The sequence below is a fragment of the Sprattus sprattus genome (genome assembly GCF_963457725.1).
Source record: "Sprattus sprattus genome assembly, chromosome: 9".
NCBI classification, from domain to species: domain Eukaryota; kingdom Metazoa; phylum Chordata; class Actinopteri; order Clupeiformes; family Clupeidae; genus Sprattus; species Sprattus sprattus.
Window position 1 is genome coordinate 7,511,996 of NC_137928.1, and position 71,254 is coordinate 7,583,249.

Sequence of the window (71,254 nt, forward strand, 5' to 3'; positions counted from 1 at the left end):
CAGTAGCCTACATGGCTATATACCAAAATAGAGTATGGATTTTAACTGCACTGTAATGCTGCAATACCCCAGTGTCATCCCACATTTTATGATATCTGACATCTCTTATTTATATATATAATGAACATTTCTGATCCACTCAATACTTTCCAACTCCAAAAATGTACAGTACATCCCATCAACCATATCTAAAGTACAAATAATCAGAATGGTTCATATGGATCTTCCTGCTTTGTTACATATATGGTGGAGTTAAATATACTGGACAGTCAGTCCTTTGTTTATTCTTAGTGATGGTTACATTTAGCCTGGGTAAATTAATAAGTTTCACGTAGAAACAAAAGATTGGTGTGTTGTATTGTTACTTTGCTCACCATTTTATCAAGTATGTGTATGTATCTCTTTCAAATACAAAAAAAATGTTTGTTGTACAGATTTCACGGTCATTTTTATTTCTTCTTTAGGGAATTATCAAGAAATTCTTCTCATATTTTCGATGTTGCCTCTCTGTCTGTGTATCTTATGCATCTGTAACAACCCACTCCTAGTCCTCTACCCGATCCTAGTCCACCGCATGCGTCACTTTGCGACACTGTCGACACTCGACAGCGAAGCCGCGCATGCGTTGAATACAACATTAAGTAAACCCACATTATACTTTAAGACAAGAGCCATATGTTGACGTTAAGCCTTATGCTGTTAACCATTTACAACATTATTCAATATTACGTTAAATAAACCTACATTGTGCGTTTAGACAAGCCAGATTTGTTGATGTTGAGCCTTATGCCTTTTAACCGTTAACAACATAATTAAATATAACATTAAATATACCCACATTATGCGTTAAGACAATACAGATATGTTGATGTTGAGCCTTATGCCTTTTAACCGCTTATGTCTGACCATGCGAGATTTATTTTGAGCCTTATGCCGTAAACCGTTTGTGTCTGAGCATGCGCAATAGGGTGTACTAGGAACGGGTAGAGTACTAGGATTAGGATTGGGTAAAGGACTAGGATTGGGTTTGTAGCTGCCAAATGTGAGGACCCTGCCTGATGTGAGTCCGCCGCTGCCTGATGCGAGTCCGCATGCGCAAACACAAACGGTTTACGGCAGAAGGCTCAGGAGCAAACTATCCAAGACGTGCATTCTCATACATGTTTTAATATCAACGTATCTGGCTTCTCTTAACGCATAATGTAGGTTTATTTAACGTAGTGTTTTATAATTTTGTCAACGGTTTACAGCATAAGGCTCAAGTTGTATTACTGTTACTAGTAGGCTAATGAATGCACTGCTTAACTAATAATTCAATAAACATGAAGCTTAACATCATAAACCTGGGTGGATTTCAAACGTAAACAAATGCGCTTGTCATTCCACTTCATGCTGTAGCCTACACCACCAGCATTACCTGAACCTGGCTCGTTGTACTACAATAGTGTCGCAAAGTTTGCGCATGCGGACTCACATCAGGCAGGTCCTCACATTTGGCAGCTACAGGGTTGTTACAACCTGCCGCTTTCCTCTGTACTTTTTCTGTTACCGCTAAGTAATCAAAATGGTCTGTAATTGTTCTCCTTACCGCCACCAAATGGACAGGAGTATGAAATTGCTGATAAATATTAAAAATTGAAAGATAAAATGTTAATTGCGGTCACAAACAGACTACTGATATCCAACCAGTATCCAATGCTTGGTTTTTTTCATACTGAATATAGTCTACAGTGCATGTGCAAAAATGAAAAAAAGAGATATGACAACTTGACGTTTTTAAGGCTATATTTCCAATAAGAGGGCCTTCGGAAATTATAGCATTTAAACAGCTTAGTTTCCATTTTCTTGATCTTGGTTCTTTAGGTCCCTTGGCTCTAGAAGAAAAACATACAAACACTACTTAATATGCCATGTTAAACTCTATGGCACTGCACTATTAATAATATGGACTACACTGTTTTAAACAGTAGTGCTACAATGATTACTGATTGACCTCCTGATTGGTCTTCAATTTTTTTTTTTTTTAGGACTATGTGTTCCATGTCTATGTTCTCGTCATGAACTTGTTTACGTACCTTGGCTACAGGAAGGCACAGAGCACTCAACTCCTTTGCCGATCTCTGCATTACAATGCATGTAGACCTGCAGAGAACACAGTTTTGGGGGCGTTTTGTCTTTCCTTTAATTAACCTTTAGAATTTCATCTAGTTATTTGACGCAAAACTTTTAAATATCATCACTGCAAAGTATATTACGCAAATGGTTTAATGTAGGCCTATTGAGAACAGGTCCAATCTATTTAATGAGGGAAACATTTTTGGAGCACAGTTTGATGATCAAATACATACTAAGCCTTGAGACTCTTTGGATTTCACAAAAGAAAACATTTTGATCATAAACCGCTTGTGATGTTGTGGATACTTCACCCCCTCCCCAGGGGTCACCTTGATGACCTCAGTGTGGTGACTGTCTCCACGGAAAGGACACCTGGCATGTGAATAAAAGTCAAATCAGAGCAGAGACTGAAACACTGCCATCTGCTGACAATTATTAACATTGCAACAGAGGTTTGAGCATCAGCAATACCTGTCAGTCAGCAGATTCCATCTATGCTTGTCTTGGGGATCTTCTGTTGGGGTTGCCCAACAGTCCCTCAAGCAAAGCACAAGTTCCCTATCCTCCCGTTTGAGAAGGAACGCTTCAACAAACACAGGATCGCCCAGCACATACTTTGATGAATCACTCTTCCTGTGAAAAGAGCTATAAGATGCATCTGAAAAAAAATATGGGAAGTAGGCTAAAGAATTACTTCCTCATTTTTAGTGGACACAATCCCTCTTGTAGGCCTTTTTCTACTTTACCTTTAGCAAATCTTATTCCGACACGAAGCAATCCCTCATTTTTCTGAGTTAAGGACTGTCCAGATATAGGTTTCTGGATGTCTGTCCTAAGTGTGGCTGCACCATGGAGAGTGTAGGAACACTGTACAGTGAATCTGTAGAAACACTTTTCATCTGTCATCAATACAAACCTTAAGCCATAGAAACAACTAAATTAAAATGTTGCCAACAATGAATTCTTACTTGAACTGTGGATCACGAAATATTGACCCGTGTTTAAGATGAAAGACTTTTACTCCTAAGATATTAACCCAGTAGGAAATGCGTCCACTAAAAACCTTGAACAGAAAAAAAGCTTAGGTTTTCGGGGGAGAGGTTGAAACTAAATTGAAATGGATGACGTCGGACAATGTTATGCTATATCAGACCTTGACTTTTGTACCACAGCCTGTGAGTGGGAACTGAAACATCACAGACTGACTGCTCTTGAACTTCGGCTTGCAAGTAGTGCTTCTGTTGTAGGAAACATGGACTGAGCCTAAATCCAGTGGAGGAACTGTAACATTACTTTGGATGATGATGTGAAATCCCTTCTTGTCACAGTAGCCTGACCAATGTTTCTCTAAAGATCAAAAAATACTCAAGTTTATTCCAAAACGAGTTTATAGCAGCCATGTATTTGATAAAAAGGAAACTGCAATTGACCTTTGAGTAAGATCTGCTGCATTTCATTAAGTACAGGTAGGCCCAGGCTGCTTGTTATTCTGTCTCCTCCATTTTGATTCAAGTCCCCTACCGGATTTGCCACCTGAAAAGGTAAGGAAATACTAGCTCTTGCACCTCTTCCACTGTGACCAGAGCTACAACATATGCATATTGTTCTTCTCTCAGGAGGCTTACCTTTGTTGGATATGTGACACAATAGTCTTCGTCATGAAGAGTCAGAAAAATCAGAGCGAAAAGTACAATTCGTAGTGATCTGCGCATTATTTTGTCTTCTAAAATCTCGCTAATATGGAGCAACGCACTGCACATTCCAGTCAGCACAAACACACCAGTTGAGACCAATGGCCTTGCCTTGCATTATGTTCGAGACGACAGCTGATGACTAATTTGTTCTGAGTGTCAGTTACTTGGTTGTGTGTAAGTGGTATACCCAGGATGATTCTGATTTCACGAAATTGATGCAGCAAATGTTCGCTAATGGGGTGTCTAGAAACCAGTGGAGAGAGCGATTGCCCTAAACGCACTTCCACGCGTATAGAGTGACTAGGTGGATCATGTCGACATGGTTGTTCATGAACCAAAGTTCGATGAAAGAGGCGAGCAAGTAAAGTTGTGGTACGACTATGATGGCCGTCAGGCATGTTGGGAAATGCAATGTCACGTTTTATTGGGGGATGTGCAAGTCCGTGCTCGACAACTTGTTAAGTGAACTTTAGATGAGACAATTATGGTTATCATAGAAACGCCTGGTGGGTCCACCAAATACACGAATACACAGTAGTTAATAGAAACATTTATTGGCTCAAGTACACATTGTTAACATTTTGAAAAAGGGCAACACAAATGTCACTCGTGAACATCCTGCCATATAGATATCATTCATTCAGAAACTCAGTGCTGTTGCAATAGATGGGATTTTGAAACAAATAATCTGTTGAAAAGAAAGGGGCAATGAATGAAGTAAATGTAAACAAACAACGTGCATTAATATTCATGTGTCATCATAATTATGGTTATGCATTAACTGAGTATTCAAGTAAAAGTAGCAATTGTACTTTAGGGTTAGGATCAATTTTACCTTAAAATAACAGCTTTAAAAAAATTGGGCGCTACAATGACGTTTATTATGGCCTCTGTGCCATTGCCATACCAGGTTCCATAGGCATATTACTTCGCTATGAAAGTTTCTGTAAGCCGACCGAGTAGCTACTCTCTACCGGACTAGTATCTTATTTGCCGTTTTGCTTTGTCTTGTGCTGCACTTGCTTGATGTTTGACTGTGTTAGGAAAGTTGTTGACTCACTAGTTTGTCATAGTGTCAAAGTAAGCCAATTTCAATAGGTTTCGTTAGGTTAAGCCGCTAGCATCTCGTTAGCGATTAGCATTTTCTCCGTTGTGCAGCTTTAAGTTTTTCCTATAGCAGGACGTAGCCTATGCTGATAAGAAATCGTTAAGGTTCAATTCTGGGATGATACTTACTTTGGCCTCTCCCCCCAGCTTTATTGTCTTTGCGTTCTTTATTCATTTCTGTCTGGTTTGCTGTAGCAAATCATACAAACATATCACTATTCCAATTAGTTTTTGAAATACTTAAAATAACTTAAATAAAATAAATATTAAATCTTGAATATATTACCATAGTTTGGTTGGGCAACATGTAAAATATGACTCCGAGGCGAACTGCTGATATCTGTTTGTGAATATAATGTATTTTATAATAAAGACCAATATTCCCAAGACCTGTATTTTTGATACCTAAAACAAGAAGAAAAAGACCCAGAATACCTCTTTGAAAATTAGTATTAAGAGCTCCCACTTGCTGCTGATCAGGATCATGTTCATCATTTTCTGAATATTGAATTAGACATGTTATAGCTCATAATAGCCCCTAGAGCCATGGCAAGATTCTTATGACTTATGGGGATCCAATCATCAAGGGATGTTAGTGACAGTTCACTTCATAAAAGACAATATTACAATACAATGAATGTCCTCACTGAAAATGACTGTTAAGGGTCTTCTCTCTCTCATATTAAAAGTAATATTAATCACAATTAAAATGTTGAATTACTTCAAAGAAGTAAAGAAAGATAAGCATACCATAGATGACGCTGTCTGTTCTATGAACTGCAAGGAAATATGAAAACATGGATAATTGACATGAGCAAAGGAGGCAATCAAGAAAAGGTCAGGTTCAGGTCGAACACGAAATAATTATTAAGCTATATTTTTAGTTTTACAACTGAAAAATGTGAAATGTTAAAATGTGAGAAACCTTGATTGGGAGTGAAAGCATCCCCACCCCCCTGGTTAAGGTTGTTCCGCTTAACAGGGTGGCGCTCACGTAAATTGTTTGAAGCAGAGCCACCTAGACAGAGAAAAAGAGAGGTAATGAAGTGGATAGCATTTTTCAAAGAGTCATTGTTATGGTATCATTCATATTCAGCACTGAGACTTCAGTCAGTCTGCAAAAGACCCTTTCGACCTTTTTCCTGGGGGGTGCTTCTTTGAACTGGCTTGTCATGAGGAAGAGGTGGGGCACTGGGTGTGGTGCTGGCTGTGGCGCTGGCGTGGGTGCTGGCTGGGGCACTGGCGTGGGTGCTGGCTGCGGCGCTGGCGTGGGTGCTGGCTGCGGCGCTGGCGTGGGTGCTGGCTGCGGCGCTGGCGTGGGTGCTGGCTGGGGCACTGGCTTGGTTGATGGCTGGGGCTCTGGCTGTGGGGTTGGCTTTAAACAAAATAGATCACATTTTTAATTGAATATAAGAGGTCGTCAAAATTCTAAAAATATTATGCGCTGTACTGATCTGGATTAACTGAACTGTGGTTTCATAAATCATAGCAGAGATTTGTGAAAGCTAAGCATCAAATTACCTTTAGTATCAGTGCGATTGACGTAGTAAGATTCAACTTCAGTTACACACAGCCCTGCAAAGCATTTTATTTTTAGGTTCCGAAAATACGGCAAGGACCAGTGCTATTCCTGGTCGGTACACCTTCTACAGTGCATTAAAGACATTAAAATAGTCATACTTATTGTCCTGTTAGTGTAAGCTTAGAAATGATCTTGTGAATAAAAGCCATTAAAATAGTTATTCTTATAGTCATGTTAGTGTAAACTTCGAAATGATCTGGTGAAAAGCAGTTAAGATAGAGCAGTGAAATAACTCACATTTGTTTTTGAGTAGGAAGAAACAGGCAAGGACAAGAGCCATCAAGATTAGAGTCGCTGCAATGATGATGTAGATTCCTATGGGAAGATCTATCAAAACACTTTTTTCTGTCGTAAAACAAAAAACAGTTGTCATTTGTACACCCAAAACTTTCCCCAAATGTATAATAGTCATTTACAATATGCAGAATGCATACAGTGTTTGCATTCATAATTAGTTTATATTTAAGTGTTTTATTTGATCTTTCCTGAGTTGCACTCAGTTCCCTGCACACATCAAGTATTATGACGTGTAGTGGGAGTGATGGTTATGTGATTGCCTGTACTTCTGTGTTGTAATTGTTATGTGACCTATCCCCAGGATTTGTGTTGTAGAATGTTTATGTCTGCAAATTCAGTTTAAGTGTTCTGACTTCGAGTGTTTGGCGTTTCCCCTCCTATCCCCTCCCCTCCTTGAGTTTGAGCATCTCTGTCCACCCCCAGGTCAGTCTGATGTGTCTGCGTCTGTAAGCCCACTCCAGTTGCCATTTGTTATCAGTGTCTGAATGCCTGTACTGTGTTTTACTGTGTTTTCAAGCAAGCCGAAGATACGCCTGACTCTGTGAGATCGCTACAGTATGTTGTGCACTGATGGCGGTGCTAACTCAGTAACTCAGTAACTCATGGGCGACCTGGCCTTCTCCTCTGTAGCAATGCGCCTGTGGAACAGCCTCCCGGACCACTTAAGGGCAACACAGACACTAGACTGTTTTAAGACTGGCCTAAAAACCTTTTTATTCAGAAAGGCATTTCCTACTTTTTAAAAACGTATTATTCTTTAAACTATGCTTTTGTTATGGGCTGTTTTTAACTATGTAACACTCTGAGATTCTGTTTGAATGTAGAGTGCACTACAAATTAAATTCATTATTATTATTATTATTATTATTATTATTATTATCAGTTACCCTCGTCATGGGGCTTTACGATGACCTCCTCAGGGGGCTTTACGATCTGCCCCCCCTCCTTTATCTCCACTGTCCTGCACAGGTCTCCCTGCTCACAGCAGTACACGCCCACGTCTGGAGCCTGGAGCTGGTCAATGCGGATCGAGAAGTTTCCTCTCTGAGACAGATTTGGGAACGCAACAACTCTGCCCATCTTATGGTCCAAGAAAGAGACTTGGTGGAAGCTGGTGATGTTGACAATGTTGTCTGCCTCTTTGCTCCAGAGCACAGAGCCCCCAGTGCTGTTGCTGAAGCTGCAAGGGAGTATCACTGTGGAATCCAAGGATGCGGTGATGATGGTACTCTCACCACACCCCCCATTGCAGTGGTGCTCTCCTGAGGACACATAAGGACGTAATGGGAATGATCAAAGATCATTTAAGTGTTGACTTTTTGCTTGAGGAGAAGTGAAAAAAGATTCCCTGTGCTATTAGTTGGAGACTTCCCAAAGTGGCATCCCAGACCCACCCCCTCCATCCTCACGATGGGCTAGGGTACATGCCAATGCCAGAGACAGCAACAAATACACCTTGAGATCCATCCAAGTATTACTGAGACACTTCCCCACAACAACCAAATTGACACTAATTAGTGACTTAGACTACTAAGAGGGATTGTTGTATCACTTACAGTGACAGTATGATGTGCATATGGTTAGCATGAAATACTTCTCTTTGTTTGCACAGGGAGAGTGCAGCCGTGCTTATTCATGGATGTAACTAGTTGCCTGAATGTAGCCAGTGTGTCTTGTGACGAGACTGTATTCCAGACAAAACAGTGGATTGGATTCACCCTTAAAGCAGCAAGGAGTTTGGTCTAAAAATAGCAAGTTGGCTATCTAAAAGGCATGCAAAAACCTTGCAAACAACATGGGATCAATTAAGTGACAAAAAGATTTAAAAATACCCCACGATTTGCAAACAAACCGAGTGTGATTCACAAATACTCACATATAATGTGATTTTTTAAATGATTTGCAAGTACGCACGCCATGCTTTACAAATGAAAAACACAACTCTCAAACAAACACAATGTACTTTGCAAATACAAGACACCTCAATCAGAAAATACGTATATCGCAAATAAAAATGCTCCTCGCAAACAAATAAAGGACAGATTCCCCAAATGTAAACAATGAAATGGAAATAATTAAACCGCATTTTGCATGTCTGTATAATCGTTTTTTTACAAGTGAAACACACAAGTGTTTACATTTGCAACTCTCACAAGTGTTTACATTTGCAACTCGCACAAGTGTTTAAATTTGCAACTCGCACGAGTGTTTACATTTGCAACTCTCACAAGTGTTTAAATTTGCAACTCTCACAAGTGTTTAAATTTGCAACTCGCACGAGTGTTTACATTTGCAACTCTCACAAGTGTTTAAATTTGCAACTCGCACGAGTGTTTACATTTGCAACTCTCACAAGTGTTTAAATTTGCAACTCGCACGAGTGTTTACATTTGCAACTCTCACAAGTGTTTAAATTTGCAACTCGCACGAGTGTTTACATTTGCAACTCTCACAAGTGTTTAAATTTGCAACTCGCACGAGTGTTTACATTTGCAACTCGCACGAGTGTTTACATTTGCAACTCTCACAAGTGTTTAAATTTGCAACTCGCACGAGTGTTTACATTTGCAACTCGCACGAGTGTTTACATTTGCAACTCTCACAAGTGTTTAAATTTGCAACTCGCACGAGTGTTTACATTTGCAACTCGCACGAGTGTTTACATTTGCAACTCGCACGAGTGTTTACATTTGCAACTCGCACGAGTGTTTACATTTACAACTCGCACGAGTGTTTACATTTGCTACTGGCACAAGTGTTTACATTTGCAACTCGCACGAGTGTTTACATTTGCTACTGGCACAAGTGTTTACATTTGCAACTCGCACGAGTGTTTACATTTGCAACTCGCACGAGTGTTTACATTTGCAACTCGCACGAGTGTTTACATTTGCAACTCTCACAAGTGTTTACATTTGCAACTCGCACGAGTGTTTACATTTGCAACTCGCACGAGTGTTTACATTTGCAACTCGCACGAGTGTTTACATTTGCAACTCTCACAAGTGTTTACATTTGCAACTCGCACGAGTGTTTACATTTGCAACTCGCACGAGTGTTTACATTTGCAACTCGCACGAGTGTTTACATTTGCAACTCGCACGAGTGTTTACATTTGCAACTCGCACGAGTGTTTAAATTTGCAACTCGCACGAGTGTTTACATTTGCAACTCTCACAAGTGTTTAAATTTGCTACTGGCACAAGCAGTGCACAAATGACATGGTTGCTGTGTACTTAATAAGTTGCACTTGTAAATACCATTATACAGACATATAAAACATGGTTCATTTATTTCCATTCTTTGTTTACATTTGTGGAATCTGTCCTTAATGTGTTTGTGTGTGTTTTTTTATAGATGTGGCTTGTATTTGCAAAGCACATTGTGTTTGTTGGAGAGGTGTGTTCTGTGTTTGTAAAACATGGTGTGCCTATTTGGACATTTAAAAATCACATTTTGTTTGTTTGCAAAGTGTGGGGTATTTGTAAATCACTAAATGGATCCCATTCAACAACAGCTCATTTGCCACTGATGAAAGCTTGTGTTCTGTTTATGTCTTCTTAGCCAGCAAATAATGGATTTAGTTACAAGTAAAAGACACTTTTACCGCAGGAAATCTTTACATGGAGCATCTGATACTACTGCAGGGAGACACTATGGGTAAAGTACTCACTCTAAACTTCAAGTTCTTCACCAAAATCTGTAACCATTACATCTAATTAGACTGAATATTGTAAATCTCAATCAATACATTGAAATAATTACCTTCCAACATATTTAGTAACATAAGTGATGTCTTTTTGGAGATTTGGTGAAGTCATGCTGTGAAAGCTTTTCTTATATTTTAGCAGTGTGGCTCGTCCCAGATCACGGAACAAAATTAATTTGAAGATGATTCCAAAACTAGTTGCCTATAAAAGCATACTTCAAAAAGCAGTTCATGCCTGCATAGCGTTGTTTAAATGCGATCATTTAAATTTGAAAAAATGCGTGAGAAGTGGTCTAGGGCCAGACCAGGCCCAGAATCAGCAGATTTACAAAGAATCGAGGGCTCGTTGTTCCTTAAACAAGAACAACATTCTATGTAATACACATTTGCTTACATCTCTTCAGGCTTTACATCTTAATATACAGGCATTGGAATGATGACCATAAACTGCTAAACCAGTTCTGTGTTGTTACTGAACGTATAGTTCAACTTCAGCGACCAAAGTGCTAATACCAAAATCATGGGCCTGGTTCCCTGCTAGCACATATAGTCAACTAATCCAAAATGTATACTTGAACTAAACTGTCTCTTTGGATACAATTGGCTTAACGAAGGAATCCAGTGTGCATGTAATAAATTGAGCTAGAGAAAGCATACTAAAGTGATACTTGTTGTTATGGACTGGTGCCTTTAGTTGGGCATTGATTGACATTGATTTCAATGTGGTTTTCAATGTATCAGAGAATAAAAAAAAAAAAATAGAATGCCTTGCTGATATTTAGGTGTTAGATTTTAGATTGCTGCTTAGGCTGAGAAAGTCAGGTTTTCCTAACCAAGTGAGGAAAACTGAGGTTTTTGGTAAGGGTTTGAGGTTTCCCCCCTTCTGCTGTTAAAACTGATTGAACTGAAAGTATTATTCTCCAGTCCCAATGATTATTCTCCATTTTGAATTGTGAGCATTTCAAATGTTTTTGAGTTTTCACGTCCTTATATAGCCTACAATACATGTAAATAGGACCGAAATTACATTTCAATTCTTATAAAAAGATATTAGAATAATTGTATTATATACGTACCGGCTGAAGGTAAAACAAATCCAAAGAATACAATCCATCTCACGCAGTTTACACTACCTTTAATATGCATATCTTTAATGTTAAACTGAAACTAAGAGGATGACTGATTTCAGGTGGACAAGTAGGTTGAAACAGAATACAGGGGCAGAACATAGGTCATTTCCTGAAGATGCATTCTTATCCCCCCACCACCCCACCCCCAACCACCACCATGTTCACAAGGTATGAGTTTATGCATGTTGTACAAATAACTAAAGGGCAAAAATCCTGATCAACCCTGGTTTAAGAAATTATCTGTTTAATTAGCTTCAGACCCTGTCCTGATGGAACTCATGTTATTAACAACGTTTGTTGCACATCACATGACCTGTGTGTTATACTTCAAATATCTTTTTTTTTTAACTCATCTGCAACAACACTAACAGGAAGCTGTTATGTCTGCGCCGGTGTACCACATATACTTCCTGTTTCCAACTCATCAGATACTAACCTGCACAGAGGTGTTGCATCTGTACCACCCGTGTCAATTTTCAGGTTTCTGTTTTTACACTTTTACACTTTAGAATAGGCATGCACAAACTTGAAAAACACATACACAATTGTAGTTATAAAAAGGGGAAGATTTATTTGTGCTATTAGTCACATGCAAGGGCTCATACCCAACAACCTAGCCTTAGTCACAGTCCAAGGATCCAGTAGTGAATAACACTGCTCCAACAGTAACACGTTGTATTCTGAGTGTGACCCCATTGTTATTATTGCTATAATGAGTTAACAATTATTTTTGAAGATGGAATTGAGGTCCCGCAACGACTCGAGTAAGTCTAGCATTATTGCTTACTCACTGTTGCAACATTGAGCTCATGCTAAATGTTAGTTAAATGCTAAAACATACTGTCTTAGTTGGTATGGATCAGAGACTGTGGTGTGGGCTGTGTAATAAGTGTGGGCTTGCAAATTCACCCTTACACCCTTGCTGTGTGTGTGATTGTAACGTTTTTATATCCAATGTTTATTTTATTTTTTATTTTTTTACATGAGACCTACTGCAGTTGAATACTTCAAATGTCAAAGATGTTTCTTTGAAAAGTCTTCTTCTTAATTGACACCTCCAGTGGCCATGGGATTTAAAAAAAAATGGATGTGTCAATTCTCACTTCCTTTCACATGACACGGCTACTGTGATTCTCACGCAATGTCTGCTCAAAGAGTTATGATCACCATGACGACAGCAGAAGGAGTATGATGGAGTCAGCTTCCTCTTGGTCAGGAAAGGCAGAAGTTCTCCACCTACTTTGAACAAAAGGGAACAATGGATTGACTTGCAACTGATCAACCGCAGACATTTTCTTCTATGTGATGTCTCCAATAAAATAGTTTCTTCTGATAGATGATGACTGACCTGACTTTGTTTCCTAGTGCCCTGATAAATACCATGTGTGCTCTCCAGGCATGTGTATACACTTGAATAATTGACATTGGGGACATCTAGTGAGAGTGGATGGATTTGTGTGTGTGGTGTGGGTGTGGTGTGTGTGTGGGTGTGGGTGTGGTGTGTGTACAGTGTACAGAGGGTGCATGTGGGTAGGTGGGCAGAAAGAACCACAGGAAACCAGAAGACCCGTGCATGAGAGCATGATGAGTGAAGAAAAGAGAAGCAATGATGCTAATAACCGTTATTGCGTAATTTTTTCCATTTCAAAGAAAAATGGAGAGGGAAAAGAGATTGAGAGGAGAGAGAGTGATAACACTATTATCAAAGACAGCTGTCAAGTGTCGAGATGAATGATTACAAAGGTGAACCCCCGAAACAAGTATATTGAGGTAAAGGGTGAGAAAGTGCTAGTGACAGGCAAAGCAATAACCTTTCTGCACAAATCAACTGAACACATGAAGAACCGATGTGGAGCATGGACCATCACACACTATTGTATTACTTACTTTTCAGATTTTTTAATAGAAAAATAATATGTAAAAAATAAAACGCATATTCATCTGTATGAAGCCCCATGACCCCATATGCTACTGTGCACCACCCAGCAGTGGCCACATGCGATGGATATAGTGGCTAGTATCTGCGTTGCTGTAATAGTTAATATTTCTCCCACCAGTTTCTTTTAAACAATGTTTTGGGCTGTGGTAATTGGAAATATAGGTCAACAGTCTCATCTTGGAATTATTTGTATACATCACCTTATATTCGAGGTCGAGATGGAGAATTCAGGCAAATGTCAATACAGAAAGAAACGTGCCTTCGACCTCACAGGAAACAATACCTACCATCTTCACCCACTCACTTGAGAGGGGTCAAGGCAGAGGTGGTCAGAATATAATTGAATGCTTGATTAGCATGAACTGTCTGGCCTGTGAGGTATCACTGCAGTTGGCCTTGAACGGGGAAAGAGTGAATACATTTCTTCATCGGTAGAATGGAATTGAGTAACCAGTATTTTGCTGACGCACTCCTAGTGACACACGTCCTCCATCTGTACTGAATAATATCACACATAAAAAATACAAGATGGCGCCAGTGTTTATGACATCAGATTTAATTCTGTATATTCAAGTTTCATTCCATACTCTCAAGTTCCATTTCAAATTCTCATGTTTCATTCCATTTATTCAGCCCAGCTCATCAGCCCCCAAATTGTGTCCAAGTTGCGATCTAATTAGCGGATCACCCCTCTGGATCCACAGCCGCCGCAAGGCCTTTTCAGCAGCCTCCAGAAGACTCTTGGTGGCTCTCCTACACTAAAGCCCTTTTACTCCAAGGAGTTTGAGAGTTTGCTGTAGTGAATGACCGTCAAATCCCCGGCACCCAACTTCGACTAGCTCACAGCAGGCTCTCCAGCCATTGCTCCAGCACTCTGTAATAAGATGTGTGTATTTGGCCCTTTTGCACCTGTTGGCTTCTTCAATCCCGTCTTCCCAGAAGACAGTAAGTTCCAGGAGAACCACTGGCTTTGTCGACTCCGATGTTAACACCATATCTGGGCAGGGCGGAGTGGTTGCAATATTTCCTAGGAACATGTTTGGTTGACTTGGAGCTGCCAGTCCGGTGTGGTGGCAAGAAGCCCCCCCAAGGAGCTAGGCTGATGTTGTGCTTTCTCCCCAGCTCTGATGCAGGTGATGGACTGTTTTGGGGGCGTGCTAATACTTGCTGTTTTGAATCGCTGGACTTATTGTGTTGACCAAAGTCATTAAGAGTTGGTCATGGCGCCAGCGGTATTGTCTTCCCCCAAATGCCTTTGGGCAGCAACTGAGGATGTGCTCCAAGGACCTCCTCTTCTGCCACAGTTGGCATACTGTTTGCCATACCCCAGCTATGCAGGTTGCCTGGGCTTATAGGAACGTCAAAGACTGATTGGATGAGAATCATGATGTGCTATCAGCTCTCCAGGGGATCTTGTGAGGTTCCACATGCTCCCATCTGGTACGCCTTGTTTGTACATGCCGTCCATCTTGCTGTAGCGTTATTCCTCCACCTCTGCTGGTATCTCAACCTGAACCGGTTCACTCTTCAACTATATGTGGGTTTTGTCATAATGTGGTTTGGAAAAACTGCCCAGTCCTGTCCGCCCCACAAACATATATTTAAGCAATATGACACTAATTAGATTGGACTTGGTAAATTATATACTCATGACTGTGATTCGGCCATAGGCATGAGGATATGTTGTGTCTTGTACGAGGATGGGGACAATAGACCAGATGTTAATGGAAGTGTTCACAGAGGCTTTAAAATGCTTATTTACATCTCTTATTAAAGACCAAATCATATTCTTTTTACATTATGCATATTTCTCGTTTACTTTAGAAAATACACATTATTGTAGGTTAAATATTAAAATTGTTAAAGTGTCAGATCAGAGCATTGACTGAATCCATCCTCCTAAAGGGGTAAAATCTACATTATCTCCCAACAAATAAAAAATGTTTTAGTCTGGTCATGTTTTTCACGTTGTACATTTCCATATTTCAGATTGTTAGGGAATTCATTCTATCACAGATCTATTCCAGATTCAGTGGCACGCGAGTTTTGTTCTGCGCAAACATCGCACTTTGCTCATAATCATAATTTTTTCTGACGGCCGTGACCGCACACAAAGTAGGAAATGATGCTTAACAACTCTACCTGGATTTCCGTTGACGACTGACGACGAGTGAAGAGAACTGGCAGGAACATGATAACTAAGTTTGTATTTCTGACGGGTAAGCATTTTGAAATTATTAAAATTATGGCCCGTTTTATGGCAGACCAAACTATGTTCAACTTGTTTAAAAATGATTCACATGAAGCAGGTTGAGTTTTGAGGCAGACATTATGACAATCAAGTTTTATATGTTTGATTATTATGAGTCCAACAACGAAGATTGAGCCCAACCCATAGGCTAGATCTTCGAAATATAGCGGCATTTGATTATCTAAAAAAAATATGTCTGTACATATCGTACTGTCTGCAAACTTGACATCTAATTCCAATTAACTTTCGAGGTAGAGGAACGTAGGGGTAGACTACTGCCCGATGACTCGTCGTTGATAGTTTTACATCTGCATTTTTATAGAACAGTTTGTTCAGCTATTTGTTTTGTATTCATATCATAGCCTACCTGTTTACTCTTTTGTGTGTTAGGCGTACTCATGACGGCCGGCTTCAACATCTTAAAAGAGGCTGTAGTTTCTTTTGACAATGGTGACCCTCTTTTTGGACGAGAGACGGTACAGTCCAAAGATGGGTAGGCTACGTGGCTACTATTAGTATCACAATACTGTTAGATTGAAGACAAAACCTTTTTCATGAAATGTATATATAATTTTTGTCCTAGGATTCTTGTTACTTCCCCCTCATCTGGAGAAATGTTTAGATGTACCCTCAACAATAATTGCTCCATGTTGATTAATGTCGCAGGTAGGCCCTGTTCCGTTTGAGTGTAGTTTATTTATCTTTTTTAGAAAAAAAAAAGAAAGACAATTTCTGAGAGCTCACGTGTCTTATGTTGCAGGAGATATAAGACCAAAGAGTGTAAGACCCATCCAATCAGCCGCTAGCAAGTTGACCGGAAAAACAGAGGGGGAGCAGCACTTGGTATGTTGAATGGTCTTATTATATAATGCTTTTATACAAGGTAGTGTTAATTCAGTGAACACTAGATATGTGGTTTAACTAAACCATGGCCGTGTTGACTTCTGTTTAGCACAGTAATGCTTCGGCTTTTTTGTAAGACACTGAACATGCATTTTTTTTTTCTATTTCTGTATTCTTTTTTTTATAAATCGAAATCATGCAGTTGTGGCATATTGTCTCTGGCTTAGTTCTTGTTGAGCTGCTAGTCTCCGCATAATGTCTAGATAAGTTCAGGTTTGCAGTGCATATCTGCAAACATCTTACAAGAATCACGAAGCACTCTGCATATCAGTCAGAACACAGACCAGACAGCGTGTGTTCTTAAAAACGTTTCTCCACAAAACCCACAGTTTCCCCTTGTTGCCGTCAGACAGCAGGGTTGACTTTTTCACTGTCTGTCCCTACCAAATAAGGAGGCCTATTTGAAAATGCTGTGAAGAAGTAGGACAGTGAACATATTCTTTATATAGACGCTTTCTCAGTCGGTTATCCATAATATTATATGTTTAGCATTATGTCAGTTTATGGTGCAAACTAACTAGAAATACAATGGATGCGTAGTCTTCAAAAACACTTATTATTTCAGGGCAATCCTGTTGCAATGCATCCCCTCTAAAAGATGAGCAGTAGCATATTGACATCAGACATAGTTATGATGATGTCATATGCTGGCATCTCAACCTTACATTCCCTTGCCTTCCCGCCTTTTATTCCCTCAGGTTTGTCAGCAGATAAAAACCAAAGTATCGGTGAAAGAGGACTTAAATGGTCGGTGCCTGTACTCAAGCCAGGAAACACCAATGTATCCTGCTAAAGAAGGTATGATTGATCAAAAATGGAATTTAAAAAATGTTAAGGTATTACAAAATCAACTAGGGCACCAAACGGTTGCTGGGAAAGATTGTAATCATGCCTAACACATTGTCACAATGCTACAGATCACATTACCTAATCAATAGCCTATAATACGTCATTATAAATAAAGTTTTAACCAAAGTAGTTTACAGTGGGTTGAAACTAAATTCATTGATTACCGCCATTAACCCCCAGAGACCTTTTAAAAAGGTCCCTTTTCTGTGTCTAATATTCTTATAGTACACATAGTACACACAGTTTCAGTTATACACAGGAAATATGTTAAATACCTTCTTTTGGTTGGGGACTTTCCACGGTGGCAAATCCTCTCACTATCACATTCAAGTAATCATATCCATCACCCAAGGCCCTCCTTCACACTACAACATGCACTGTCTGTAGTCCACCACTGCTAAAAACAGCATGAGTGCCAAACCATACAACCAGGGCCCTATTCGTCGTAGCTCGTTAAGCAATTTACCGAGATGATTTTCAGGATGAGATAATATAAGTTCCTCCTTTCGGTTCGTGGAATCAACTCTCGATGAATCACCATAGCAACACATCAATTAGCTCCAACCTGCTCCAGCGCAGGTTAATTTAAGTGAAGCTGGATAGGCTTGCCACACATCCGGAAAAGGAGAGATCCCATTGACCAAGGAGCGATATTAGTTAGATTGGGGCTTTATAGTGAGAGAGTTCTTCGCGATCGCCAAGATCCATTATTCCATTATGATGAGCTCTTGTAAGAGCGCTACAGATTCAGCCGAAAAGGAATAATTTATTTACAAGACCTTCTCGAACTATTTATAGCAAACACCACAGCCGAGCATTGACTGTCTTTCACTTTTTTGGAGTGGTACATTTTTTTAGTGTCGGCGATGCGGGGAACAAAGCACTCAAAATTATATGACAGTGTTATTAGTACACCATAGCATATCATTATTGTAGAAAATGATTAAGGTGGACTCATGATAAGAATAGAGAGAAATACACACAATTTCTTTTCACTGCTTCAATTTATTTCATTTCTTTTTAATACATTTACATTAAGCCATTTAGCGGACGCTTTTATTCAAAGCATCTTACAAGGAAATGTAAAACTACACTTAATAAGGAGGTGAGGGGAATCAAACAAGCAACCTTGCAACTACTAACCAACAGCGCTACTCACTGTACTAGTTCACACTTGCTGTATTGTTTACATACATAGATATCCCAGCGTACACAGCCCCATACACAGCTTCTTGTCTTGCTCTTGCAGCGGTGGCGGTTTTGGATTTTGCCATGATTATGGTCTTGTATTCTTCATAAGCGTTCATGATCATCTCCTGCTCACCAGCGGAAAAAGGAGACTCCTTCATTGAGTTTAATAGGCATTGTACCGTCAGAAAATCATGGTTTTGGTGATCCTCCCTTTTGACATAGGATGAGCACGTGCAATTGTCCTGATAAGTTCAGTCTGGTTCAAATTAACGACGTGATTTGACAGCGGATAAGTCGTGGACGACCAGATATATCCTGTCCTCAATCATCTTGGTAGTTCAAACTGGCTAATAGGACAATTGATCAACTTAACTTAAGCCTTACGACGAATAGGGCCCTGAGCTGCAGGACACAACAAAAACAACATGGCTGCCTTCGTGAGCATTTTACTGGGGTTTTCAGGGAGGCTCTGTCCATCAGTGTGTTGTTGAATTAGGCCCATGACGTCTCGCGGAGGCTCAACGGTGGTGTCTGGCATCCCAGATCCACCCCTCTCCATACTCATGATTGGTTAAGACCAGGGACGTGCACAGGAGTGGGCTAAGGTTGCTCGGGCAACTGCCCGTTTGCCCTCCTCAACTGAAGTTGCCCCTCTGAAGGAAATATATATATATATTAAGGATTCAGGAGGTGATCAGGGGACGGGGGCGTGGCAGCAACGGCTAGTGAGAGTTTAAAATGATATTGGCAAAATTTGCGATCAGATGACGGGGGCGTGGCAGTGGCAGTTAGTGAGAGTTTCCTGTGCACGCCCCTGGTTAAGACACATGCCACTACCAGTATATATTTGAAAAGGTTATTATGCCTTTGTTGAGAAATATGTTAAGCTATTTTATGTGTCTATTTTATTGTGCATTTATATTTTTTAGCAAACAAAAACAACAATAACAACAACAACAACAACAACAACAACGACGATGACGAAGATGATGATGAAGGTATTTTATTTACTTAATGCTTAATATTTTTCATAAGCCCTGGAAGGGACATGGAGAAAAAGGTTGATTGTTGAAAAAAATTCAAAGATGTAGCCTAGCCTATTTTCTCACAAAGTTTTACAATTAGGCCAGTGTACTTCTGGGTCAGCTGATCTGGGAACTTCAAATCAATGAATATTCCAACTTTGCTGAAATTCTCTTACTCATGAAGACCATGCCTACAGCCAAGTGAAACAGGGCTGAGAGTGTTTCCTGAATTTCCACTCTTTGGGTCATATTTGCTTGTTGAGTTTATGCAACTGGGCGACTGCTTGACTGATAGCTAACTAACAGGCGCACCATTCAGCCTGCACAGAGTGCAATTCCACTTTGGAGAAAACAGTGCCAATGCAGCTTCATCAAGCAGATGGTATTCTAGATGGATGGGTCATTATGCCCGTCAGCAGTGATGTCAACACAGCGCACATCCAAAGTTTTGACCTGGGGGGTATTCGTCGTATGTGGTTAAGTGACAAACCTGCCTACATCCAAAGTTTTGACCTGGGGGGTATTCGTCGTATGTGGTTAAGTGACAAACCTGCCTACATCCAAAGTTTTGACCTGGGGGGTATTCGTCGTATGTGGTTAAGTGACAAACCTGCCTACATCCAAAGTTTTGACCTGGGGGGTAATTTGACGTATGTGGTTAAGTGACAAACCTGCCTACATCCAAAGTTTTGACCTGGGGGGTAATTTGACGTATGTGGTTAAGTGACAAACCTGCCTACATCCAAAGTTTTGACCTGGGGGGTATTCGTCGTATGTGGTTAAGTGACAAACCTGCCTACATCCAAAGTTTTGACCTGGGGGGTAATTTGACGTATGTGGTTAAGTGACAAACCTGCCTACATCCAAAGTTTTGACCTGGGGGGTAATTTGACGTATGTGGTTAAGTGACAAACCTGCCTACATCCAAAGTTTTGACCTGGGGGGTATTCGTCGTATGTGGTTAAGTGACAAACCTGCCTACATCCAAAGTTTTGACCTGGGGGGTAATTTGACGTATGTGGTTAAGTGACAAACCTGCCTACATCCAAAGTTTTGACCTGGGGGGTAATTTGACGTATGTGGTTAAGTGACAAACCTGCCTACATCCAAAGTTTTGACCTGGGGGGTATTCGTCGTATGTGGTTAAGTGACAAACCTGCCTACATCCAAAGTTTTGACCTGGGGGGTAATTTGACGTATGTGGTTAAGTGACAAACCTGCCTACATCCAAAGTTTTGACCTGGGGGGTAATTTGACGTATGTGGTTAAGTGACAAACCTGCCTACATCCAAAGTTTTGACCTGGGGGGTAATTTGTCGTATGTGGTTAAGTGACAAACCTGCCTACATCCAAAGTTTTGACCTGGGGGGTATTCGTCGTATGTGGTTAAGTGACAAACCTGCCTACATCCAAAGTTTTGACCTGGGGGGTATTCGTCGTATGTGGTTAAGTGACAAACCTGCCTACATCCAAAGTTTTGACCTGGGGGGTATTCGTCGTATGTGGTTAAGTGACAAACCTGCCTACATCCAAAGTTTTGACCTGGGGGGTAATTTGACGTATGTGGTTAAGTGACAAACCTGCCTACATCCAAAGTTTTGACCTGGGGGGTATTCGTCGTATGTGGTTAAGTGACAAACCTGCCTACATCCAAAGTTTTGACCTGGGGGGTAATTTGACGTATGTGGTTAAGTGACAAACCTGCCTACATCCAAAGTTTTGACCTGGGGGGTATTCGTCGTATGTGGTTAAGTGACAACCCTGCCTACATCCAAAGTTTTGACCTTGGGGTATTCGTCGTATGTGGTTAAGTGACAAACCTGCCTACATCCAAAGTTTTGACCTGGGGGGTATTCGTCGTATGTGGTTAAGTGACAAACCTGCCTACATCCAAAGTTTTGACCTGGGGGGTATTCGTCGTATGTGGTTAAGTGACAAACCTGCCTACATCCAAAGTTTTGACCTGGGGGGTAATTTGACGTATGTGGTTAAGTAACAAACCTGCCTACATCCAAAGTTTTGACCTGGGGGGTAATTTGACGTATGTGGTTAAGTGACAAACCTGCCTACATCCAAAGTTTTGACCTGGGGGGTATTCGTCGTATGTGGTTAAGTAACAAACCTGCCTACATCCAAAGTTTTGACCTGGGGGGTAATTTGACGTATGTGGTTAAGTGACAAACCTGCCTACATCCAAAGTTTTGACCTGGGGGTATTCGTCGTATGTGGTTAAGTGACAAACCTGGATAAGTTATCTCAGAGTTAGTGGTAAACCTCCTAATAGAAGAGCCCTCTGACGTTGTTTTGCTAGGAGAATGAACCAATGGGGGTTCTTTTTTTAGGAGGTTTACCACTTACTCGGAGTTAACTTATCCAGGTTTGCCACTAAACCACGTAAGACAAATACCCCCCAGGTCTTCATCAGGTAAGACTGTAGTGCTAGTAAACCATACAAAAGTTTCTCAAATTATTGCAGTCTCCCTCCACGAGTTCTGTGCTACATGGGAGTCCCTATGCTCCTGCATGAGAGGGTCATAGAGATGCCAGTACAGATGGGCCGCGACTCGTGTCCAGCTCGTTCATTTTGAATACGCACCAGCCGCACGCATCAGGTTACACAAACAGGGGGGTGCGCGACCATCCCGAAATGACACCAAAGCGCACCACGGGCAAGCGGAAAGGGCATAATATTTGTTGTGGGTTCCATATTTCCAAACTGACCTGGAAGAACATTGACCTACATGAAAAACTAGAGCCCATCCCTTTTAGAAATTCTCTGGAAAAAAGGTGCTCTAGTTCCTGAACCGTCTCAGGCACATTTTTTTTCTCTACGTCCCTTTCGGGGCTCTGTGCATTGGTAAGGAGTACAGTAACTTGATTCATTTATATTTTAACAATTATGTTCGTTGAAAAATGAACATCCCATAAGATCTAAGTCTATTGTCTTGGAAACAAAAGCATTATCTTTTGGTTCAGTTCAGTTAGAGAACCGTGAAATAGCCAAAACGCAACTTTGTATATACTGTATATATATTCTATAGCATTTGGAATTTAGTAATTTTGATTAAAATACAGCACAATCCTGACCGTGCCCTCTGGTTCCAAAGTCTTCTCTTCATGATCAGCTGTTTCATCCTTTGAATTTAAAGATCCAGGAACAGAGATCGCCTTTGTGCTTGATGGCTCCGGAAGCATTGATCCTCCTGACTTTGAAATTGCCAAAGACTTCATTGTTAATGTTACGAAAAGTGTCTGGTCGAAATGTTTTGATGTAAGTATGAAAGAGTTTTTTCTAATCGTTTTCATCATTTTCATATTGACACAAACACTTACTGTAAATGAGATGCATACTGCACTGGTGCTTATTATTTCTGAAGTGGATGACTCTACATATAAATCATATATTAATTATTAAATACCTGTCAACTGGCCTTAACTCCCAACTAACATGTTTGCTAACCTGATTCTAACCCAACCTGTCACTACACACAGCCTCCAACCTTAGTCCTTAAGAACTGTAGAAGCATTATGGATTTTGATGTATTATTCCTTGTTAAAAATGGACTATGCGAATAAAGGAGTCTTAAAACCTATGCACTGAGTATTGAGGTATTGAGTAATGACAAATGATATACTGTCATCTTCTCATCTTCTCATCAGTGCAACTTTGCAGTTGTACAATTTGGAAATTTCGCCAGAACTGAACTTTCACTGAAGGAAAATGATAATGCGACCAATGCAATTGGCAAGATTGAAGGCATAAAGCAAATAAATCATACTACTGTGACCGCTACAGCCATCAATCATGTTCTGTAAGTACTATTAAACAGTATTCCTGTGATGTTTATACACAGGAATTTATACACAATAGTAGTAATATTTAGAGCGCATGCAAAGCATGTGGCTTTTTGTCATTCTTTGTTCCAATTTCTGTGACTAACTCAGCTCGAACCCCTTAACACAGAAACTTCATTCAAACTTTGTTGCGTAGGTCTTATAACGGACACTATGTGTCTTTCATTTTTCTGAACTTTACACTTTTTAAGATATTAAAGAAAAATGATTTCAATTTCTCCCGTAGACTTACATTGGGCCATTGTGACACCATAATAGGGTAACTGTAGGTAACTGAAGGAGTGCATGCAAAATAAAAAGTACAAAATTAAAAATAAATATTCAGTAAAAGATCAGGACATTTGATTCATGGCATGCATGAATTGAAGGAGTTGAAGGAGAAGGAGGGTAAAAAGGAAGAGGAAAGGTGTGTAAAGATGGATAGATTGAAAGATAGAGACACAGAAAACCGAGAGAGACAAAGAGATAGAAGGCATCATGACATGTTCTCTATGTAAATGTTGTCTTGAATTGCCTTAAATGTATTGATCTTTTACTTACCCTTAAATTATTTTTTCAATTTTTGCTCTGGTATTTCTTTCCGGAAATGCAAATAGTTTCTTTTTATCTCGGCTTTCTCTGCCCTTCCAGTCGCTCACTCACTGTTAGGTGAAATGTCACACTCAAGTTTAACGTCCGCTGTAACTGACTGACTGGTGTCTGAAGCAGGTCCCAAAAAATACTGGTCTCACTGTGCACAAAGAGATGTATTCTGTTGTAAAAACGTTCTGTTGTAAAATCTGAATATCTGATGAGCGCTGATCAGCCTTCCTAAATATTTCAACTAAAATTTTTGATTCTAAAATTGAGACAATTCTTTAACAATTGTCTTGTTTAATTACTGACCAAAATGAGCCATGCTCCCTGAATAATCTAAATTAAATTATGATTATGCTATATTTCAGTGTTCATGCATTAGTAAAGGTCTACATATAAAAACAGTTTGTTTTGACATCTGAACTACATATTGCATTTTTTAAATATAAATCACCATAACATAATAACAAATTTACACACTCTAAAATACATTCTAGTGGTTCCTTTTCATTTTTGACCATAATTTCAATCTACAAATCTTTGTTTGCTTGCGTGTAGGTACTACTTTTAGCTATTTTGTCAAAATATATTTCTGTATTCAGTGAACAGGTTTTTGTCCCTGAAAACGGATCAAAGGCGGGTGCTAAGAAATTTATAATTGTGGTGTCAGATGGACGTATATATTGGGACCCGATGAATTTGACAACGGTTTTGCAGAAACCAGAAATGGAAGGCATTACCCGCTTTGCCATAGGGGTGAGTTTGATAAATGTATGACCTCAACATGTGTCAATAAACCCTAAAAAGAAATTGAACCCTTGTAAAGAGATATTAATGGTAAGGAGCCGAAACAGGGCTGAACTATTTTGCCTTTGCAGGTTGGGCCTGATGTACTGAAGAACCAAGTTGCGCTGAAAGAGATGGGAGAGATTGCATCAGACCCAGATGAGGACCATTTCTTTGGAGTTGATAACTATGCTGCACTGAGTAGCATTCTGTCAAAGATGGAGCAAGGCATTTTTGGGATTGAGGGTAAGCAAGCTTCTTTGGTATTACACTTTGAAATTCCCCCATTTGTTGGGATTTGAATCTTTTCCCAAATAAATCGTGACATGCATTTTTTTTTTTTTGGAAACATGGATGTTTAGGCACTAATCAAGGAGTAGGATTCAAGTATGAATTAGCGGAGGCTGGGTTCAGTTCACACATTGCCCTTGATGTGAGTTTGCTATTTAAGGTTTTCATATATGTTTAGCTTTTAAGATGTTTAGTGGACAGAAAAAAGCGGGACTTTACAGTTTATGTAGCAATGCATGTATGTGTTTTAAGTAACTTTGAAGGATGTTTGCACCACACATTTTGTCTCTGCTTTTGTAAAAGTTGGAGAAATATATTGCATTGACATATCAGTAAACATGGCCTCATTCACAGAATACTTTAATGACAAATCAAATATTTTGCAGCGATCCCTTCTCTTTGGGGCAGTTGGTGCCTTTGACTGGAGTGGAGGAATTATTGTTAAATATATACAAACCGACAAAACAGCATTTCTTAACGTAACAAACAGTGAACCAATGGCAGCCGGGAAAGAACAGAGGTTTTCATACTTGGGTAAGAGTTTTACAATGTTGTCAACTGAGGTTGTCTGGGCCATTTGATCAAGGCACTTACTTCATCAACTTTGTTTGTAGGCTACAGTGTGACATCTGCACAGAACTCAAGTGAAACGCTCTACCTATCTGGGGCACCCAGATACAGCTTGAAAGGAGGAGTTTTTGTGTTCAATGGAGAAACACACGAGTTGAAACAGTCATTGCTTGGAGACCAGGTATGTGAATCCTATGTACACTCATAGAAGCTGTAAATCGTTGATATTTCATCCCCATGCCATTCTGAAGGAGAACTGGTTGTTCCCCTGGTCACATGTGCTTTCTATGATGATTCATTTTTTGTTTCATTTGTTTTTTATACTGGTCAGAAATATAATAATGTAAAGTCGCACATCGTGTGTCAGTTTATTATGTTTTATTCTGCGTTACAGGTGGGCTCATACTTTGGGTCTGTTCTCTGTGTCCTGAATGTGGAAAAAGACAACATCCAAAAAACTGATTTTTTATTAGTTGGAGCTCCATACTTTCACAGAGACGGAGAAGAGGGGAAAGTTTATGTTTATAAATTGCACCAGGTAAGTGAATACTGGGAAGTGAACTTTTTGAATATTAATACTTGGAAGACCTGATTTGTGGGTATGTGGGTCCCTGAATGCTTTTTATCAAATAGTGATATTTGCTATGAGGGGTATAAAGGAATATCAACTGGATACAGACTAGAGAAGATCTCTTTTGTTATCCGGTTTTTGTTATTTTGGACAGATGACGATGATGATGATGATGATGATTTTCAATTCTGTAACAGCATGGATTTCAAAAGCAGGACTGGGAATGGTCTGGGCTGCCTAAATATGCTTTTGCTAGATTTGGATCTGCCATAGCAAACATTGGGGACATCGATGGGAACAACTACAACGATGTGGCTGTTGGAGCCCCTCTTGAAGAAGGAGATGGAAAGACATCTGGGAGCATTTATATTTACAATGGATTCAGTGATGGCCTCCAACAGCAACACTCACAAGTAACCCCAGCATGTTTTTGTTTACTGGTCCACCACAGTGTGACTTAGGGCTCAGATACACATACGCGTCTTTTTTCAGGCAGAAACGCTTCAGTAACGCCTTGGCAAATTGCGGCGGCTAAAACAGAAGCGGTGCGCTTCCCTGCCTTGCGCTGGAAAGTTGAGAATAGTTCAACTTTTAAGCGCACCTAAAAAAACGCTTCAAAGACGCAACGCGTGGTGGAGAAGGGGCGCACGCTTTAAACGCGCCGTACCATAGGAATCAATGCATTTGCTTGCGTCCCGTTTTTACAAAAACGCGTATGTGTATCTGAGCCCTTACGGTGTCTCCTTACCACAGAGGAGCAGTCCACACTGCAAAAATGCTTTTCTAACCTAGTGTTATTACTCTTATATTGAGATGAAAAAATCTAGTTGGTCTTGTTTCTAGCTAAATTGTACTTACCTAGTGCTTTTTGGTAAGGTTATTTTTGCCTATTTCAAGCAAATATTACTTATTTTAAGAAATCTTAACAAGCCAAATTTGCTTAACGCACTGGCAGCCAAATTTGCTTGTTTTAAGCAAAATCCTGCTTAAATATGTAATTATTTGTCTTAAATCTAGAGGGGCATTTTTTGCAGTGCAGGATGTTTCCACACCAGTAAAAACAATACTTTTGACATATTCTTGAAGTGGTTTTTCAAAATATGGTCATTCATATTTATTATATATTGGTCATTAAGCAGAACAGTGATAAAAAAATAAATAGTCTTTGTGTCCATTCAGATCAGCTGACATGTATTTGCCTTATTGCTTTTTTTCCTCTCCCAAGAGAATTTCAGCAGCAGAAATGGGCATGACGCTAAGATACTTTGGCCAATCTGTGAGCCCCATGGCTGAAGCAGGGCCAAACAGGCAGGAGTATATCAGTGTTGGGAGTGAAGGGAAGGTCTCTGTCTTTAAGTAAGTGGTCAGAAAAGTCATACGTTATGAGTGAATAATCCACCAGTCACTCCTTAAGAAGGTCTCTGTATTTAAGGAAGTGGTCAGACAAGTAATATGTTTTTAGTGAATAATACACCAGTCACTCCTTCAGAAGGTCTCTGACTTTAAGTAAGTGGTCAGAAAAGTCATATGTTTTTGAGTGCTGTTGTATACGAGTGATATTTTGTTATTCGAAGCATCAATGTTGTCCATTCCAGAATTTTGTGTGATAATTATTGAAAATGATGCAGCATAACTCCAGTGACACTAACTCACTGTCATTTCTATTTTCAACAGGACACTTCCTGTGGTTGTCCTTGAACCTAAAATCAGCACAGGTCCTGTAATGATTCCCCTCTCTCATCAGCGCTCAGTCATTTCAGAAAAGTTAGAGATAAAACTACAAATTTGCTTTAATGCACCCAGAAAGCCAGTTGATGGTAAGAACTGAAGTATCCCATACTTTTTTCAAGTAGAATTTTATATGTAGATACACATCACATTCATATTAATTCAATTATCTTGCTGGAAAGTCTTGAATACAATAAAATTGTCATCATTTTTAATGTTGATTTAGTCCATAGTATTCCCATTCTATACCACATTGACTTGGATCCTGGTCAAGCCAAGAAGCATCTTACCTTTTCTGATAACAAGGCATCAAAAGAGGACATGTTTGACCTGACCCCGGTTATTGAGTGCATCCCCAGTATCACCTTGCTGTTTCTGGTATGCTTTTTCAGCGACTTCACTCCTATCTTTACCCTAATGAGAAAAGCTTTCAGGGAAAAGATTGTAGTCAACCAAAAATGCTGCGTCTACAAAGAATGGATCTAATGTCAATGAGAATCAATTGCCGATTCATAATTAAGCTAATTTATGCTGATTCATGATTAAGCTAATTTATGCTGATTCATGATTAAGCTAATTTTATTTCATCTTTCATGAAGGGCTGCTCTGACTGTTTTTCGCCAATCCAAGTCAAGTTGAATTTTAGTCTGCAATCCAACTTGTCGACACCTCTTCATTATGTTCTGGATGCATTTACCCCAACTGAGATATCGGCCGAGGTACGTTTGTCATTGTTTGCATACATTTGTGAGACCGATATACTGAACCAGTGGGCCAGGATACACATGTAGGATGGGATGAATACATTATTGTAAATATAATTCTTTGTACAAACTGTAGATTCCTTTTGAGAGAGAATGTAAGCAGGAACCATGTCAAGCGAATATAAGCCTTTCAGATTCACACCTCAGGTAAGTACGGTGATGTAAGCACATGACATATAGTATGTTTATTTTTTTTTACTTTAAAAAAATATTAAAATTGTTTTGACCTAAGAATGTAATTGTTTTATGATTACAGCGAAAACAAAATAATAATTGGAGACACTCAATACTTGGACATATCTTTCAATCTTATAAACGCCGGATACGGTTCCTACAAGACAACACTGACACTGGCTTATCCCAATCTTCTTCTTTTTTTCAAGATATCAAAGGTAACAAAAATAGTTTTAACTAGTTTTGAGTTTCTAGGCCTTTCAGTCGGGGCTTTTAAAAAGCCTGGACCTGGTGCTATGTGTTACAGAGACCAGAGAGATCCTTTTCCTGTGAAAACGAAGTCGGAGAAACATTTTCTGAGCTGAAATGTAAACTTTTTCAACCAATCTTCCGGAACTCATCTAAGGTATTTGGTCATGTACCAAATGTGTATGTTGTGATTCCAACATATTTGAAATATTCATTTAAAGCATAAATAACTCCATATGTGGTTTGCATTTTCAGGCCATTTTCACCCTATCATGGCAGCTTCGTGGGACAAAATCAGATCTTAAGACTGCTGAGATCAGGGCCACCTTAGCAAAGTCTGTCATGTTTTTCCCTTTTAAAAAATTATATAATTCCTCTTCTTTTGACTTATCAGTAGTATTGTGATGGATTGATTTATACAATTCCTAAAAACCTTTTCCCTCCTTCTCCACAGTGACAATAATGGCACTCAGATCGTGGGTCATAGGAATTTTACATTCGGAATAGAGAATGCCTTGAAAGTGGAACTTGAGGGGTGAGTGTGACTAGAAAAACAGGGACACTGAAGACGATACCTAGGTGGTTAAAAATGATTCAAAACCTTTAATGCTAATCCTAAGTGCATACACCATCTTGAATAAATAAACAAACTAAAAGTTGTCATGTAATTGTAACCTTGTATGCTCATATCTTATCTGCCTTCACAGTTCACCAACAACAAATGTTCTTTTCTATCAGATAACTCTTGATTTAATTATACACCTTATAATCCCAAACATACTTTTTTACAGGAGGCACATTTTTTGGCCCCTTTGCTTTCTGTGTTTCCCTTCAATGTGTCTTTTGCTTATGTTGCAACTCACTTCTAAATTACTTTGGATGAAAGCTTTCTACCAAATCTCTAAATGTACATTATTATTGTGTACAGGCAGGCAACACAACTGTCACTTATTAGTTGAATCTATGTGATGATATCTGTTATTGATGATCAGTTTAATCTATGTAATGATATCTGTTATTGTACCTGCATGGCAGAGAGGCGACACCCACTTCGCTGAAGAATGAGGATAAGGCGGACATTAAACCATTGGAAATCAAATTTCAGGTACAGAATTACAACACAATTTTTTTTTTTTTAAACAATATGTTTTCCATAGGAATACCATGTTACACTCGTTTCCTTTACAGCCTCTTGGTGAGAACAAAGACAATGGGAAATTAAATATTACCATCACTATAAAATTGGAAACAACCCACACCAGGGTGTTTATCACAAAGATCTCTCCTCAGGTACACTCAAGATTTTCTTAGTTTATTATGTCATCATAAAACTGTTACTTTTTATATTACTTTGTTACCATATTTCTAATTATCGTTAACTGTGTCCATGTTTTTCAGAGTGCCTGCATCTCCCAACATGGAGGTGAAATTAAAGTAAGAAAAAAAATCAGTCCTGAAATACCTGAAACAAATAGAGCGATCGTGAGAATGGTGTGGCCTTAAATGTGTGTTTGTTTCACCTCCAGGGGGAGCGCCATATACAGTGTATTCAGACTGACCTCAAAGAGATTACCATCAACATGGAAGTGCATATCAGTGAAGCACAGGTGAGAGTTTTACTGTGGTGAATTTAGAGAATTAAGTCCTATTAGCCCTTTCCATCTGAGAGATTCCCCCATAACAGAAAATAAAGCATATTATTTCTGTAAGCATCATTAATGTAATGGATTTTAGCATTTCAGAACAGGAGCAGGTTACAGAGCAAGTAATATTTAGTGATTTATCAGAAACATTTCTTTATCTTTTATTTCAACCTTGTTCTTTAAATAAGGAGAAAGATGAACAGATTGTGGTTAAAGGAGAGCTGGGCTTTGACCAAAACACTTATGTGGCATTGGACGGGAGTCAGCTGAAGAAGGAGGCAAGTAAAAACTCAGAGTCACTTCATAAATAAAAACAAAATGGTAAGAGTCACTTCGTAAAGAAGGGCCGCTGTGTCTCATAGGAATGTCCTTGACCTCTCACCTCTCCCTCATGAAGGTGACCGTAACAATCAGGAAACTGACTGTTGTTAAATCAATGCCAGCAATCATTGGAGGGTCCGTTGGAGGCTTTGTGTTCTTAGCCATTATAATTATCATCCTTATTAAGGTAATCAGTTAGTGAAACACACACACACACAAACGTCCTCTGTTGATAATTTGACTTATGGTATATGTGTGACATATATGTGATCTCTCACCTCCACTTTAGTGTGGGTTTTTCAGACGACGCCATCAAGTGGATCAAGGACAGGATGGCGACTGATGGATGTTCAGTCGTTCTTGTCACCCATTTACTTGATCTATGCTCTCCAAGTTTGTAAACTGTATTTCTTTTTGCATTGCTTATATGAATGTTTGGAAAAAATATATTTCTAAAGCTACTTAGTTGTAGGTCTACATATTAGGGTCATCAGTGTTGGGGAAGCTACTCTGAAAGCATATAGCTTTGCAGGCTACCAAAGATGTCACACTGGAAGAAGTTGAACTACAGTAAAGCTACTCCAGGGAGAAATCTAGTTTGGTTAACTGAAGCTCCCTAGAGTAAGTAGTTATATATTGTTATAATTTTGTATCAAATTTACGTTGCAGTTCGCCAGGTAACTTCTAAAATAGCATTAACTTCTTTGAACATTTGCACGTGCACTACGCACATGTGAAGTGTGTGGTGGTGGCTGCCGGACCAATGCATTGCCTGTACAGTGGTCAGGATGACAGAAAAAGGGTTTAATTAAAGTTAAAAATAAAGAATCATTAATTTCCTTTTATGACCCAAAATTGTTTGTAGTTTCAGTAGTTAACCACACAAAATATGGCAAAAAAATAATGTAACTACTTGAATCACTATGCAAATATAAATGTAGCCTAGTTGAACTACCAGCATGCTACTGCAAAATGTCGTTCAACTACAAGTTTAATTCCATGTAGTTCACTTCTCCCCAATACTGAGTGTTTCTGCATATTCCTATAACAGTGTATTATAGGCCTACAAGTAGCTGTTTGTCACATATTTTATTTGTCACTGTTCTTATTTTACTGAAAATTATATTTGTGATTTGTTTTTCAGCTAATTAAATGTATTTAAAAGTTTAGCTGAAATCAATTTTTAACTGTTAGATTAAGACACATTAAGCGCTTTATTGAAATTAAAAAATAAACTTGCATGTAACATAAATAAAAATTAAGGATGAGCATATGTTCTTTGCTATTAGTCTTATTATATTCTATATCTTGATGGTTCTGATGTCTTTTAACATGGCTATCTGAGACGTTGTGCCTGAATTGGAGTCCAGTCAGCAAAAGATTGTCAACATGTTCATAAATGTTTGATTGTTTAAACAGTAAAGACGTTAAATTAAGTTTCTTCTGTCACTTTATTGTTTAAAATGATTTTTGTAAATGACTGCATTTTGAGTCTTTCAATGACATCAGTTGTGAACCTCATGTAAGTAAGAACTGAATTGAGCATTGAAGATGAACAGAAAAGACAAAAGACATCTATGCCACAGGGGTGGCAAGTTCTATAGCCTACAGGTTTCTATACATTTTTGCTTGTCATTGTACATCCATATTAATAATAAAAAACGTGTTTTTCTTTAAATAATTTGTGAATCAGAAGATTATTGACCCAGAGCCAGTCTCTACGCACATCTGGGATGACCCATTTCATTCAATGGGACTTCCTGCAGCATTCTAAGAAGCTGTATGATAAGCCTGTAATAGTAGGGTTTTTAAGAGCTCTCCCTCATAATTTAAGGTCAGACTTCGAATTATCAATGTTTAAATATAACATCGATGTAAGTGTACATTTTAAATGTCGACAAATGTTACCACCAAACACGAAATGTGAATAGTAGCCTACTTAATAACACTTACTAACAGCAACACGCAGTTTACAGTGTGTTCTGTGCAGTAGCCTATTCAAAGTTTAGATTAATCACGGCTGACAAATTAATTGAATTATTCAGAATTCATGGAGATTTAATACAGTTGCTACACAGATTACTAAACTCCAGTGACAGTACACAGGTTCTGACCTTTGGGTGGCGCTAGAGACGCCATGGATGGTCTGGACATTTGCCCTGTGTTCTTGTGAGAAGAGGCTTTTCTGTTACTCTGAATATATTCGGGTTTTTTTATGCTTCCTAAAGGGGGTTACCTCGTAAACGGAATTATGCTCTCTTGAGGAGAGTGAGGCGGTCCACAGGGTCCATTGCAGGCTTTCCCGTATCCTTGACATGTGACGCCCCCTTTTGTGGAACTCATCACATTTGAATCTAAGTTTAGCACTTGGCCAGTCAAATGATTGATATATGTTGTGCTTTGCTATGCTTTACTTAAGAAACTGAAAGGAGAAAATAAATAGCTCAGTTATATTCTCACAAACTTTTAAAATTAAAATGCACAGTCAGTACACATGGATGCATTAATGCCTTGGCTTTTCAATTCAGTTGTAAAGTATAAGAAACCTAAGCAGCCTCAATGCATATACATGACAGCACAATCTGACAGCATAACGTTACCCTAGCAAACCTCGCGAGATTGGACGAGGGGATAAGTTGAGGAAATATGGCGACGTCTAATTTGTTAAAGGTAGGAGGCACTTCAATTCAATGTTCCCAATATTTTTGTTTTTAGGTACCGGCTTAGTATGCCAAGTTGTACAGCTGCACATTAAGAGTGTTTTATTTTTTTATCACGCAAAGCACGCTAGAGACGACATAGTCTGTTCCTTTGGCTGCTGTTCAGCCAGTAAAACATAAAGCTCTTAGCCTGCTAGCTGGCTAACAAGGTCTTGCCGAAAGCCAACATTTGCTGCCTAGCTCGTTCGTCAGGCATAGCTAGCTATTTAGCTAGCCATTTAGCTTGGAATAACGTTAGTCTACCAATACATAATCAGCAAGACAAACACAGTGGGAATGAACCATGTTAACAACTGCAGAATGTAGCATTATTTGAAAAAACATTGTCGTCCTTTTCCAATACCATTTCATAACCACCTCAGAGTTTATAAATGCAACACTTAGCTAGCTAATGCTGGAGTCGCAGCTATAACTCAGTTCATTTTCGGGATTTATATTGCATGTAAACGTTTTTGTGATACGTAATTAGCTATTGCCAGGCTGGAATCATTTTCCCTGGCAAAGTATCAAACATCGATTGTCAACACTCCAAGCTGTTTTTAAGGAAAACTGTTGCCTGCATGTTCAGTTGATTTTGTCTACCCTGTGCTGCTCGAATAGTTAATTAATACCATAATTTCAGTTAACAAAAATGGATTCTAGTTACTTTTGAATGTTCGTGTTTCCCTCAACATCTAGTGTAAGTCGTGTAACAAATATATTGCGATGCCATCAAAAACGAATGTACCCCATACGACTACGGAACTTACTTTATTTCATTCAATCATCATCTTTCAGACTGTTTCCCATACATTTTGGTGTATCATTTTGACAGCCCTCTAAATTTCCACTGTACAAAAAAAAAATCAGTTCTCCCATTGGGAAATTCAGCTTTTAATGTTAAGCAATGTTTCTAAACAAAAAGTGGATATGGCTGTGTCTACTGGATTTTATTATTAATCAAGGCCTGTGTAAAGTTTTATGGAATGCTTGGCTTATAAACCCAAGTCATGTGTCCATTTTACCCCCAGAACAAAGGGTCCCTCCAGTTCGAGGACAAATGGGATTTGATGCGACCAATTGTCCTGAAGCTGCTTCGTCAAGAGTCTGTGACCAAGCAGCAGTGGTTCGACCTGTTCTCGTAAGGCCAAGATAAATATGTTAATCTTCATGCTTGAAACTATGTACTATAAAACAATAATTGTAACTTTTTTCTGGTGCATGAGATGCCTGACTCCTGTCACTTTCTCCCTCTCACAGAGATGTCCATGCAGTCTGCCTGTGGGATGATAAAGGTCCTGCAAAGATCCACCAGGCACTGAAAGAGGACATCTTAGATTTTATCAAGCAAGCACAGGCTGTGAGTTAAATGGGTTGCAGTGGGTGAAGTCCATTTGCGTGTGAAAGATTCTATATGTCTGTTTATCCGTCTCTTGTTTGATTTGGTTTCCTGATTTTGTAGCATTGCCCTCAAGTACAAGTAAATGTATAAATGCATTTAACTAATGTCATCTTTGCCCTCTTCCCTGCCGAATGTCTCTAGCGAGTGCTCAGCCATCAGGATGACACTGCTCTCCTCAAGGCCTACATTGTGGAGTGGAGGAAGTTCTTCACGCAGTGTGACATCTTGCCCAAGCCTTTTTGCCAGCTGGAGATCACTCTGATGGGCAAACAAGGCAGCAACAAGAAATCTAATGTGGAGGACAGTATAGTGAGGAAGGTGAGGAGTGGAGTGGGATGTAAGGGGCAAAAATGAATGTGAAGGAAGAGACGTGGGGTTCTACTGCACAAAGAAGGGAGATGAGTTTAATGCCGTAAGCATGGTTAAGTAGGTTTTTAATAATTTTACTGTAATTTTGGAAGTCCGTTAGTTAGAAGCTGAATCTTGTCTGGTCTTGTCCTCAGCTCATGCTGGACACCTGGAATGAATCCATCTTCTCAAACATCAAGAACCGCCTGCAGGACAGTGCCATGAAGCTGGTTCATGCAGAGAGGCTGGGGGAGGCCTTCGATTCGCAGCTGGTCATCGGGGTGCGGGAGTCATATGGTGAGATTGGCTAACCATCCAGTTTCAGTGGCACAGAGCATTACTGATATATTTTCTCTGTACATTTAACTATTCAGTGATTGTGCTTATGCATTTCTATACATCTTACTGTTGTGGAGAAGGGCAGTTAAATAAGTAATTTTCAAAGTCTGAACACAAATATATTTCACATCCCATTGGGCGTAGAGGAGCCTAGTTGTGATGGCTACACCTAAGGACTCCTGTTCCAGTCGGTGGAAGGTGCAGTGATGCCATCTTTAAATTGACAGTGATCAATGGTCCTTAAAAAGTGATCTGTACCAAATACACAGCTGAAGTCAGCTTCAGTACAGTACAGCACAGATTCAGTACAGTCTTGGAATGGAAAAAGGAATACACAGGCAAACAATATTACTTGTTTACTCTCACCATTGGTGTTACATTTAAATAGAACTGAAGAAAAAAAACAATAGTCTGTGTCCATGGCTACTGATGACATGTCCGCCCCTTCAGCATCACACAATTCTGTTGACAGATTGAATTCCAAGGGATTGTATATGTATTTGTCCATTTTCACAAGATTATTGAATGCCATTGACTTTTTCCTGAGGTATGTTGGCATAAGCTGGACGTTTTGTGTCCCCTCATCTCTCCTCAGTGAACCTGTGCTCCAACCCTGAGGACAAGCTGCAGATCTACAGGGACAACTTTGAGAAGGCGTACTTGGACTCCACCGAGAGATTCTACAGGACACAAGCGCCCTCCTACCTGCAGCAGAACGGCGTGCAGAACTACATGAAATATGTAGGCATCAATCGATTCAGGCAGCCAGGGGTTTAAGTGATGCCTATATTGTGTGGTTTTAGATTAGATTAGATTCAACTTTATTGTCATTGCACATTGAGTATAAATACTAAGGCAACGAAATGCCGTTTAGCATATAACCAGAAATGCAATGAAGCGGAGTGCACAGTATGTACATTTGTATAGTGGTCCTTTATAAATAAATAATCTGGTCTAGAGTGAAATGCTGTTAGGTCAAATCAAATCTCGTATAAGATTGAGTGATTTAATTGTTTTGACTAAGCTTGGTGTGTTTGTGGGTATGAGTTGGTGTGTTTGTGGGGATGGTTTTGTAACCAAATTTAACTTCATTAAATTTGTTCATTGTGTTTTACAGGCAGATGCTAAACTGAGGGAAGAGGAGAAACGTGCCCTTCGTTATTTGGAGACGCGGCGTGAATGTAACTCTGTCCAAGCAGTGAGTTTCAGTCTACTTGGTGTCAAATGTCAAATTGAGAGTTAACTCATCTCTGTTATCGCACAAGTTTCAAATAGGATAATCCCAAATGTCCCAATAGATTTTAAAGGCATCTGTGTAGAATCACCCTCAAAATGTATGTTGCGTTACTCTTTCTGTTTATTATTGAAGTGTCATTGCATGAACTAATACCTATTGGACAACTGGTTTTGTTATCTACGGTTAACGGAAGTAGCAATGGATAAATATTGTCTTGGTGTCAGAATACACAAACTTTAATGGTGTAATGTCTCTCTTGCAGCTTATGGAATGTTGTGTGAATGCTCTTGTGACGTCCTTCAAAGAAACCATTCTGGCAGAATGTCCTGGCATGATTAAACGCAATGAAACTGACAGTGAGTGAGGCCGCACTGGGCTGTGTGTACTTCAGTACTTTCTATAATCACATTCACTGTTAGATAGATAGATACATAGATAGATGGATACTTTATTGATCCCGAGGGAAATTAAGGTCATCCAGTAGCTTATACACTTAACTCACAAACAAACATACATACATACATGAATCACAATAAAAACAATACACATAGGGACAACATGTACACAGGGAGTGGGGTGTTTACAGGAAACCAGGTTACCAGTAACACTGTGCATCTAAAGAGCTTGTTTTTTTTGTTTAATTATCTTCAGAGTTGCACCTGATGTTCTCGCTCATGGACAAAGTCCCAAATGGAATCGAACCTATGCTCAAGGACCTAGAGGAGCACATCGTCAACGCTGGACTAGCAGATATGGTAGCTGCGGCTGAGACAATCACTACTGTGAGTATGCACACCGTTCACTGCACAACAATGAACAGACCTGTAAGATGAATACCCTTCTTAACCAGGTCCTGGTTTAGAGTTGGTTCAGTCAGGAAACTCTCAGAATTTGTTTATAAGCCTTTATTTATCTAAAGGACATGGTAGTATGTTTGATTTGTCAGACTAGATATCCTGAAGCTGCTGCTGCTGCTGCTGTGGCTGTTACATGCAGCTACTGCCAACCTGGTGGCAATTGCTACTGCTGCTCAAGAACAATGGGCCGCTTTCTCAAACATTTTCTGTAGTTTCTTCTGAACATTTTTCTTACGGACTTCGGAAGACCAACATATGAAAAGACCTCCACCTGATTCATGAACTCCTGAAAATGTGTTCTTACGCAGCCAAAGTTTTCTCAGCTCTGCTCTCCTGAATGAGGATTCTTAAATTAAAAACGCATTCTCATGCACCTGGATTTGCATACTTACACGCCCCACCAGCTCCCTATACTTGCACGCCACCGTAATGACGTGCAGTCAGAATTGACAGAATCCACACGAAAGCACCTCGAAAGCGAGTCATGTCAAGGCGGAAAGCGAGCATTGGTCGGTTACGCAGACCTAACTTCAGAGGTGGAGGTACACGATGTGTCCATTCTATTCCACTATGGCTATAGATTGAGTTTAAGTGCAGTGTTTGTGTAGTGCTTTTATTTGTTTTATCACGATGCTAAATCAAATATGAACCTAAAGACAACATAAAGCCCCGGTGCAAAGGCCCCTGACTGAAAGTTTCCCGACTGAACTAATTTATTTCTTGTTTTGTAAAGTATGGTCTGGGTAAGTACGAACAAACGATTCAACCAGAATTACCTCTATATAAACAACCTTTTTATAAACATGCCAGCTCTGCCATATTTTGTCAATGTTTTCAAATTGTGACATTGTTCATGTGATTGCCATTACCAGGACTCGGAGAAGTATGTGGAGCAGCTTCTCACTCTCTTTAACCGCTTCAGCAAACTTGTGAAGGAGGCGTTTCAGGATGACCCGAGGTTTCTGACAGCCAGAGACAAAGTAAGTTTGAACCTCTCGTGGCAGTCATCCGTTTCATTTAAATGGTCAGTTGCCTTTTAAACATGTCAGTTTTTGTCTTAGAGACAAATGTAAACCACTTGTTAGCTAATTACTGGTGAGGTCACAAGGTTATAGAACATCTTAATAACATTATGAATACAAAGATTTGGTTTGAATTACAATTCTTGATTTGTGATACAATCGTAAATATCTAATTTCTACTCAACCCAGATCAACAGGCAAAAGTACAAACATCAATTTAAAAAACTTAGATGTACTCAATGACACTGCATACATTATGTATACAGTATGTATACATTACAAAGCAAGTGATGCATTTAATATGCTATTCATTCAAAAAGATCCTTCCCATTGCATTGGGTCCAATATTAACGAATGGAATAAATCACTTAATCCACAATTCCTGGCAAATTCCTCTCTTTACCTCTCTACACCTTTCAGGCATACAAAGCCGTCGTGAATGACGCCACAATATTTAAGCTGGAGCTGCCGACGAAACAGAAGGGGTGAGTCACTTTAGATGAGCCAAATTTCATTGTTTCTTTGTTTGGCGTTCTACTAGCGGCGATAAACACTGACTCGTACTTTTACTGTGCTGAACTCCTCCTGTCGTATAATGTGCAGGTTTCCTATGTATATCCATGGGTGATATGAAGCAGATGGGTCCCCCCTTATGTGCCGTGGTTCTGCCTAAGGTTTCTTCCTGCCTAACAGGGAGTTTTTCCTTGCCTCTGTTGCCATTGTGCATGCACTAAGGGGGTTTAGGCTCTGGGCTCTTAAGTGCCTAGAGGCAATTGTATTGTTATGGCGCTATACAAATAAAATTGAATTGAATTGAATTGAATTCTATTTTTGCAGGGTGGGCTTGAAAACACAGCCAGAGTCCAAGTGTCCAGAGCTGCTGGCCAACTACTGTGACATGTTGCTTAGGAAGACTCCGCTCAGCAAGAAGCTCACGTCAGAGGAGATAGAATTAAAACTAAAGGAAGTGGTAAGACCTTGGGTCTGCGTTTTATTTGTCCTCGTCTTCAGATATTCAGTGGCTAATATTTGTAAAAAAAAAAATATGTATTAACCACATTGTTCTTTTCCCATTTTGTAGCTATTGGTGTTGAAGTACGTCCAGAATAAGGATGTCTTCATGCGGTATCATAAAGCCCATTTGACAAGGCGTCTCATCCTGGACATTTCAGCAGATAGTGAGATAGAGGAGAACATGGTGGAGTGGCTCAGGGTGAGTTGTCGGTTGGGAGAGGGCAGAGTTAGGCTGTGGCGGACTAACTAGCTGCCTGTTAGCATGCTGACTAACATGTAAGGTAAATGGGGTTTAAAACATCCCCCACTTTTTTACTCTCTGTCTACAGGAAGTAGGTATGCCTGCAGATTATGTGAACAAGCTTGCCAGAATGTTCCAGGACATAAAAGTCTCGGAGGATCTCAACCAAGTCTTCAAGGAGGTGCATAAACACAACAAATTAGCATTACCAGGTGAGACCACATCAGTAGCGACTGAAGTACTCTTTTCAGAACACCATAGAAGAATATTTTGACATGTTGATTTTCACACTTAGTAGTGGCTCTTGTATCAAAGTGGTTTTCTCATCTGATTGGTAGCGGACTCTGTGAACATCAAGATCCTGAACGCGGGTGCGTGGTCACGAAGCTCGGAAAAGGTGTTTGTGTCCCTGCCAACAGAGCTGGAGGATCTCATCCCAGAGGTGGAGGAGTTCTACAAGAAAAACCACAGTGGCAGGAAGCTCCACTGGCATCACCTCATGTCCAATGGGATTGTAAGTATTCCCTCTCCAACTGGCATCACCTCATGTCCAATGGGATTGTAAGTATTCCCACTTTAACTGGCATCACCTCATGTCCAATGGGATTGTAAGTATTCCCACTTTAACTGGCATCACCTCATGTCCAATGGGATTGTAAGTATTCCCACTCCAACTGGCATCCCCTCATGTCCAATGGGATTGTTAGTATTCCCACTCCAACTGGCTGTTAAGAATGAATGGATGCCAACTGATGAACATTAGCTGCTGACCAACTAGATTATTATGCCAAGCAGTGTGTGTGAGTTGATTGGTATACTAATGTCCGTGACTGATCTAAAATAATTGCATAGTAGTATAATTCATGATTGTCTCAACCCATCAGATCACGTTCAAGAATGAAGTGGGGCAGTACGACCTGGAGGTGACAACTTTCCAGTTGGCTGTTCTCTTTGCCTGGAACCAAAGACCCAGAGAAAGGATCAGCTTTGAGAACCTGAAGCTGGCCACAGAGCTGCCGGATGCAGAGCTCAGGCGGACACTATGGGTAAGAAGCTGCAGGGTCATCAGGAAAAGCCTCAGAAAAGATGGAAGATGATCCCAGGAGTTTAGGGTCATATTCCTAGGTTCTGCAGCAGACTAGCTGAGTTGATTTTAAATAAATCAGGAAAAAAAAAAAACAGGTAATTTTCAATTTTCTGTAGGTCTAGACTGTATATCTTCTTAAGATGGTGCAAACCTACATAAGTTACAGCTGTTGAGTTACACCAATTTACACTGACTAATCATTTTTTGAGCCTGTGGTGTTTTTCCTTACTCTGCTCATCTGTCTTCGCAGTCTCTTGTTGCCTTCCCAAAGCTGAAGCGTCAAGTCCTGTCCTACGAACCTCTAGTTGGCTCACCCAAAGACTTCACTGACAGCACGCTATTCTTCGTCAACCAAGAGTTCTCCTTGATGTAGGCATTCACTTTACTTTGGTCAAACAGTTGGTTTTGTTTGGTGGTTATAACAGCAGTCTTCTGCTGCTTCACCGAGTAGGAATGAAGTCTTTCTGTTCAGTCTGTACCTTTTGTTGCCATGTGAGAATTTAGTGTGATCAGTGTTTACAGCTGAAGTCTGTCATCCTGCAGAAAAAACTCAAAGGTCCAAAAGAGGGGCAAAATCAACCTGATCGGTCGTCTCCAGCTGACCACGGAGCGGATGAGAGAAGAGGAGAATGAAGGCATTGTCCAGCTGAGAATACTAAGGACGCAGGTAAGCAAATCGAGACGGAGGTATAAACAAGGAGGGACCGGTTGGGCCTTTTCAAATGGTTAGGAAAAACATTGGGTGTTCTGCTGTGTCATCAGCGCCTCTTTCCCCCCCTCCTCCCTGTGGTTCACAGGAAGCCATAATCCAGATTATGAAGATGCGCAAGAAGATCACCAACGCGCAGCTGCAAACCGAGCTGGTGGAGATCCTGAAGAACATGTTCCTGCCGCAGAAGAAGATGATCAAAGAGCAGATCGAGTGGCTCATCGAACACAAGTACATCAAGAGAGACGAGACGGACATTAACACCTTCATCTACATGGCGTAGCGGAGCCTCATCAGCAGACACTAAGGAGGAGATTGACAACGATGATGATGATGATGATGATGTGGAGGAGGAGGATGTTGCCGCCGGTGGGGGGTTCGTTTGCAGTAGGACCCTATACTAACTGCTGGCTCCCTCGTCTGCACCCAAAACGGGCTGGGTTTAAGATCAACAGTCACAATTCATTATAGCCAGAGGAAAAAAACAACAACAACAACAAAACGACAATCCCTGCCTTATGTTACATTTTAGCAAGAAAAATGAACCAGGGGATAAATGTTTAGCGAAAAAAAAGAAACACAAGTGATAAAAAGAATTATTATTATTATTATTATTGTTAGTTTTTTGTTTTTGCCAAGCGGTAAACAGGATGCATGGTGGGCGGCTTGCCGCTTGTGTGTGTCTGCATCTTCTTCAGCATGCTGTGCCATGGGAGCCCTTTCCGCTCATCGCAGGACTTGTCCGTGCTGTGTTTTGGAAAAACGCCCCGTCCCCCTCCCTCCTCCCTCCTCCCAGCTCAATCCTCCCCCCCCCCACCCCCAGCGCTCCACCCACCTGGCCGTCTCTCCCCACCCACCTGCCACACCACCACCTGTCCCAGCACACATCCCAACACAAAGCAGCACTGAAGAAGAGGCGTAGCCACCACCACCACCACCACCCACTGACGATGTCACAGAGAAGAGCACCCCCATAACAGCCTCCAACCAACGTCACCCTGTTTCCCCAGGAAATAAAAAGAAATGCATACAGAAAACGACTAAGATGAAAGCATCAGCACTTTTCACTTGCTCACAGTATGTCTGCATGGCTTTCTTTTGGTTTGTTTTGTTTGTTTGTTTGTCGGTTTCATCCTTTGCTTTTTTTCTGCAAGATTTTGTTTGGTTTGTTTGTTTTGGTTCTTTTTTTTTTTTGGTTTAGTTCTTGCCAACGCTTGATTGAACAGCTGTGGGTGTGAAGTGCTTTACATCATCAATGGAGATCTGCTGCCCAATAGCACCTAATTCATCAAACAGAAAACCCTGTTTCCACATGGATAAAGTTTTTGTTTGTTTGAGTGTGAACTAGCCATTCACTGTCATTTGGATACAAACCAATGTCACGGTCAGATTTACAGATTTTCATGGTATATTTACAGTTTTAAGTCATTTTAGGTGAAACAAAGGTAGTCATTTTTCTGAAATGGTTACATGTACTCCTCCCATCTGTGTGTGTGGTGTGCAAATTGAGTACTCATCTCAGACCCAATGTAAAACCAAGTGTATTGCCAATTCTGCCTGTGTTGGAAAGCAACTGAGAAGTGAGGCCCAGGTCATCTGCTGGATTAAATGTTTGTTACAACTTTTTGAATTTTGCATTTAGAAAAAATACAAAATTACGAATGGAACTGAGGTTTGGGGTGGCACTGAGTGTGAGTGACCACTGCGTCACATAACACACTATTGCGTAATAATAACACCAGTAACACCAGGAGTACATCTGACCTTGGTACGAGAGTGTGTCCCTCTTGACATGGTTAGCAAAAGGAACAGAGAAAGCACTTCGGAACCTAATGGCAGATGTGTCGGAGATGGTGCATGGAGTTTGGAAAAGTTTCTGCCTGTCACTTTGATGAGCAATGTGGAGATTCTCCTGTCAGCGGTTTATGTCCTTGTGTGATCACACATTGCCAAAAGTAAAGTTCTGCGTAGTAGTCACACCATTTCTACAGATCACGTGAAGGATGGCCTATGCCAGCTTTTTACTAATCTTAGTCACTTCATGACTGATTTTTTTTAGATGTTTCCTTATTCATCGTGTCATTTGTAACTCATCTCAGTCAAGCTGCAATCATTATAGGAGGAAGTAGCCATTGTTATCCACCAATGTTCAGTGTCCCAGATCTAAAAGAGATTCTCTCCTGGTTATTTATTTATTATTTATGCCAGAATCTATGTGTGATTTGAATGTTTGATAAAGAATGAGTGTAGCCTTTTACTACATGTTGCCTCTTAGGGTTGTACATAATAACTTTGAATTTGTTTCAATGGAAAAAGGACGAGAAGGTTGCATAGTGAACACTAGCTTTTGCATTTTGCAGAGTTTTTTTGTCTCAATGATAACAAAAGTGACATGTTCTGTGTGTCAGTGAGAAGAAGAAAAAAAAGAGATGACAACCTTTTGTTATAATTGTCATAAAATATCAATGCAGAAGTTCAACAGCTTTTGTTCTGTTTTTTGTTCACTTCAATTTGTATTATTCCGTGTACGGGGAATAAAACTTCCCTAGATACTGTTACGATTTCCTGTACGATTTGCAGCAGTTTTTCGTGATTTAGCACATTCATTATTATTTTTTTACATTTTAGCCCCCAAAAGCTTAGTCTGCTTTGCATTATATTTATAACCATGATTGGTGAATTAATAACATGGACAGTATGAAGTTAAACACAACTGTATTGCTGTGATGACAATGGAATGACAAATAACTTCAGTCTTAAGTTACATTGCCCGTTAGTCATTAAACAGTACTGTTCCCTTCATAGATGCATTTTGCAGTCAAGAAATGGAAATGGTGAGAGCCTACAGTCATGTAATTCTGCAGGAATGATTAAAAGATGGTTTCTCTGTGCATACGTGTGTATTCTGTGCTTCTTGTTTCTGGTACAGAGGGTTTTTTGCACATTTTGTGGCCTTTGCAAATCAAAACACACCATGAATACCCGAAACACAGAATCAAGAAGCATAGATTAACAGCAACATTTTAAAATATATATTTGTTTTTTTGAACAAAAGTTCACTACTGTAGGTTTAAAAGCAATTTAGCACTTCCTTTTTAAGGACAGAAACAAACGACCTGCGTTTCTCCATTCGTTTCTCTCAAAACTAAGCCTCAAACCCATCAATTCTTGAAGCACTCTTCATTCTTGTCAACTCCCAAACTATCTGTGCACCATAATGTTAACTCTGCCTCTTGGTCAACCCAGTGTCATCCCCAAACTTGGTGTCATCTCAAACTCAGTGCCATCTCAAACTGCCCCCCCACCCCCTTCTGTCCGATAATGAACAAGCCCCACATGTTTCTCAGTATGATTCTGTTTCCTCTGGATAACTTACATTTGATTCCCAGGTGCATCTGATTTTGGCAGCAGAAGCAAATCAGTTTAATGGTCATAACGTATCCCCTCCTGTGTGTGTGTTTCTTAATACCATCAATCACATTATATTTTTACATTGTATTTTAGGCCTAAATATTTAAATTTTTCTTTTTTTTTTCTTTTGGCAGTCATGTTTTGTCATTTATGCATTGAATAGATATATTTTTAGACATACAAAAAATATTCCATGTGAAGTGCAGTAAGTGTAAAGAGGCACTATTAGTCTGGCTAAAATACAGGCTTGTTTTTGTTTTTTTGTTGTCCCCCTCCCTCAGTTTGAAAAATCTCAATCTGGTCTTCATTTCTTTAAAAGACTGGAATGAAAACAAGCAGGCATGACTGCTACATCAGATCTAGGGTGTAACCACAGGAAGGCCCTGCCACTGAGTATAGTGACGTGTAGGGTGGGAAGCTGAGTTTGTAGCCTTGTGAGCTTGTGAGCTGAAAACTTGAAGTAAAATCTCTCATCATTATATGCGTTTATCAACTGAATGTGTGCCACTACTCAGCAAGGACTTAAGCCGTACAGTGTTTGAATGGATGTTTTCTCCTTTTCTTCTTTTGCAGTCTGGTTGAACTACTTTGATGTACTGCATTTTTTTCTGAATGAGTTACTTTTTTTAAGTTGTATAATTTATTTCCTGGCAAATAAAAAAAGGTCCTGTAAAGAGTCTGTTCTTCTGATCTGATATATCTGTTCCTGATTTTATTTCTTCAATTGCACTTTGTCACTTTTTGGCATATGCCCCATATATAAGGGCAAGTCAAGTGAATAGCAGATTATACATACAAAAAGTCAGGCCAAGTTATTTTTAAGTAACCTAATCTTCAAATCACCGTTTAAATAAAATATCATTAAAGCATTAGTAGTACACTTGATCTTTTTTGAAAGTGTATGTTTAATGCACAATCATTTCCCCTATAGCTCAATGTATAGGCTAATGATAGCAAATCCCAATACTTCATTCTGACTTTGTTGATCAATATCTTTTATTTTATTAAATAACCTGGCTGGAGACTACTTTCCATGTACATCATGGTGCTTTTATCCCTTACATGTGGCAGGCTGCTTCCGAGAGGGAATCGATGGATAATGTTTACCGAGCTGTCAGTGACTATTAACATCATAATACGCTGAACATAACTGGCTGCGCATTTGAGGACAAGATATTTATTACATTCCAGATAGCAAAAGGCAAGGAGACTACTGTTGGCCCACTGATCGATCACCATTTAACAGACAAACGGACCATCTTTCACCTCTTGCTTTACAAACTTTGTTTATTCGTTCATAGCCTACTTCTTCGTTACTTTTCACCAACCCTTGATGCCAACAACGCGTCACATATGCCTATGCATATGTCTTGATCAAGTCATTTATCACCTAGAAAGCCTTAGTGCCATCAACTTCTTGTGTTTAGAAACTTATATTTACATGGATAATGCCAAGGATGTGAATTAGAAATACCAGCTAATGTTATTTTCTTGCGCTCAGTTAAACTAAAGACGATGGTGGTCCGAGAGCGGACCAGAAGTGGCGCGCACACACCTGGGATGTGGATTTACAAACTACTGGAGTTTACCAGGTTTATTTAAGGTCTATGGACATTACAGACATATCCCTTTAATAGACAAACTGTTACATGTCAGGGTTATTTACCTGGCATTTGAACCGTAGTCATCTACTTCAGATGATCATGACATTATTTTATTCGCACAGCCCTACCACCGTTCAAAATAGGAAATGAATGGTAGCACATTATTGTTACATACTTCCAGAGGCGTTGCTTTCCTCCGACTGGGCCAATGGCATTTTTTTCAATTAACATATTCTACCAATAATGCTTTGCGGTTCTACTTCTTCCAAACGAAATCTTCATTCATTTCTTTCTGAATGTCAGGAGTAATGCTTTAGTCAAACGCATATATTTAGAAAATGTACTGGTGCCTTTTTACTATATAATAACAGAAGTATATGCAAAATAAATCAGTAGCTTACCCACCATGACTAATGTGTACACAAATTCAAGTAGGGATAAATAGACTCTACGCAGGCTTCATAAAATGCCCGGATGATCCTCGGTGGTCCGGGGTGCAGGCTTCAAACCTGTAGCTGCTTAGCGGCAGAGTGGTTCAATTCCACCTTTCGGGCGAGTGTTCGATTGCTAGTACGATGATTAATAGATTTGCAGGAGTTGGATAATGCTAAAATTTCCAAACAGAGCACACTCCCCTGTATTGACATTTAATGATGTTTTGAACACTACTACAAATATTTCCAATTTTAAACAACATCTTTTAACTCTAGCAGATATAACCTCGAAGAAGAGGCACTACAACCAGTTGTCTGTCTATATAACCAGATATCTATCGTAGGCTCTGACTACCCATGCTGACTACTACCAATCATAGACATATACCATGGCATAGACAGAAACCAATCATGTCTATGCTACCAATCATTGGTGTTTTTTCATAGCCAATGGCATCTCTTGTTATTGAGAGTCTGGCGGAAGTAGGAACTTTGACGTTGTTGTCCTTGGAAGCATGCAGCTAGGTGCAGCGCCTCTGTTGAATTGGTATGTGTCTCTATATTTTATTTCGTACTTCATGAACTACGGAATTAACAGTAAACTCAGGTTTGCGTGTGAACAGTTAAATACAGCAGGTTAGCCAGTTATGTTGCAGTCAAGGCAGCTAACTTGCTAACGTATAGGTATCGCTAGGACAGTTATAAGGTAACGTTACGTTAGAGCCGTCATGGAGGGAGTAGAGTTTGATGTAGCGGTTTGATGTATTACCTAGCGAGATACCCGTTAATATGTGTATATTGTTGTTAATCATTTTGTTGAAAATGTAGGTTAGGAAGTATGACATGTGGAATGTCATTGCAAGCTAGCATTAAAGCTTTTACTTAGTTACTTAGCCAGAAATATTGAATCAATGGATGCTGAAATGCTTTGCAGTTGTCATTTAATGTTTATTGCCAATGTACTTCCTATTCCCGTGGTTTAAATATGTTAATAATAATAAGTGACATTCTATCATTCAACCCACGAATTCTTTGCCTTAAACAGTTTTTCATATAAGTACAACCCTTGCTACTTCCTAAACGGTAGGCAGAATAATTGATCGTGTGACTGTGTCTGTATCTGTCATTATATTTTAGTAACTAAACTCGTCACATTTGTTGGGGGAAATTTTAGTTAGGTCTGTTGTTACAATGCTTATTGGCATCGTATTTTATATCGTATGAAAGCATGTTTATTTACCTTTATTTACAATTATGTCCAACTTGTTAGGATCATGCATTTGTGGGATGAGCGGCACAGATGTTTATGTGGGCAAAAGTCTCTATTCTCCTCTTGGTATTGACTCTTGTTTTGAGTTGTTTGGTGGATTGGATGATTGAACTCTTAATCAGTAACAAGGATCAAACAACATATACTGGCAATTTTACACTTTATTCAATAAATACACCGTCAGAGAGAGAATGGAATGGCCTGCCATGACTTCAGACCTCAACCGAGTTGAACCCTTGTGGGATCAGCTTGGGAGTGCTGTACGTGTTAGAGTGACTGTCTGACCTGCAAGGTCTCCTGGTTGAGGAATGGAAATGCCATCCCCACAGCAACGTGTGACCAGGTTGGTGACCAGCATGAGGAGGAAGTGCCAGGCTGTTGTGGCTGCGTATGGATCTTCCACCAGCTACTGAGGCTCCTGACTGTATTAAAATGAATGAAGTGTAAAATTGCCAATATTTCTTGTTTGTTCCTTGTTACTGATCGAGAGTTCAATCATTAAATCCACCAAATAACAAAACAAGAATCAATATTAACAGGAGAATAAACGGTTTAGAATTGGCAGAGAATTTTGTCAAATTTTACTTAGGTGCTACCCACATAATCAGCTGTGCTGCTCATCTCACAAATGCATGATCCTTACACGTTGGACATCATTATGTTAAGGTAAATAAACAGGCTGTCCAACAATACAAAATACTTTGGCAACAAGCATTGTAACAGAGAAATAATAGGAAAATAGTTAGGCTAACATTGTAAGCACGTACCTCTTGATGTCTTGATTGCTAACTTGGTTGTATTACATTGTAGATGTGAACCAGACTGCCAGGAGAAGATGCCACTCCACAAATACCCACCCCGTATCTGGGATGCCCTCAAGCTGAAGAAGGGCATCTATGCTCGACTCCCACAACACTACCTAAAAAGTTTGGATGATAAAACGCCTCCCGCACCTGTGCATTGGAAAGCACTTGGAGTGAAGTATCGCTCCAACCCAAAAACTGGTCATAAAGAGCGGGTGCAGGATGTGCCCATCCCTGTTTTCTACCCACGAGAGTCCCAGCAGGGTCTTTGGGCAGGGGAGGGTTGGATACAGGGCTACAAATATTCAAACGATGACAAGGTTTGTCCTTGATTGTGTTTTTGTCTTAAAGTATTGGATGCCATGGCTATTGTGGGTTGCAGTCTTTTAATATCACAGCAATATTTGGGCGAAAAAATAACTGAAAGGCAAAGTCATGGAATTGTATTTTCAATTGATTTTAAAATCGCTTCAATTTCTCTAGATCCTTGAGAGACTGATATTTAATATACTGGCAATAGTCTGTATGCTAACACACAGGTGCACTGTCTAACCTTCCTGTTCTTTTTCAGCTGTCTACACGATTCAAGAAAACTTGGAAGCCTCAGCTCTTTAAGAGGGAGTTTTACAGCGAGATCCTGGACCAAAAGTTCAATATCACAGTCACTGCTCGCACCTTAGATCTCATTGATGCTGCTTATGGCTTTGATTTTTACATCCTGAAGGTGAGAGTGCCACTTCTTTAGCAGTCTCCCCAGAAGCTTAAAAAGTCATACATCTTATTACATTTTCAATAATTTGAATTTAATATAGTATGATTATTTTTCCTCTGTTATGTGGTCAGACACCCAAACAAGATCTTAACTCCAAACTTGGAATGGACCTCAAGCGGGCAATGCTCCTCAAATTAGCACGGAAGGACTTCCACCCGGAGGATTCCGATCGTCGAGAAAAGGTTTTCAAGAATTACAAGGTGAGTCTCCGCAGGGTCTTGTTTTCTTTCCTGAATCGACGTAGTAAATGTAGTGAAGAAATGCCTAACATCAACCCTCTCCACACGCCATATTTTATGCGAAGCAGCAGTTTGAAATCCCTGAGGAGGAGGCTGAGTGGGTCGGGCTGAGTCTGGAAGAAGCAGTGGAAAAACAGAGGATCTTGGAGCTCAAGGTGAGAACCTAGATTAAGAAGAGTAATGTTGGTTCATGTCAATGAACACTCCTACTGTTATCGCTCGCTAACTCTTATTATTTCTTTTTGTGTGTGTGTTTGTTTTCGTTTGGGTTTGAAGGAGCCTGAACCTGTGTTCAAGGAATGTGTGGACAGCCTGGTGAAGGAGCTGGCCATTCAGAAGCTTCTTGAACCAAAGATTGTGGAGAGGACGTAAAGAGTCTGCCATTCTACCGACTGCTAGTGCATAACAGTTCGATTTATGTAACATATACCTATGTACAACATCAAAATGAACTGGCTTTGACAACAACTGCAATTTATCATGTAAATATTTAACTATTTTCTGAAGTAAATTCATTGTAAGATGTAATCATTTGTACATTTGTGCCATTTTTATGTTTTGGGATTGTTTGATTTTATATGAGAAACAAGTTGAAGACATTTGTCTGCAATTTCATTTACAACTGGCAAAGCTGCACTTACTTAATTCTAACTCTGAATCTATGTGACCCTGCTGCCAACAGGGAAGTCCGGTTACGTCAGGAAAAGTCAAAACTTGTGTAACATGATTCATCAGAATGAACGGTTATGCTCCAACCAGTCTTAATACCTAAATATTTCTATATATTGGAGAGGAAAAGATGTTCTGTAGGTTTGTCGTTAATCATTATGGATAGGATGCCCTTTTTGCAGCCAGGTTGTTAACCAAGGTATTTAGCCAGTCCTACTCACTCAATACTAGGTAACCAGCTGAAGACAGGTAGAGTGGAGGGAAAGGCAGGGGTTTCCCCCTGGAAAAATGTTTCCCTTCTTAATCTACCATTAATTGGGATTAATGACCAGGTCTTTTTTTTAAAGAAATCAACCACTGGATTACAGGAACAGTTTTTGATGGTAGCAACTCACTCCCCTTGTGTGGGATAATGTGGGTGTCATAGAACAATGGCCACTTGTGGACTCATTTGCATGTGTCAGTGCTAGTCAGATCTGTATTGAGCAACAGGGATGTGGTGAAGTTTCCCCATGGCTCAAGGCCAATTTCTTTCCAGTGTTGGTCAACCGTATTTGCGGTGAGGTGTTGCAAGCCGTCTAAATCTTAATAGATGGAAACTTCTCAGATCCGCGTGGGAAGAAAGGCAGAAACCATGAGGGGGGGGGGTCTTCTCTTGTGACAATCTGCTCATTCATTCAATGAAGTCACACTACCATGGTGAAAAACCTAAATTTAGTATCAGTTATGTCAACTACTTCAACTTAACTGAATTCCAAACCACATGCTTGGTATCTTAACTGATCGTCTGATAAAACTTACTCTAAGTGTGGAAGGTGTCAATAAGGTCCCTCCAGTGAAACTCAATTCAACATAATAATACAACATATGATTTCAGTCGGTACTGGAAATCTCAATAAACTATACTGATAAAGGCTTCAATTGTTTCAAATTAGGTTTTTAATCTCCCTCATAAAAAAGCAGTGGGCTATGCCAGATACCCTTTGGACTTTACTATGCCCACAAGATGTTCACACAACACATTGAATTTGAGGGGGCAGTTCTATTAATATTTTTTTTTAAATGACAAACTCCAGAGTTAACAGATGTGAGAAACTCCTCTCTTCCTCTTATTTTATAACGTCACCTCAGCCATTAGCTTTAAAACAGAACTAAGTTATGGAGGTCAATAGTGCTTTCTTCCTTCTGTGTTTGCGTGGAAGCCTTCTCCAAAATCACAATAAGTATTTGCAGCCCATTTCACGAAAAATAAAAGCCTAATAATGAAGTGAATGTGGTTCATACAATAGTTTTAATGTTTAACTGTAAAGCACATGTTCTACATAACTATACACATAATCTAAACACACTATACACATAATCTAAACACACTGATAGGAAACACTACAAAGGACAGCATGTTAAAAAAGAAGCCACTAGATGGCTTATTACTTTAAGAAAAAAAAGTTGAAAATTGATGTAGCTATGTGTGGTCTGTCAACTACTACAATAATAGTATGAACATCTTCATTGTCCCTCTCAAATGGTAGGACATTTATTTTCTTAAACATTCAGATTTGGTCAATTGTCTACACACAATATGTACAATATGTCTGGACCCCCACAATGAAAACTTCAACATGGAATAGCATTTCTTATGAATATGTCTGACAAGAAAAACAAGACCCATACCTCTGACAGCTACAATGGTTAATGTGTCCTGACTGACCAACCAGTCGCTACAAAACCTCTGCCTTTACAGTCCATTTGGCAGTACTATAGAGGGAATCAGTGTCTGTCAGTGGAGTAGCCCAAGACTTCTTACAATAATGCAAGCCATGCTACTGGGTTCGGCCAGCGATACCCAACAAAGCAACATCCATTTCCTTTCCAAGGTCTTCAAGTCTGAAACATTCTAATTATGCGTAAGGACCTTAGTGGTGCAATGGCCTGGGCGATGACGGGATACGCATGGATAGCCCAAACCTGTTGGAGTAACATCACATAGACGCTCAAACCTGAGGCTTCAGGGGTCCCCATCTTTCTCCGTCTTCACCGTGGAAACGCCACGACCATCCACATCTCCAAGGCCCTGATCCAGCACATGGTGATGCGAGGGTTGCAGGTCGATGACAGATGGGGGGCCGACATGGTGTCCACCGCTGACCAGCTGATTGAAATGCATCTCGGTGTAAAAATTCATGTTCATTGAGGGGTCGTCCGTGGCAAAGTTCATATTGCCAAAGTTAGAGTTTTCATCCTGGTTGGCCAGAGGCATGCCAAAACTTGCCGTGTTGCCATCTTCGAGCATCTGTATGATTGAAGAGAGCATGTTCATGGTGTCTGTATCCAGAGAGCCTAGGGTTTCTTCTTGCTTCAGCTCATCAATGGCATACTGGACAGGTTGACTTGGTAGGTCTTCTTGAGAGGCGGTTACCATGCCGACTGAGCTCTCCAGGGGATAGGAGAATTGCTCAAAGACATGAGGCGCAGCGGGCTCTGGCATCACACTCTCAGCTGAGGTGGAAAAGAGGGAGTGAAATTATTACTTATTACTGTAGTAGTAGAAAGTGATATTTTGTTCACAGCTTCTTGTCAACGGTGCAACTCAAAGAGGAGACAGACGTAATATAGGTTACCTCTCACGTTGCACCCATCAGTGAACTTGATGTCAGGCTTGATTTTTCTTTTGCGATTGACACCATAAGGATCTAAAACAAACAAAACATAGGAATGTTGAATATCATGTAATATATCCTCAATTTAATTATACTCTGACAAACAGTTTAGTCGTGGTAACAGGAACAACTGCTCATAGGAAGAAGCTATGTGACATAACCCACGCAACTGCTTCTAGTCATTCCAGGCATCGTGTCTCCACAAGCTTTAACTGCTGACCACAGAAACTGGGAGAGGAGGTCAGCAGACAACTTCCAGTTTAAGTGCTTAAGTAACCTCTGACTCATCTGACATGGAAATACACCACTACAGCCTAACATGTTACAGCATCTATGGGACAACACCATTCAACTCTGACAAATATGGTAGATGTGGTCATGCTGACCTGGATTATGCGGCGTGTAAGTGAACTTGACGGGTTCGCTGTCCATGCGATCTGAGAGGCGTCGCAGGAGGACGTTGACCTCCACTTCCTCATAGATGTCCAGGTCCTGATATGGCGGCGACTTGAAGACGATGGCTATCTGACGGTGGACATCCGTCTGGGCAAACTCAGCCTTGGCCTCCCACGACCCCCGGCTGAAGATGATCTCTATGTCATCTTAATGGGTTTTTAAAAAAACATTTTTAATAAAGACCAACAACACAAGACAACTTACATATTTACATCTTAACTAGATACTGAACTGTGTGTCAGCTTTAAACCATGCCATTCAAACTGCTTTAACTCTGTGACTGCTAGGGTGTGAACTGGATGCAACAGAACAAAAATGAACCTTTCACTATATGTATGGATGGGTGGGGTGTTCTGTGTGCTGTTGTTTTCATATAACAATGCGTGGTATAAATTCTTAATTCAGTTTCCTGAATAATTTTTTCCCAGTTGTGCCCTAGACATATACCACATATCATTATCTTGTGTTTTTGTAGTTGAGCTTGGAAAAACAATAAACAAAGAAAAAACAAAAAAAATTACCTTTCTGCACTTTGTCGCAGAGCATGTAGATCTCTGTTTTCCCTATGCATGACCCCTTCACAGTATTCAAACGAGTTATTTTCAGCTCTGACGTTGTTGTTGCCTCTGTAGAAACATACAGAAAAACAAGACCCAGTTAATTATACATGGAGAAAGTTAAGACAGTATCACGTTTGTCACTTCAACTGTACTTTCCCTTGATGAAAAGAGAAAGCGTGGTATGTCGTGCAGTATGCTCTTACTCTTGTCGAAAATGGGGTTGGAGACGATTGGGGACAGATGGATGCTCTCGCCGTCTTCTCTCTCCAGTTCACATTGGAAACACAGTCGAACCACGTTCATGTCCATATCCTCAATGCTCTTAGACAGGCCAGCTGATATGGAATAAAACAAAGCAGTTTCTTGATGGCGTGTCTATGCTCCATAACCATTTAACATGTACACATGAAATGAATAAGGGTAGATTTATTGTAGATATATCACTCTACTTATGTCTTTCATGATTAGACACTGTATACATGTAGGCTTGGAAAAATCAGCATCTCTTTTCTGGCCTTAGTTTTATACATAATAACTTTCAAGAACAGTTTAAAAAGCATTCTGTATATAAGCTCACTTTGTAAACAAAACATGTTTAGAGAAAGTCTCTCATCATGTGTAGTAGTTGTACTCACTGTTAAATGGATCAATGTTTTGGTCCCTTCTCTTTTTTAGGGAGAGATCAAGCTCTTTCCTACGCACACACTGAATGCCCAAGTTGGAAAAACTATGAAGCAAGAAGGTATTCAGAAGATTAACACAAATCTTTCATTTTTATAATTAAAAAAAGTACTTTTTTTGACACCACATGGAGCACTGCTGCTGTTTACCAAAAATGGGCATACCTGTGTCGGCGAGTGTTGTGTGGGTTAAGGTGAATGACACAGATGCCATCAGAACAGTCTTTACCCACGAGGCAGTGGGGATGTGGGCGGTAAGGGATGTCCTTGGTGATGAGGGAAACAGTGACTCTGACATTTTTGATATCTTGAATTGGTCCTTGAACCTGACAGGAAGGAAGAGAGAGAGAGAGAGAGGCAAGACTGTAAGTGAAACCAAAACGAAAAACGAAACGGTGCCATCAACGGCAGACATTATGGGATGTGTTAGATTTCAAAGAGGTAATTCCCTCTCTCTGACCACAAAAAGAGGGTGTAGACCTCTCTGAGAGCGGACAGCTATGCAGCTCCTCTAGCTTTCTAGAGGAGCTCTACATAGTGCAGACAGCCCACAGAGGGGGGAAACCCCACTTGTTTGGTGGGACCATGGGTACATTCCAGTCGTGCCCTATTTTCAAAGCATGCCATAATAGCAAATAACAGATCTGTACATACAGATGCACATTAACAGTGACACAGGTGTAACGGGTCAAGCCACACCATCACAACTGCATTCAGGTGATTTGCAAAATCCTGCATAAACACTGTTATATTATATTATACTGTTGTATTAGGCGGAGTCAACTATTTTATTGCCAGTGTTTAGGTCATAAGTGGCCAATGTAATGGTGCATTTTTATGAATTAGCTGTTTTTGCTCTGATGTTTTAGAAAATACCTCTTTCAATAGAAAGACTTTTGAATTGTTCAGGGTACCTGACAGTCATGCCACTCAAATTGAGGGAAAACAATACACAACATTTTGATGTTCAGCAGAGTCAGCACACCCATGGGGCAGGGTGTTTTCCCATTAAAGCTTGTATTTACAAGCCTCTTCCAGTCTAGATATTTTATTGTGAGCCCCACTTGCCTGCATATCGGCAAGCCTTCTCATCAAAGACTTACTGGTCTTCATTAATCTAGGACAGCCTTCTCTAAACAACACAGGGTTTCATTCGGTCAATTATCTGTTATCTTAAAAACAGGAATAATAGAGGACAGTAACTTCCAGAATTAGCCTACACTCACAACATATAAAACTAAAGATGAACATACAGGGACAGTGAGAGAGACTACTAAATATACTCTCACTCAGTCAACCCTCAAGTCTATAGCGTGGTTTGGGCCTGACCTCGATAGTGGGCAGGGTCTTGTTGGCCTCGTTGCTGCTTGCGCCCAGGATGCTGCCGGCAGAGCGACCCTCGCATTCGTAGCGGAACCTCATGCCCCTCTCTTTGGGCTGCTCGGTCACAACCAGCTGGGGCTTGTCCAGCAGACGCTCCAGTAACTCTGTGTCCGAGCGGGCCGACTGCCGCCCAGCTGCTGCCGCCCCTCGCCCAGACCCGGGCCGGTGGGTGGCTCCCCTGGAGCCCCTCATGGGATGAATCACTGCGGTTGGGACTTGAGGAAATGTCCGCTGGGGCTGACAAGTGAAAGGCAAAAGAAAAAAGATTTAGAGGTGAAAAGAGGTGAGTCTCGAAGTATTTGAGCACTTCAAGCCTGACAGGTTAAGCTGACAAGTGGATGAACATAAATCATGAGAGAATACTTTTTTTCAGTTCAAAGAATCCGTATCTGTTTGGTCAGTTTAAAACCCACAATAATCAGCCACAGAATACAAGGCAAACACACAACAAAGAAAAGAAAAGATAAGGCAAACAAAAAAAATCTTACAGGTTGCTGCACGTGCTGGTTGACAACAACAACTTGTCAATGAAAAAACAAAATGTCTCTCGACTTGGCTGAAGAATCATACAAGACGCTTGTGGAAGCAATCAGACTTGGTTTCAGCAATTAAGGCAATTTACAATAATCTGCGTAAGGTATTAAGACAAAGTCAGTTCAAAAACGTAAAATACGAAATGGGGACGTCTACACAAAGGGTAGTTTGTGGGCGGAAACAGCCTTGAAACAGGAAGATGGTGTGGAGAGAAAAAAGTCAAACGAAGAGAGTGAACCAATAGGAAAGCCAGAAAGTGATGAGGCCGAGCCAGGGCTAAGCAACCTCACTTTGACTCTTGTACTTCCTTAGTGTTGGTTGCTATGTGTATAAATTACTGTTCCGAGACCAATATTTGCAATCACCTTAGCGGAAAATCTATTTTAAGCAGTTTTACAAACTGACTCCAGAACTGCACGGCAGCATGAAGAGGAAAATCGCAAGCCAACAGGAATGCAGGGATCATATTTCAAGACTTACTTTCTTCTTCGTCAGTAAAGACACACATTTTAAAAAGCATATGTCTTCGGCTTCTTATTATCACTCTTAAAAAACAACTATTTGAAGATTTTGTGGTGCCAACATTGTAATTGCCGTTTTTCCAAGCCATGCGGGAATATGCGTCAAAAACCACCGAAAGTGAAACAAAAAAAGGCATCCAGTTTTAGAAGCATTCATGGGTGTAACGGTAATCCTACAGGCTTCGATCATGAATAAGCATTTTACAAGCCATATTTAGTATTGCAACTGCACAAATCACTTTGAGTTATTGAAGTGTAACTACCAAGTTACAGAACATCTATTATTTATTATTTACATCTATTATCTATTATTTATTTACAACTTCGCCTCCATTACTGTCATGGACGTGCCTATTCACTGCAGGTGGTTTATGGAACAGATAGGCTGTTAAAAAAGATAAGTCAATATGTTTATATGTGGATAGAAAAAAAGTTAATGTAGGCCAAGAGGCAAATAGCTCACCTGGGAGGCTGTGCCCCTGGATACTAGTACTGGAGCAGTCTTTCTGGGAGAATCCGAGTCGGGAGGAGGTGGTGGAGGCCCAGGAAGCACGAACGGAGGTCTCGACGACGTGTCCTCCACGATATACTCCTCGATTATGTCTATACAGAAAAAATAAACTGATTGAAGACAGGCAGGCTCTTTTACCTATTCATATCAACTTTGCTGTTGGCTATCATGACAGTTGGTCAAAGAACAGGTCGGTGGAAAAAAGTGTCAAACTCACCAAGGTCGATTTCTGTGATGGAGGAAAGAAAAACGCAGAGTTAAAAGGGTATAAATAATCTCTGCAGCTCGGAAAGATGCAACTGGGTTTGAGTAACATGCAAAAGTGAGAATACAGTAGGTGTCCGCATAACCTGATAAGGCTACGGCTGCTAGAGACTGTGCAGTGCGCCGGTATAATTAAAACGAAAGCTTAAGCGCCATACAGAACACACGAAGGATGTTGAATGGCGTCATAGATGTTCATTTACAGCTCATTTACCGTATGTTTAAAAGTAATAACCCTAACAAAAATCCTGGTACATATTATCTTAGACCTTACATCACTTTTAAACCGTTCCGACTTTATAAGCCAAAAGAAAGTAACGTTTGCTAAATCCCATATTGACGTTAGCTAACGATAGCATTACTAAGAGTCAACAATGTCAACATACCTGTACCACCTCGCGTTCCGTTGTGGACTCTCATGTTTGTCATGGTATAACGTTGTGATACTTTCCAAAAGATCTCAATCTAATGGGCTCATTCGACCTGAAACTATTTCAAACTTATATCTATTCTTGAGTTCGTAGCCTCTAGTGCTCCGCTAACTCAAGTTGCCCCAGTTCTCCCTATTCCTTGATTTCTCCACCCGTTTGAAGGAATCCACGAGGTTTAGCATAACAGACACTATTAACACCCCTCTGTTTACTTGCTAAAATATATCAACCCCTCACGCTTGCTCGTGTTTTGAGAGTGATCCTATTCTGCTAGATGGAAATCCCCGAGCGTCACAAATCGGGAAACTCCCATCACGTTACTGTGACAACGAACTACCACCTGAGAGGACTACCTTAAACATTACCTCACAACTATCAACAGCCCATATGAGCACAAGAAAAATAACGTCTGTCAGAGAAGCTTACATCGAAGCACTAGGAAAAGGAACTATGCCTCTGACATATTTGAACATGACGATTTCTTAACATTGCATCACCCTATTCAACACTGGTCTGTGCTGTGAGGTCATACGAATTCCTCTAGCCTATCTTAAGAACTGAACTAGACGGTGTAACAAAAAGATAAAACAATGAAATGATAATGTTATTTTTTGCATGGTAAACTAAACTCAGTTAACTATAAACTAAACGAACTTACCCCATAGCAATTTACATTTTTCAAATATCACCATTCTGACGTTACATTATTCTGAGCCACAAAATTATAAACTATACTGCACAACACCAGGATAATCCACCCACGGGTTTTGTATGACACGATTCTTATTTCCGAATTAGAAAGTTTAGTTCGACTTGGTCGGGGGAATTCTACACAATCACGCCATCTAGAGGTAACTGAAGGACACTTCAGATAACACTGAGGATAACCTGACGCCTGACCTGTTATGTTGACATATCGAATGTACACTACTAATTAGGAGACTGGTCACATAACATATTACAGTCACTATGTAAACTTACCATACTTGCCAAGTTAACATGACTGAAATCCGTGAGCCACCCTCCACCCGATGATTTACGCGTTTGGCCATTCATTATGATCCAGTTAATTTTGCAATTCTCAACATATCTGACAAAAAGCAATTTGTGATTAAAATGGCAATAAAGAGTCTTGGACTTAAAACTATCTAACGACTTGAAACACTTTGCAAGCACACAGCTAGCACTGATAAAAAAATTGCTAGCGTACTAACTGGAGAAACATTACATTGTGAAGAAGATTTTCGCGGTGTTTCCAACCCAGACCCCAGCACTCAAGGCATAATTGAGGTGGCTAAAGAAAGGAAAGGTGTATCTGTCATACACCTGACATCAGTGCCAACTAAGCTGTCTTTGGAGTGTTTTAAACATAGTATAATAATGAATTAGAAGATAACAGAACTAGAAGCCTAGATAAAACATGCCAAAAACGTCCTTCATACAGCTGCTTTAAAGTAAGAACATGTCCACGCATTAACCTCTGATCCAGTTCATGAACACTGATTTAGCTTATATGATCCAATGTTTTTTTTTTTTTTTTAATTAGACATGGAAATAAATCAAGAATCCCATACAATTTTACTGTACTTATGCTTTACTATAAACATGAATGATCAAACTTTAATGTACCAAAATAAAAAGCCCCATCAAGTCATAATTACGGCACCAAAAATAAAATCAAGACAAAACAGGCTGTTTGTCTCTTACACGGCTGATGGTGGAACAGGACTTTTTCCCTATTCATGAAATCAATGGATGTGGCTATACTGTTAACTGTCAACGTGGTCCTGCAATGGAGTGTGAACGCATAGATGAACATTTCAAAATCAAAATTCCTGGTCAATGAAACATTTCAACTATTACTAGACAGTTTTGACATCAATACAAGTTTACAAGCTGAGATTCTGTACACTTTTGAGGACATTAAAAAAAGTGACAAAGAAAAAAAGAAATCATGTTATTAATAATATTAATATATATTAATACCTACAAGGCTGTTATTTTTAATTTTTTTTTGTTCAAGTCTGGAACATCAACAATTTTGCTTAAAAAAAATGAGGGTCACAATCTTCTGCAAGTAGCATTTGGATCAAGTCAGCCATTATGACTCGGCACAGAAGCCTACCTCGGCCCTCTCAACCTCTCATGCATCTCACCAGTACCCCTCAACACAGCGCTCACACATGGAATGGAGGAAAAAAGAAAATCACAAGGAATCCACAGAAAAATAGCAGAGAGTTGCTTGACGCTTTGTGTTTTCTGCACTTTTTTTTCACTATAATTTGCTGATATGTACTGTGATCACCCTAAGTTCCCCATCTCGTATGGGCTACTATTTATCAGTTACCCCAATTCCCCTCCCCCTCCCCAATATCACCTTCCCAACAATATGTAAAACAGTACATCACATTTTTACTTCACTTAAACTGCAAAAATATGGAAACATTTTTTTGAAAAAAAAAAAAAAAAAGTAATTAGGAAGTCTACGTTAAATATGATTCTTCTTCTGTGGATCCCACATGAAAGAATAACAAAGTTGAACTGAATTTTCTTTGTTTGCAGAGTCAATTATAGAACACCATATACTCCAGTTTTCGCCCCCTGGCAAACAGACGCAAGAATTTTCGACTTGAAGCTGTTTGGCTACGTCCTCGCCTGAGGGGATGGAGGGGAGGGTGAAGAGGGTGAAGAGGGTTGGAGCTTAATCATTCTTCTTCTCCTCTTCTGCTTTCTCTTCTGCTTTCTCTTCGATGGCTGGCGTGGGAGCGTTGTCGGAGGCCTCCACCGGGCTGTCCTTGGGCTTCTCCACTCCACTAGTGCCAAACTCATTGACACGGTTGGGATCCACTCTGTAGATCCAGCGCTGATACAGATAAATGAAGAACACTACATCTGTTGGTGGGAGAAAAAAAGCAGATGTCATTTTTGCAGACTGAACATTAAGAGAACAGAAAAACAGAAATGTTTGAAAATCCATTCCAATCTAAACTATACAAGAGAAATGACAAAAGTACTCAATCACATTTCCATTCTTGCAAGTGACATCATATTGGAGGAAACTTAGCCATGCATTTATGAAAATAACCTTTACTAAAATTATTCAGAAATCCAGACAGCCAGGTAAAAAACCCTAGCAGGAGAAAGCTAGTATTAACTCCTAGATCACCGGGCATTCAGTGTCAAACACTCACCATCTCTTAGACAGCCTATTCTGTACATCATGGGCATCTTGATGACAAAGGCAAACAGGTCATCAATGAAAGTGTTGAGTGCCTTATAGGTAAGCATCCTCCATGGGAGGTGGGCCACAGACTTCATCTTATAGTTAATGAAGAGCTGTGGTGTCATGGTAATGAAACCTGTAGAACAACAAATAAACAAAAGACAGATGGAATGAGAATAAGGTTCTGGCTCAGAGAACATTCGCGCAGTATGCGAGAGCACCACAGTGAAAATTTCACAAAAAAAGGTTTTGGTACAATCACACAATCAACTGACAAATGAAACAAAAAAGGTCTCCACAACAAACTACAACATTCTGTGCTGAGTGTATTTTTCAAGGTTACTTGGCAACTCTGATTTTCATGTCATTTATATATTGCGCTGTTATGGTTTGTAAAACAAAAGGATACTTACCAAAAGTTAACAAGAATCCATAAAGCATGCTCAGTACCCATGAGTACCAGCCTTTGTGCTCCACATACAGCAGGCTGTAGACAGCATAACACCCAAAGAGAGGGTACAGGCACCACGAAAGGTACTTGAAAGCCATCTGAGAGACAAGAGGGATATTTAAGGAGGTGTCCTAAGGTTTGTCTCCACTTAAATTAATGTATGTGCACTTTTCATTTTGGTTTCAATACGACTACTTACATCATCATATTGCTTGGTGGAGGACTGAACGTATGTGGACTTGTCTTTGAATACCAGTCGTGGGATTACCCCAGCAATCTTGTTCTCTCTGTCCAGCTGGAGACAAAACAAAATGTCAGCTAAAAACCAGACCATTTATATGAGAGTGCTTACAGTTCTCACGATAGTAAGATAAAAAAAAACACACATATCAGCAGAAGTCAGAGCCACTCACTTTGACGTCCATGACTTTTGTGATCTTCCAGAAGTCGATGAGCAGGCCGATGAACACGCTGACCTGCACAACAAAGTTGGTCTCATTGTCCAGGATGTAGAGCAACACCACCAGGGACTGGAACACCCCAAATGTGATGGAGCGAACTGACAGGCCCTCCAATGACTGACGGCTGTTCCAGAACTGGATGTCTGAGGAGACAGAGAAGGGAAGATTGAGCATGTCTACGACGAAGTGCACCCAGAAAGAGACAGACCAGTTTAATTTAGGTGAAAAAATATTGTTGTTCTGGGTGATACCAAGCAAACCTTTCGTGTAGTTAATTCAGAAGACACAACTTTAAAGAGGACCCATTATGCCTTTTCAGTGTTTTCCTCTTTCCTTATTTAAGGGTATTATATAGCTTTCTGGTCATGTTAACAGTCTGCAAAGTAACAAAGCCCAAAGTACACAGCAGAGGGAGTAATTCTTCTTAACTTAAAGACAAAGTAGCTAAAACGGAGCGTTTCAGACAGAGGGTGAATAGAGATGTACAGTATAAGAAAGAAATGCGTTTTTGGAACACTGAAGCCTTTAAATCTATTGTAGTAGACCTCAAAATATATTATGAACACTGAAAATGAGCATAGCAGGTCCTCTTTAATGTCTGCAACAGTGTGAACAACATCATGCTTATTTGTTTCATAAAACCAATTGTTGCACCTCCTTTAAGGCATGTTTATGGAGGTACATAGTTTTTATAGCATTTATAAATACATCTTCTTATTATGTGGTTGTGTGAAGAGGACAATCCAGATCTGCCACTCCCACAGATACGCTGGGTTTTCATACTGTACTTTAGTGAACCACGCACTCACCGTTTTTGAAAGCCAGGAATTCAAAGATGCTGTGAACTATGGAGACAACGATGGTGATGCCCAACAGATAGGGATTGGTCTCCAGCAAGGCAGTCTGTGAAGAGACACATCATTATCAACTCTTGCAACTGGATGCAGTGAGCTGGCCTTTCAAGCTTCATTGGTTGAAATCAGTCCACCATTTCGTAAGGCCACATAGTCTTTATTCTACTACTGCATCTGTTCACAGTCAAAATCTCTCTTTACAATGAAGCTGTAAGGAAACGAGATACAGATCAACATTTAAACCATTTGATTGGCTGATATGAATCTCACCAAAGATATTTCTATGGTAACAAAAGGCCCACTGCTGTAGGAACTAGCCAAAGGGCACAGCACACAGCACAATGGAGAGAGAAAACCTAATTTATGAGACATTCTAAACCTGATTGTTCAAATCCTTGATTGTGATTGGCTAAAAGCCGTTGTAAAATCCAGCATTACCTTACAATTTGACCTGATTACATTCCATATTACTGCGCAGCGAATGGCAAGGCATTCATATAGCGCATTTCATACCCAGTGTTCCATCTGGCTGTTGCGTTGCTTCAAGGGTTGCGTGGCAACGATTTATTTAGGAACTATAATTTTTAGTGGCGGAAGAATGACTGTTTATTATTAAACTTGTTTCTTAAATTGAATTGTCTTTAATTATGAAACCATATCAAATATGTGTAGTAACAGGTTTAGAAAAGCAATAAGCCCCGCGAGTCCGTGCTTTGCGCTGATTTTAGAACAGGTAAGGGGGTTTAACGGCACTCCGCTTCGCGTCGTGCCTAACAACTCCCTTACCTGTTCTAAAATCAGCGCAAAGCACGGCCTCTTGGGGCTTATTGCTTAATTAAATATCAGGCAAACAAGACAGAGTTCTACTGTTGCCAAGAGTCTATCTTTCCCCAAATAATCATCTCTTCACATCTAACCCGTTCCTTTATAGCCTACATAGCAGTTGGGTGTAAAACAAATGGTGGAGAACCAGTCTGATGGCTAAGGTGCTGATGGCTTATCAGTAAGGGCCTATTCAAGCTCTTCACAAACGCCTGAACAACCAGGCTAAGCTAAACTAATCTTCATCACATCTAGCATCTGCTCCTTCCCATCAGTCCCTACCTTTACAGAGTCTTGGTCCTCGTCTGACTGGTCGTGGGTTTCCTCGGCCAGGAAGTTCCAGGGAGAGCGGGCATTCTGGGCGGCATAGAGCTGCCAGCGCCACAGGGACAGCGGGCAGTATGTGATGCGCAGGGGCAGCTTATTCAGGGTCTCGTTGATGGGGATGTAGTCTTTCTGCAGGTTCCAGTAGTCATTGAAGTAGACTATGGGGTAGTAGTCGCCGCTGACTGCATCAAACTGCACATCTGTTAATTGCAGAATATTTTTAAAGAAAAATCAGTAACGGAAATACAGCTCTTTGAGTCTAACCACTCCTTTATCTCTGCCATGTGGCTTAACAGGATTGACTACTTATTAACATACAGTATATCCGCTACTTTTCTATATCCAGTCCTCACTAACGAGCAACATCCAGGTTCCCTTATCTCGTCCTTGGTGCCTCTCTAGCTGCACCCCCTTTAGATGACAAGAGTATCTTTGTGGAAATGGATAGGAAATGAGCCCTAGTGACTAGTGACTGTTTATGGCAGAGATAGTGACACACACACAATCAGAATTGTATTTCTGCATTTTACCCATCCAGGGTAGTGATACACAGAGTGAACACACTTACCCAGAGCAGTGAGCTGCTTTTGAGCACCCGGGGAGCAGTGACTGGGGTAAGGTGCCTTGCTCAAGGGCACCTCAGCCGTGGATGTGGGCATGGGAGAGCAGTGGTCTACCACTTCCCCCGCCCACATTTTTCCTACTGGTCGGGGACCGAACCGGCCACCAGCCCGAAACCCTAACCAGTAGGCCACAGCTGCCCCAGTTTTTTAGTTTTTTTTTTTAAATGGATTTTTTTTTTTATTGTGTGCTGTATGAATGCTCAATGGTGTTGTTTGTTGTCTTTACTGTAATAAGAATGTACATGAGATAAGAGGTACGTGTTCAGAGTCCTGGGAGCGGAGGAGGTACTGTGTGTGTGTGTGTGTGTGTGTGTGTAACAGAGGCATGCAGGCGTGGTGAGGCTTACGCTGGTCTAGAGGTGGGGGAACAGACCCTTTGATCCAAGCCGTGTGGTCGTCTACCATGTTGATGGTGAGGTTGGGGTGCCAGTGGGAGATGATCTCCACAGGTCCGTGGCTCTCTGCTCGCTGGGGGCAAAGAGGGGCAAGTCCAAAGGCAGTGTTACACAATGTTACACCATCAATCAAACAATCCAACCACAAAGACTCTGGAATCGGTAACCCCGTCAGGGTTAACGGATCCCCATTCACTTTAAATGGAGTGTCGTCATCCTTTGCAGAACTGACTTGTGGCTCGTTCAGTTCGGCAAAAGGATCCGTTAACCCTGACGCATCAATGCATTCAAACGCGTACGTGTGACTGGTGTGTTACACAATGTTACACCATCAATCAAACAATCCAACCAACCACAAAGACTCTGGAATCGGTAAGAGTGGAGCAGAGCCCATTTTTACTGACCTTTATCATCTCGGGGTCTGCTTCCGTCTCTCCGGTCAAGAGATTCTTGGTCTTCATAAACTTTCTCCGCTTGAACTTATTCAGCACTGAAAGTCAGTTTTTAAAATCAATCATTCAGAGGAAATTAACTTGAATTTCGAATCTCATTGTTCTGAAAAACTAGTGGAAGCCTTTTGACACAAAAAAAAAACTAGCAAGGCCATCCCTAATGAGCATGTGCTAATCTTTGGGAAGGCTTCTCCAACAGGCAATGCTGCAGCCAACTGACTCAGGGTTCGAATACACATAAGCGTTTTTTTTTTAATTGGGACGCTAGAAAATGCATTGATTCCTATGGTACGGCGCGCTTTGCGTGAAAGTGCGCCGTACCATAGGAATCCATGCATTTTCTAGCGTCCCGTTTTAAAAAAAAAACGCTTATGTGTATTCGGACCCTAAGGACAAAGAACTTATTTCATGAATGGATGTCATGTGCAGACTGGTTTTAGGAGAGTAACTCCACCGAGGACTTCATTAAAAACAGAGATGACTTACTGCGAGAGGAATGGACAGTGGCCAGCCTGCGATATTGGCCTTTGCGCTTGGGGTCCGGGTGAAAGCCACTCTTGGTGAAGTACACATGGATATAGAGAGAGCCGTTCAGCTGGACGCTCTACAACAGAAATGTAAAGAAACAAATCATGTCAGAGGTGTATTTAAACATCAAGTAACACAGGTATTCCCATCAGTCAACACCTTACTGTAAAACAGTGTGTGTGTTTCTCATTTGACTCGGCTGACAAACTTTACAACAGAAATGTAAAGAAACAAATCATGTCAGAGGTGTATTTAAACATCAAGTAACACAGGTAGGCCCTATTCCCATCAGTCAACACCCTACTGTAAAACAATGTGTGTTTCTCATTTGACTCGGCTGACAGACATAGATTGGAATCTGATAAATATTCCAGTTTTTCTGTGTTTCTCATTTGACTCGGCTGACAAACATAGATAGGACCCTGATAAATATTCCAGTTTTTCTGGTTACATCAATATGCAAAGTGAAGAGGCCCTGATGTCTCTTATGGAGTGAGAATAAAGGTTAAGCAGAGGACATGTGTGGGACTGAGCCCAGTCACACGTACGGATCAGGGACAGAGATAGGGAGAATGGAATGTTCCTGGGACTCTCTGCATCATTAGATATTTATTTTAAATTGGGGATGACATGAGAACCAATTATTTGGTACCAAGATGGTGCCAAAAGTCTGAAAACATGATGGTACTTGTTTTTCTACAGTTCCTTCAGCCAGAGATTTCTAATCAGAGAAGCTAAAAAAAATCTTTCTGTAAAGTTCCTGATTTTTCTACCACTGCCAGATTTAGTCACCATGTATCTACGGTCAAAAAAGCACCATCAAAAGAGAGTGTGACCCCAATCCTCCCCCCCCAACCCACCTCTGGTATTTCCAGGTCCTTAGAATGTTCATAGCACCCTTCTTCCCCTATACTCCAGTCTCCATAGACTAGATCTTGCTGGAACCAGAAAAGTGCTTCTGTGTTATTGAAGTCCGTAAATATCTCATCTTCAGAGATATACACAGCGAGATCCTACAATGAACAGAAAACAGAGCAGAGTCAGAGAAAATTCTCTATATGTGCACTTCAAGAATATGTATTTAATAAGCGAAGGACGTGTTTGGGGTCGAAGGGCTGGTGGGGCAGCCTACCATAAGGGTATCCTTGGGAAAGAGGTTACGGCTGGGAAGTCTTGGTACACCGGCAGGCGTGTTTGGATCCGGAGTTGAAGAGCCACGACGGAACCAACTACTTATGGCCCATATGACAAAGATCCTATAGACGGAGGGAGAAAGAATGTCAGCGGAACTCTGAGGTAATAACGAATGCCCTGCTTCGTCACTCAATTTGAGAATAAAATATCACAACAGATAAAAGCAAATTATACTTTTAATGCTTGCAATTGAATCAACAGGTTTAGACTGGATCTCAAACAAACATACAGCATCTGTATTTTCAGGTGTAGTGGGCAAAGTACACGGGCTTGAGTCTGCCAAGGGGCAAGCAATCATTCACAGACTATGAATGGAAAATGCAGTTAATGCAACAAGTCCCAAAACATGGCTTAGTTAGAGTAGTACATGCGCGAAGCTCCAGAGACTTCATTTTAAATCCTAAAACTTGTTTTTATCCATCATAGACAGAGGAAACATCCATTCCCTTGGACCATGTCGCAACAGTGCAGCATTCTTAAGTGTACTCTGCCAAGGGAGTCATTCCTCTGACACCAATTACCACGGCAAACACCCCTGCACTCCTAAATATAATATCAATGCTTCAGCCCTAAACCTGGTTGTTTCTAGACATGGAGTTTCCGGAAGGCTCAGTTTCAAATATTCAAGCAGGTGTTGTGGCATTGCCCATCAGCACAAGCCTAATGAATAATGAGGGAAATTAAAAGATAACAGTTGGTTACAGTACAGGAGGTTGCTAATCAGCCTGTTCAGATGCACTTGGGATAAATAACTAGCTAGCTGTATTTGGCTAAATCCAGACCATAATAGCCAACCCTAAACCTCTGTGTCCATAAACAGCAGCTTTCTAACATTCCTCATAGTGGTGTAGTGTGCACAATGACACTTTGTGTTTGCATTTTATGTTTTAATTTCAATTAAATGGGTTCATCAAAAAGATTAAATCCCCTATTTGCTTTGAAAAAGTAAATATGTTACTGATTGTTAATATGCATGCAGTATGATATGATACGCATCATCGAGATGTTTTTGTATGCATGGCCCATTTTACACCAGTGCATGGTTTCCGTAGACTGAGGTGGAATATATAGGTCACATCAATGAGCATAAAAAAACTGCACAAAGAACACTAATAGACATAAGCAGACAAACACCTACCAAGACTAGGTAAGTAATTTAACACCTCCCCAATATTATACTTCCCTTGAATCCCAAACGGATTGGTTAATCAAAGGTAGTATTCAGGGTCCTAATAGTTCGGCTGGATGTATCTAAGAGCCTGACTATGGCTGTTAATGGCACCCCAAGCCATAATGAGTGCATAGCCTGTGGCTTCAAGCAGAAAATTGCAATCCTTTATAAGATCTAGATGGACATTAAGAACACTTCCCGAGGAGGTACAGTAACTGCATATTTAGCCTGGGAATGATTATATTTGGATTGAAATCGTTATACTGGAGTATGAGAAGAAGTATGAGTCTACCAAATACTCAGCATCTGCCACACCTCAGTAAACTGTTCTATCAGGAGAAGAGGAGTGAATAAACGTGAAGAGGAGCTTCTTGACTGGACTCACCTAAAGAGAACGCCCTTGATGACCTGCCATGCGTTTTGAGGAGGCTGTGCAGGCGGCTCCTGTGCAGCTCCATCAGTCTGTGCAACCTGGTCACCTGCAACCGGGTCAGCTGCAGCCCCACCATTAGTGCTCACCACCTGCAAAATGTACACACTGTTAGATGGGGATGTTTTTTTTTATTTTTTATTTTTTTTACAGTTTTTGCCCCAACTGAGGTGCATTTCTAAATATCCAACTCAACAAAATAGATATCAATACGTTCCCCATCAACCTTTTATTAAGTATAAAACGGCAGTCAATATCGGGAAAATAAGCCCCGACAGGGCAAACAGCACCCCGACACAAATATTTCACAATTATGGTATGCAATAATCGATGCAGCTTGCATTTTAACACAAAACGGATGTGTAAACAATAATAATTAAAAAAAAACTATTTAAAAAAATCGATTATGAACTTTTCTGAATCGAGACAGAATCATTCTAGAGAGAATCGAGATAAATCAAAGAATCAATTTTTTTCCCCCACCCCTAACAATCACAGCAACATTCTCTGAACACATGTGAAATTGTCAATCTCTCAAGAACCACTTAACATAGTAGAGTGGAATTCGGTGTACTGGTGTACCTGGCCTCATTTGAGCACATTTCCTACAGTGACAATTTGCTTGCTTATCAAAATGGCTGACAACAGCCAATCAAATTTCAATCTTTGCCAGTGGCCCACATTCAAGAAACTTCTGAGGCTCATTCATATGGAACATAGAAGCTATGGATCAAATATGAAACAAATCAGCCACAGGTGCTGTAATAAGCACATTTACATTTTGTCTGATATCTTGGGATCAGCATGGGTTTTTTCCCCTCAGATTGCTTATAAACTCCAAAATCAAAG

General features: G+C 40.2%; 5 protein-coding genes across 7 annotated transcripts in view; 3 read left to right on the forward strand and 2 right to left on the reverse strand.

Moving 5' to 3' along the window:
• Nucleotides 1–16,222: 16,222 nt before the first annotated feature.
• On the forward strand, nt 16,223–31,663 carry itgae.2 (integrin, alpha E, tandem duplicate 2; the record flags this gene model as incomplete). Its single annotated transcript, XM_080844568.1, has 19 exons — nt 16,223–16,317; nt 16,585–16,604; nt 19,697–19,765; nt 22,942–23,063; nt 23,453–23,604; nt 24,826–24,979; nt 25,102–25,255; nt 25,372–25,442; nt 25,687–25,834; nt 25,915–26,051; nt 26,265–26,408; nt 26,639–26,854; nt 27,667–27,797; nt 29,811–29,891; nt 30,392–30,461; nt 30,883–30,963; nt 31,188–31,277; nt 31,397–31,507; nt 31,610–31,663. 19 exons carry the CDS (start codon nt 16,223–16,225, stop codon nt 31,661–31,663), a joined length of 2,100 nt encoding a protein of 699 aa, XP_080700694.1.
• A 2,298-nt stretch (nt 31,664–33,961) lies between these two features.
• Nucleotides 33,962–46,360, forward strand: cul5a (cullin 5a). 2 transcript variants are annotated; one of them, XM_080845265.1, is made up of 19 exons: nt 33,962–33,990; nt 35,051–35,160; nt 35,280–35,379; nt 35,563–35,739; nt 35,925–36,066; nt 36,704–36,849; nt 37,226–37,306; nt 37,608–37,701; nt 37,997–38,127; nt 39,075–39,182; nt 39,645–39,709; nt 40,062–40,194; nt 40,306–40,437; nt 40,568–40,691; nt 40,818–40,993; nt 41,364–41,525; nt 41,817–41,935; nt 42,110–42,233; nt 42,364–46,360. In XM_080845265.1, exons 1-19 carry the CDS (start codon nt 33,967–33,969, stop codon nt 42,556–42,558), a joined length of 2,343 nt encoding a protein of 780 aa, XP_080701391.1. In that variant the 5' UTR covers nt 33,962–33,966; the 3' UTR covers nt 42,559–46,360. The 2 variants fall into 2 exon arrangements, with proteins under 2 accessions (XP_080701391.1, XP_080701392.1); XM_080845266.1 differs by having other exon boundaries at nt 40,062–40,186; nt 40,304–40,437.
• A 1,850-nt stretch (nt 46,361–48,210) lies between these two features.
• On the forward strand, nt 48,211–51,336 carry mrpl28 (mitochondrial ribosomal protein L28). 2 transcript variants are annotated; one of them, XM_080844833.1, is made up of 6 exons: nt 48,211–48,271; nt 49,805–50,117; nt 50,369–50,521; nt 50,641–50,769; nt 50,874–50,963; nt 51,085–51,336. In XM_080844833.1, the coding sequence occupies exons 2-6, from the start codon at nt 49,830–49,832 to the stop codon at nt 51,178–51,180; spliced, it is 756 nt and encodes a 251-aa protein (XP_080700959.1). In that variant the 5' UTR covers nt 48,211–48,271; nt 49,805–49,829; the 3' UTR covers nt 51,181–51,336. The 2 variants fall into 2 exon arrangements, with proteins under 2 accessions (XP_080700959.1, XP_080700960.1); XM_080844834.1 differs by having other exon boundaries at nt 50,877–50,963.
• Nucleotides 51,337–53,482: 2,146 nt separating this feature from the next.
• Nucleotides 53,483–59,472, reverse strand: relb (v-rel avian reticuloendotheliosis viral oncogene homolog B; the record flags this gene model as incomplete). Its single annotated transcript, XM_080844569.1, has 10 exons — nt 53,483–53,973; nt 54,096–54,167; nt 54,521–54,736; nt 55,112–55,216; nt 55,354–55,485; nt 55,786–55,877; nt 55,996–56,156; nt 57,160–57,450; nt 58,732–58,889; nt 59,430–59,472. The coding sequence occupies 10 exons, from the start codon at nt 59,470–59,472 to the stop codon at nt 53,483–53,485; spliced, it is 1,761 nt and encodes a 586-aa protein (XP_080700695.1).
• Nucleotides 59,473–61,862: 2,390 nt separating this feature from the next.
• Nucleotides 61,863–71,254, reverse strand: part of clptm1 (CLPTM1 regulator of GABA type A receptor forward trafficking) — a gene marked incomplete at its 5' end in the record, with an annotated part of 11,738 nt that continues 2,346 nt past the window's right edge. Inside the window, 13 exons of the mRNA XM_080844217.1 lie at nt 61,863–62,366; nt 62,666–62,833; nt 63,111–63,246; nt 63,348–63,443; nt 63,562–63,752; nt 64,419–64,512; nt 65,568–65,812; nt 66,583–66,703; nt 67,035–67,120; nt 67,569–67,686; nt 68,471–68,623; nt 68,743–68,866; nt 70,361–70,497. Coding sequence (XP_080700343.1) covers nt 62,176–62,366; nt 62,666–62,833; nt 63,111–63,246; nt 63,348–63,443; nt 63,562–63,752; nt 64,419–64,512; nt 65,568–65,812; nt 66,583–66,703; nt 67,035–67,120; nt 67,569–67,686; nt 68,471–68,623; nt 68,743–68,866; nt 70,361–70,497 — 1,860 coding nt within the window. The 3' untranslated portion in view covers nt 61,863–62,175. The remainder of the gene's footprint in view (nt 62,367–62,665; nt 62,834–63,110; nt 63,247–63,347; nt 63,444–63,561; nt 63,753–64,418; nt 64,513–65,567; nt 65,813–66,582; nt 66,704–67,034; nt 67,121–67,568; nt 67,687–68,470; nt 68,624–68,742; nt 68,867–70,360; nt 70,498–71,254) is intronic.

Excerpts from the sequence above, each read along its gene's own strand:
- cul5a (XM_080845265.1), top strand. The coding sequence starts at position 33,967 with ATGGCGACGTCTAATTTGTTAAAG. Across the intron at positions 33,991-35,050 it reads CGACGTCTAATTTGTTAAAG|AACAAAGGGTCCCTCCAGTT; the intron begins GTAGGAGGCACT and ends TTTTACCCCCAG. Across the intron at positions 41,526-41,816 it reads AGCTCAGGCGGACACTATGG|TCTCTTGTTGCCTTCCCAAA; the intron begins GTAAGAAGCTGC and ends CTGTCTTCGCAG.
- mrpl28 (XM_080844833.1), top strand. The coding sequence starts at position 49,830 with ATGCCACTCCACAAATACCCACCCCGTATCTGGGATGCCCTCAAGCTG. Across the intron at positions 50,522-50,640 it reads TTGATTTTTACATCCTGAAG|ACACCCAAACAAGATCTTAA; the intron begins GTGAGAGTGCCA and ends TTATGTGGTCAG. Across the intron at positions 50,964-51,084 it reads AGAGGATCTTGGAGCTCAAG|GAGCCTGAACCTGTGTTCAA; the intron begins GTGAGAACCTAG and ends TTGGGTTTGAAG.